Below are 71293 nucleotides of genomic sequence, written 5' to 3'. Positions count from 1 at the left end.
AGCAAGGTATAGAAAGATACACCTGTAATCCCAATACTGAGGAGACTGAGGGGAGGATTGTAAAGTGGAGACCATCCTGGCTGATATAGCAAGACTCTGTCTCACAAGACCAAAGAAAACAAGAAGGGCTCATGGTGCTTTAATTTAGTAATTCTCTATGGGTGCATTTGCCAATGTCTAGAGACATTTTCAGGGGAGTCCTTTGGGATTAAGGATACTGTTTGACATCCTGAAATGCACAGGTACAGGACAGTTCCTTGAAGCACACAGACACACAGACACACACAGACACACACAGACACACACAGACACACACATACACACACACACACACACAGAGAGAGAGAGAGAGAGAGAGAGAGAGAGAGAGAGAGAGAGAGAGAGAGAGAGAGAGACAGATGATATAGCTCCAACAACTTATTAAGTAGAGTTATGGCTACTTGGTAAATAAGGTCAACCTGTGAGATGGATATAATGTAGAAAACTTGCTGTTGTTCTCACAATTCACTCTTAAGTGCCTCTGTTTGAGAGAAGCTCAGATGTGAATGATAGTTTCCCATGACAGGGCTAGGAATATAGGAAGCATAGTAAATGTAGGGAGTTTGCCTTCTCTCCATAGAGGTTTCCACAAGGCAACCGGTAGTTCAGCCCATATCGCCACACACTCCCAGCACTGCTGAGCACCGCCTCTCTAATTTTATCCCTTCTGCTCTCCATAAATAAACATTGAATAATCCTGCCTTCTTTCTTTTATCCCAAATCGCAAGTCTAGGACTTCCCTTTGACCACAAATCTTGTCAAAATGCCTTTGTAGCATCATTGAGCCGGGAGCCAATCTTCTGTCATTTACACAGAGTCTCCTTGATGAAATGTTCTCTAGCTGTTTAGGAAGATAGGGAACAATTTCTCACTGATTCCAACTTGCAAAAAAAATCACACCTCCCTCTTTGCTCAACAGTCCCCCCAAAATACCTACTTTTCCAAGTACACAATAAATACATATTCAATTCTGCATCTGTGAGGTCTAGTAGCCATTGTATATTCATGATATGATCATGATATGTTCATTAGTGTTTTGTTCAGCTAGAAGTAGTTAAGACAAATATCTTATGACCTGTTCTGAGGATATGTTTTCTGAAGATGGAGTAAGAAAAGTCAAGGGTAGACACTATTCCATTCTAATACTTAGAACATAAGTATTGCCTTGAAAAGCTACATTTCTTGCATTAATTACCAGGTACTAAGAGCTTGCTAGGGAATAGGCAATAACCCTGTTGCCTAACCGAAGCGCTATGGAATTACCTATCACAAACAAACAACCATAAGACTGCCAACATTAGTTTCCTTCAGAGGGACAAAGTGGGGAATTTTGCAATGAGGTAAAAAAGTAGGTCTGATTTTCAGTGTATATACTTATATAACTAAGATTTTGTTCTATGTGCATATATTATAAATGCAAAAAGATTATTTTTATATCAGTATGCTATACAGAGCTGCAGCATTTGGATTTTAAACCAAATGTGTACCCAGCTACAATTGGAAATAATATAATCATGTTTCTGATACAGTGAAGTGTCTACGCCTGTAGTTCTAGCTTTCAGGAGGCTGAGGCAGGAGAGCTGCACGTTTGAATTCAGGTTCACAATAGAAAGACTGTGATTGCTTAAAAAGTTAAAGGGTATAATTATCATACTTCTTATGAGATAATAAACATATTTTGGCAATTTGTTAACCCACACTGACAAATAAAGAAAAGAAATTAATGTCTGCAATAATGTCCCTTGTTGATGAGTTAAATTACAAGAAAATATGCAGAAGACAATTGATCTACACAGAAATGTTCATATAAATCACCAAAGCAGCAACTGTAAGTGTAATTGGAGGTCTGAAAAATGCAGTGACAAAATTTTAATTATATTTCAATACATGACATAATTAATTGACTAGGAGTTTTAAGTACTGTGTGTTATAGCTGACAACAGAAAACCAGTCTCTCCATGAATAAATAATCTCATCCCTTGTTTTAATTTGGATAAGTAACAATAAGGTCCAGATATGTTGAGGTAAAACAATGTTTTATTAAGGAGTAATGGTGCCCTTAATTTCAACACTCAGGAGGCAGAGACAGGTAGAGCTCTGTGAGTTCAAACCCAGCCTGGTTTACACATTGAGTTCCAGGACAGCCAGGTCTTCATAAGTAGATCTTGTCTCAAATAAAAAAAGAAGAGGAAGAGGAGTAGAAAGGAGGAGGAAGAGAATAAAAGAAATGATGATGGTAGGCAAGGTAGCTCAGGTGGCTGAAGTATGTGTTACCAAGTTTGAGGAAATGACTTCAAGCCTTGGATCCACATGTTGGAAGCAGAGAATCAACTCTTGAACTTGTCCTTTGACCTCCACACAAGTGCTGTGAAACATAGATATGCCTGTTGTTGTAATTATTTATAAAACGGCCTCTAGTCAGGCCGACTGTCTAGGCTGCTGTACCTCTACCTAGCTCAACCACACGTGCTCACCACAGCTAGAAACAGCCAGCCAGAAACACCAGCCCTGCCACCCACAAGACAACAGCGTGGGAGATGGCTCTGCCAATCTTCCACACTGTCTCTGCAAGGCTGGGCATTGTCCAGACCATCCCACCATCCATGCGGGCCCCATAGAAAAATGAGACTCTAATGCTTAAAGATTAATCAAAGGCTTATATATTTGGTAATGATAAATAACGAGATGCCCATACAATCAGAAGTGTGACTCAATACCCAACCTAGATATACCAACTACCTTTGACTGTTACAGACAAGCGAACATCAGCCTCCATGTCTCTCATTTTCTGTCTCTCCCTAGCTCTTCCTCTTCCTTCTCTTCTTCCTCTCCTCCCTCCTCCTCTTTCTATCTTTACTCCTCCCACCTTAGCTCCTCCTACATATGCCTCTCAATAAAAAATGTAATAAATAAATAGAAATAAATAAGAGAAGCAAGATAGCTCAGCAGATAAAGGTCACATAGGCCTGATAACCTACAAGGAGAAAACCATCTCTGTAAAGTTGTTTTCTGACCGTCATGTGTACCTCCACATGTGCAGTGGCAGTCTGCACATGCACACGTACATACACACACACACACACACACACACACACACACACACACTAAACATACAAATTAAAGATGAAACAATGAACTGTGTATTCCTAAAGATGGAAGAAAATATTTTAAAAAATACCATATATTTGAGGAAAATTTTATTTTATACATTACATCATGGATATATGTATTCTAACACTGTATGTTAATTAAATCTATAACTATTTCATTTTATTTTCTTAGCGTTTTACTGCTGTGAACAGATACCATGACCAAAGCAACTCTTATAAAGACAACATTTCATTGGGGCTGGCTTACAGGTTCAGAGGTTCAGTCCATTATCATCAAGGCGGGAACATGGCAGCATCCAGGCAGTCGTGGTGCAGGAGGAGCTGAGAGTTCTGCATCTTCATCTGAAGGCTGCTAGCAGAATACTCACTTCCAGGCAGCTAGGACAATGGTATTAAAGCCTACACCACAAGGCCACACCCACTCCAACAAGGCCACACCTCCCAACAGTGCCACTTCCTGGGCCAAGCATATACAAACCATCACAAATGTATTGCTTAAAAATCAATTTAAGGGGGCTGGTGAGATGGCTCATGGGGAAAGAGTACTTGCCATCAAGGCTGGGGGACCTGTGTTTCATACTTGGGACTCACATGATTGAAGGAGAGAGCTGATGACTGCAAATTGTCCTCTAACCTTTTTGTTTTGTTTTTCGAGACAGGGTTTCTCTGTATAGCCCTGGCTGTCCTGGAACTCTGTAGACCAGCCTGGCCTCAAACTCAGAAATCCACCTGCCTCTGCTTCCCAAGTGCTGGGATTAAAGGCGTGTGCCACCACCGCCTGGCTGTCCTCTAACCTTGATGTGTGGCAAACTCTGACATATGTGCATGTGTATGCATGTGTATGTGCACACACACATGGACACACATACACTATTATAACACAATTATAATAAAAATTAGGTACAATTTTCTTTCTGCTATAGAATTCTAATTCTATTCAATAACTTTAACACTTGATTATCTTTTTTTTTATAGAAAAAAAAAAAAGCTCAGGGGCTATCCCAAAAGCTATTGACTGTCCTGTACATGGGATATGTTCCTTTAGCTGGACTGCCTTTTCTGACCTCAGTGGGAGAGGATGCGCCCAGCCTTGCAGAGACTTGATGTGACAGGGTGGGGGGATACCTTCTCAGAGGAGAAGGGGAGGGAGGATGGGGAGAAGTTTGTAGGAGAGTGTGGCCTGTGAGTGAGGGGACAATGAGCAGGATGTAAAGTGAATAAAGAGAGAGAGAGAGAGAGAGAGAGAGAGAGAGAGAGAGAGAGAGACAGAGAGACAGAGAGACAGAGAGACAGAGAGACAGAGACAGAGACAGAGAGACAGAGAAAGAAAGAGAGAGGGGAGGCTCACTAAGTAAAACAGTGTGGCCTCCAACTTACAGAGTATGTACACTCGTGCATAAGTGTATGTATGGGACCATAATGGCCCAGGATTATGGAGGAACAGTCAAGGAGATACTTCAGATGAGGACTGCGGGAGTTGTCTGCCCAAGTGTCAACCATAGTAAGAATTAATTAGTCTGAGAATTACCAGGCTTCACACCTTGTTTGACCTTATAAGGGTCCCCCTTTCCCACCCTACAGCCCCTGAGTATGCAGATGAAGCATCTGCCAACACCCCTGTCCTGGCCAATTGTACACAGCCACAAGAACCTTGCCCCAAGACCCTGGCCACATCCCCAAGGCTGTAAGTACCCAATTCTCCCTTCCATTAAACTGAAACAGTTCTCTTTGCCCATGTATCCACCAAGATCCTGCACTGCACCTAGCAGCTACCAGCTAAGCTTCCCTCCCTTCAGTGTAGTTGATGCTCAACTCGACTGGCCTGGCTATCCTGAGTGGGAGAAGCAGACACGGCCTGGCATGTATGTGCCTCTGGAGGTTAGGGGCATTGGATGCCCCTAAGCTGGAGTTACAGACAGTTGTGAACCTCTCTGACATGGGTGCTGGGATCCAAACTTGGGTTCTCTACAAAAGCACTATGCATTCTTAACTGCTAAGCCATCTCTACAACCCCCAACTTTCTTTTTTAGTGCTGTGGATGGAACCCAGGACCACATGAATGGTAGGCAAGTGCTTTAATCCTCGAGCTATCCTCCAACTCTCAGAGTAGAATCTTTTGAATCCAGCTTTCTTTAATTGGAGGCTAGGCAATGGGTAGTTGAGAATTTGACTCTGCACTGTTTAGTATTTATCTTTAATGACTGCTCAGATGCTAGTCTTTTCTCCCTTAGAATATTTTAAGTTTCCTGGAGGCTGGGATCATGCCATACACTTCTTTGGCATTTTCCATAGTGCTCAGTACATGCTGGGCAAACTGTTGGTGATCAATACATACCCAATAAATGACTAGTAAACCAGTTTATATTTGTGGGCTACACAATGTTTTGAGGTCAGCTCTCCAGGAACGAGAGGGCTGGGCAGAGTCAGAGACCAGGGATGTGCCAAGTCAGTATCAATTGCTCTCACTTGGACAAGTTTAGACCCTAATCTGGGAACCTTATCTGTATCAAACACCTAGAACAATTCCTGGCTCAGAGTGGCTTCTAAATAAAAGACCTCTATTTTGCTGCTGTGATTCCCGTTTAATAAGAGAGTACTAGTCAAGGGAGTTGAAAGATCAAGTAGGGCACCTAAAACTGTTCCGGGTAAAGTCAGAAATCCACAATCCAGAAATGAAACCAAATTGGGAACCAGCATGAGCAACAAGGGCCAGAGGTGAAACAGGGGTCTGAAGGATGGGCATGGTGAAGTAGTCCTATAATGCTGGTATTTGAGGGGCTAAGGCAGGAGAATCCAAAGTTCAAGTACAGCCTGGATCACACAGCAAGACCCCGTGACAAAAAGAAAAACACCAACAGAAACAAACAAGAGAAACCCAGAGTGAGGTTCAGTTTCTGGAACCTGAAACAGGCTTTCAATTAATTGCATGATGATGAACACTTTCTTTGACACCCTAGGCAGTTTTTATTGGCTGTTTTGTATGTTTGGCTTTCATGTGTGGACATCTTTATGGTGCTGCTTATACTCAGAGAAGAGCCAACAAGCTAAGTGTCCTGCCGTGACTCTGTGGGGTGCTTAATGAAAGTGCTTTCCATTTCTCTTTCATCTGCTAAAACAGAGACTATGACAGCAGTGTTCAGGATTCATAGAGAGGACTGTGCTAAAGAACAGATGGTTGACTAGACTAACAGCAAACTAGACTGAGGGCAAACTTTACCCAGTTAGAGTGAAGCGAGGGGTTTGGAAACCAAGCAGCCTGTCAGATAAGGATTAAACTCAATGGTCAACGTAGAGAGTAAGAAAATGTGGTAGCACACGGGCGTCACGGAGACTAAAAAGTAAAGAGTGAATCTCCTTCTTTTTCTTTCAATAGTATTTTTAGAGATTCTTATTTGTTGTCGTTCCATAATGGTTTGTCTGAACATTTTTTTAAATTTAATTGTTTTTACTTATTCACTTTACATCGTGCTCACTGCCCCTCTTCCAGTCACCGATTCCCACAATCCTTTCCCCATCCCTGCTCCCCTTCTCCTCTGAGCAGGTAGGGACCCCTGGGTATCCTCTGAGCCTAGCATTTCAAGTCTCTGTGAGGCTAGGTGCTTCCTCTCCCCCTGAGTCCAGGTAAGGCAGCCCAGCTAGAAGAACATGTCCCACGTGCAGGTCTCATTCTTAAATCTCGATTTAGTCATTTTGCTCCAATTCAGCAAAATGACTAAAGGAAGAGGGTAGGGAGATGGCAGGTTGCATATACGTGACCATGACACTTGAGATGGATTGTTTCTCCTATATGCCATTTAGAACACATAACCTCCAATACCCTTTCTAATTCTATGAAGTGGGTATAGTTGTTCCTTGTTCTCCAAAGGTGATTTGGTTCTAAGACGCCCATGAATATGAAAGTGCATGGATGCTCAAATATCTTGTGGAGAATGGAGCAGTGCTTGCATATAGCCTTCGCAGTCCTCCCATGTATTTAAAAAATCTAGGTTACATATGGTGCTGACTGCACTGTCGATGTCATATAAATGACGTTACTCTCAACTGTCTGGGAGAATGACAAGAAAATGTTTCCACATGTCCAATAGAGGTACTTTTTTTCCTGAAACTTTTTAAATCTATAGCTGTGTGATATAGAGGGCTATCTGTAGTAGCATTGTTTTACATATGAGAAAATAAGCACAGGATGCGTAAATTGCTTGCCAACAGTTACCTTAGATATTAAGTAGCCCGTATTTGAACCTAGTTCTGCCTTCTGCCCGGTCATACATAAGGCTGTTTTTTTTTTTTTTTTTTTTTTTTTTTTTTGTCTACAGAACACTGTCCTTCTATCATTCCAGGCGATCTTGTTTAGGAGCACTAGCTTGTCATGTGTGGGCAGGACATTCATGATTTGTTTACTCGTATTTATTTATAGCCAGAGAGTAGGGAGAGGAATGTAAGTCAAGCAAGCAGGGTGAGGAAAGGCACGTGTGTATTGGGTTGGGTGTGAGTGTTGAGAATAGAGGAAAAAAAGGAGCCACCATGAGGTCAAATTTGGTGTGTCTGTAATTGGTTGTGATTCTGGATGGTCTCTGGAACAACATTGACAGGCAGTGTCCAATCCAGTGGTGGCATCTGGAATCTGAATCCAATCAACATTACTTTACACTTACACATGCATACACACATGTGCACACATGCCATAAACAGGAAGACAAATTCTTTTAAAAAAAATAGCATATCAGAACACATACCACTAAGCCGAAAGCTGACTTATAAAACAGAAGGCTGCTCCTAGATTCTAGTGGTGTTTCTAGTGCTCCTTGGATGACTGCAACTCCCTTTCAAAAGACCTAACAAGGATTTGGATGCATAAAGTAGGGAAGTTTGTTGAAAAGAGCAAAAGGAAGAAAAAGAAAGAGAAGAGGAAAGGAAAACCAAATCTCAGCTTTTACATTTATTAAAAATTTAAGAATTTTGTAAAATGATGTAATTATGTAGGAAGACATGCTATGAAATGCTTATCCATACAAAATTTCCTTAATTTTCTTTCAGTAGTGAGCAAGACTGGCAACAAATTGTAATAAAACAAGCCTGACTTACCAAACCACTTAATCCCAGAGGGAATGTGACCCAGACCAGGGAGGGGCAGAGCTCAGGAATGCATTGCCCTGTTATGTTCATTCCAGAACTTCCTAGGCATCACCTGCATCTCAGCAATGATCAAAGCATGTTTTGCTTTGGTCACTCCGTTTTGATTACTCTACACTCACAAGAATGGCAGCCAGGCCGAGCATGCGATTCCTAAGGGCATCTCATGGACACAGGCTTTGGAATTCAGAGAGCTGATGGGGCCAAGAGAAATCCCTGTCCCTTCCATGCCATGTGTAATAATACCAGTACCCTCCAGGAGTTGGAGGCAATAACGCTGGCCATAGGCTTCATAAGGAGTAAACTGGTTATTACAGTCAGCATGAGTGCTCAGGAACAATGGGAGCTTTTATGAAGACATACTTTCAACTACAAATTAATTATAACACATTTCTCTTGTAAGACAATTGGGTCATGGTTTTTAATTCCTTTAAAATTTTTGATGGAAAGATGCCATAAATGTTTCAAGAATAATCATTATTATATAGCATTTTGTTTTAATATTATATGGGACCAAAATACTAGAGAGGAGTAATAATTCTTGACCATGTATGTGGTCCCTCATTAAAACTACCACAAGACCGCCTTTGGGAGAGCACTGGCAGTCACCTCTGAACTAATTCCAACTATTATGACCCTAGGAAAACTTTGGTCAAGCTCTAGGAAACCTGCGCTAGTAACATAGACAGTGTGGTAGATAAACAGAGGTCACCTTTAATCATCCCTCATATTATTGGAAGGTAGGAACCAGTCATACTGGTGGAAACAGACCTAGTGTCTTGTAACACCCATCTTATAATATAATGGTGTGATTCTCAACTGTTTCCCTCGCTCCAGTTTCAAATGGTGTTACTACAGTTGATAGCAGAGGCTCAGTAGCGGTGACTAACTGCCAGGAGGTACCAGAAGGAAAGAATCAATCTAGTTGATGTATGAAAATTCTACCTTGGATGCCCCTCCCTTTATTATCATAATATCTCCAGTTCTTTTGTTTTGTGCATTTGAACCACGATCATACTATGTATAGACCTAGCTGGCGTGGAACTCAAATGTAAGACCAGGGTGGCTTCAAATCTACTTGCTTCTGCTTCACCACACCCAACAAGATCTCAAATTCTAATAGAAAATAGAAATTAACTACCTTTTTGGCAATCTTTTCATTATCTACCCGGAAATATTTATGTTGTCTCGGAGTTTCTCCAACTTCCTTAATGTCAATTACTTGTTTTCAATATTACAAAACGACATTCTCAGATATGGTTATCCTTTTTTATATTCTTTTTCTGTTCTGAAAGCCTTCGAGATTGCGTGGGACTCCCAGGCTCCTGAATGGAACTTAGGAGGCAGAGAATGTAACATTACGATGCTCACGAACAGACAGACCTCGGTCGATTTTAAGGCAACCGGCAGTGGAGAGGCCCATGGGCAGACGGAATTCAGGGTTAGAGTCCGGATTTGTGAGCTAGTATTGCTTCAGCATCTCGCTGTGTGTTTGTGGGGAAGCTGCTCTTAGCTCCTCCCCTGTCCGGTCCACACCACCTTACGCCTCTGCTTTTGCGTAACTATATTAATAGAAGAGAACTCTTCACGTCCTGGTGCTCAGACCCCAGAGAGAAGCTGCCTGGAGCTTGGCAGGTGGGCTTGTGGCTAGGAGATGGGTGGGGGAGTGGGCGGAAGGATTCTCGAGTGGCGTTCGAAGTAGCCAATGGCAGTACGCGTTGGGGGCGGGATGAAGGCACTGTGATTGTTTAGCCAATGGAGGACGAGCAACTACTGGAGCGACCTGGTGACGTGAGGAGCGTTCCATTCCGCCAGCGGTGGGCGGTTGCCACAGCTGGCTTAGGGCCCCGACAGTTGGGGCCCCTTGTCCGGAGGAGGCGTCCTCCCTGTCGGGGAGAAGTCGCTACCACCTTCGGCTGCTGACAGGATCCCCCGGGACAGTGTACTTTCTGCCCTCTGTTGCCGGCCGAGTTCAGTGTCCCTTGTTCAGGTAACGAGGGGGTGGGGGTGGGGGGTCTCCAGGGCTCGGCTCTCTGGAGGGCTGCATGCATCCCCCTTCAGCTCCGCCGGGACCCAGGGACGTTGGCACCGCCCTGCTCAGCTCGCCAGCCACGGAGCCCCTGGCCCGGGGTGACTACACGTGGCGGGGCGTGTGTGAGTGTGTACGAGCGTGTGGACGCGTGTGCGTGCGGCTGTGGCGCGCTTCCCAGGCAGCCTGGGGCGGTGGTCGGCGGCGTGGCGGAGGCAGGGCGGGCCTCCTGAGGACGAGCCCGCTGCACAGCCCTGGCTTCTGGCGCTAGGCTGCTGAACCCGGTCGCGGCTTTCGGACGGATTTTAATTTTCCTTCTCCCAGGTTGGGTCCCCCTTCCTAGTCTGTGCTCTCCTGCTGGGTCAGTTTATGGAGGCGGGGGTGGGGGGATTGTTTTCCAGGTTAGTTTTACACAAAGGAAGTGATCTTTGCACCTCTGGGCCCCCTCCCCTTTCCCAAGCCTTACACCTTTCCATCTTGTTGCTAGGCTCTTAGTCCCCTTTTGGACCTTTGCCCTCTCTAGCTCGGGAATGATCTCTGGCTGGTTGTTTCTTGCTCATCGGGCTGCAGGCTTCCGCCTCATTCTTGCCAGCATGGGGCATGTGGTGCCAGTAAATAGAGGACACGGCCCAGCACCTGAGAGGAAGAGAAGGATGACAGTGACTGGGAAAAGCGAGGCCTGGAAATCCAGGATGCTGAATGGAGCTGATACTGGTGAAATGTCCTAGAAAGCCCCCCAAGGGACTTTTCTTAGTTGCTGCCACCGCCCTCAAGCCACCCCCAACCCAATCAGTTGCCAACCATCCCAGAATCTCTCCTGTTTAAGGAAGCCTTTTTATCTACAGTATGATGTGGTTTCATTAAGGGGCTCACAAATGTTAAACCAGCAAGACGATTTTGTTTCGGACTCTGGAAGTTACAGAAGGTTTAATTAGGGGAAATCTGTATTGTGTAAATACAATGTGTGTATGCTTACAGAATGCCCAGAACAGCCTACCCCAACCAGAGGGTTACTTGTTCCCTCCTGTGAGTAATATTTGAAGAAGGAGAAGTAGAGGAGGTATAGGAAGGGCTACTTAGGGACAAACAACAACAACCTGCTAGTATTATTTTTACAGATCTCTTACTTTAGTAGAATAAAGAACATCGTGGTGTAGTAGGAAGTTCTGGGCCTGGAAGTCCGTGGGCATGCCTTCTCCTCTTAGCTTTGTTGCTGTGTGACCCTGAATATGTCATTTCCTCTCACTGGGCCTCAGTTTACTTATTTGTAAAGTTTAGTCATTGGGATGGCCACTTACAGAATTCCTACTTATTTCCAAGACTCAGATCATAGTTAACCAAAATCGTCAGCGTGGGTTCGGGAAAAAGATTGATCATTTAAGGAATATTAGTCCCTTCACCATCTGGAGAAGGTCTTTGTTTGTTTGTTTGTTTTCCTCCTTAGAGAACAAACATGGATCAGAAATAAAATTTTCAAACTTTCCCATTCCCACTCCTTTAGACAGTGCTCATCTTTCTGTCTCTGGGAAATGAGGATTCAGTTGTATTATGTCACTCTTGTCTCAACACCCCCCCCCTTTTCTTTTTTTTCTTAGGGCTCTTGATAATGTTTGACCCAGTGGCAACAATAGTAGACGACTTGATTTTAAAGCTGGGCTCAGCCTCTGCGTCTTCTCTGGAGTAGTCACAAAGCCCATCTTGGACCAGGAACTCCAACCATGTCTGTGATGGTGGTAAGAAAGAAGGTGACACGGAAATGGGAGAAACTCCCAGGCAGGAACACCTTCTGCTGTGATGGCCGCGTCATGATGGCCCGGCAAAAGGGCATCTTCTACTTGACCCTCTTCCTCATCCTGGGGACATGTACACTCTTCTTTGCCTTCGAGTAAGTTTTCATTGGATACAGTTGTCTGATTATGGTTAATTTGGGTTTAAGGGATGACATTGTACTTCCTGGGCATGTGTGGTGGTCCTTGCATGATTTTATTCTTTTGTTGAATGATATTTATAGGCTGTGTTTATTGAATTCACTGTTTTGTGGTTATAGTAGAATACATACTTTCTAAAAAGGCCAAGAATTTTAATATCAATTTCATAGCCCTGATGTGGGGATATTCCTGACAAAGTTTGTCTTAATTATTCACCTCCTTTCACTAACAGTAACTTAATGATAAATGACTTCTTTTCTACCCTTCCCAACTCTGGGAGTAACCCTTGTTGTTATAACACCCATCAACAATATCCACTTCATCTGCTATTCAGGGTCCTATGTCTGTAAGCCCTAGTTCTTACCTAACCATTCATTTGAAAACCAAACTGAATTGAGAACCTGAAGATTGGTCCCAACATCAGCTATACCATAAAGGAGCTGTGGGAACGCCATATAGGTGCTTTTGAAATGTGAGTTGTTCTTTCTTTCAAAAGTCACTCAGCATCCCAATGCTCAAAAAGAAAAAAACACACTGAGTATTAAAAAAAATTATAAACGTTCTGTGTAAGCCTGATGCTAGCTTTGGAGTTATTATTTTATGCAATGTGATACCTGGTACTAGAGATACTGTTTGAAGTCTGTGTAGGTCACTGCTCCAGGGAGGTGGCCAGTTGGAGTCTAGTGCTCTGTGGCATGATTACTGGGTATACTGAGAATGATTCCATGCTCTAGGGATGGGAACAGTGCTAATTGTTTTGGGACTACTGTATTAAGGAGGACCTTGAGGAAACAAGAGGTGTACGTGTCTGCTGAGGCCACACCTGATATAAGCCTGCCATGGCTTGTGCTCATGGGTGACCTGGGAATAGACTTCCCATCCTGGGGTGTGGTTGGCAGATGCCAAGGGGGCTCCTGGACCAAAATGAATAGGTAATTAAAACAAGCTTCAGTCCACTGGGACTCACTTTTGCCTTTCTCTAAGGGCTACAGGCTTCCGCTGTGCATCTTAGAGTGATTTGGGGGCTACTTTGCTAGACTTTTGATGATTGTGGCTGGCATGAGTAACAGCGGTGGGAACAGTGTTATAATGTTCTATAACAGCGCTGGTAAAATAAGATCAAATGAACTCTTAGCTAAAGGTCCTTTTGTTGTTACTGCCTCTGACTTTCTGGAGTTTTTCTGTGAAGTTAGGCAGGTTGCCGAAGGCTTCTTACCTCTTTTCCATTCCGAATTTTATGTGTGTGTGTGTGTGTGTGTGTGTATGTACATGCTCCATGTGCTTCTGTGTGGTACAAGTGAGCATGTGCAGCCAGCCAGGCAGGGTTATACATAACACAAAACAGTTTGTTTTCATTCTTTCCATGTTTTTCTTGCTTCGTTTCTGCTTTTCTTCTTGATGGAAGCACACGTTGAATTCTGATGTCAGTCTCTGTCATTTTAGTTCCTTGGGTTCCATCTATCTCTGCCATTAGATGCTTATGATTGGGATTTCTCATGACTTGTTTCCAGGCCATGGCTGAGTTGGTAGTTCTGGGTCCAGGAAATCTCTGTCTTGATCAGAGAAACATGGGGTTTAGAGCTGTGGCCTTTGGCTTTTTTTTTTTTTTTTTTTTTTTTTTTTTTTTTTTTTTTTTTTTTGTACCTGGAAGGCTTAAAGAGACTGTGACTTGGATCTGTTCCACTTAGGCCCCTGAAGGCCTCTGAAGAAAACTGCCCATGGGATGAAGCTTCTAATTAGCTAAATTACTGTTCAACAGAGGCGTGATAAGTTTTCTTCCAAGATGATTCTCATTTCAAAATTATTCCTTGGGTTTTTTTGTTTGTTTGTTTGTTTTTGGTAGATATGAAGAGTGAAGTTGTTTGTAAAACTGCCCCAAGTTCCAGCTGCCTGTTTGAAAGAGTAAATATTTCAAAAGTAAAGGCTGGGGGAGGGAGGGGAGAAGGAAGTAAATGTGTTAGCTTAGGAGTGGAATGGGGAAGTGTAAATCTGACCAAAGAAGAGAGGACTCCAACAATGAATGCTTTTATGTGATTAATGCTTTTAATAAGTAAGGTGGAGTTTTGTGTGTGTGTGTGTGTGTGTGTGTGTGTGTGTGTACTTGGTCTGTTTGCATCACATAGACAGACACAGATAATCAAAGTGGTGGCTGTCCTGTGCCTATCCAATGGTAAGCTGTACAAGGCACAGCAACATAATTATCAAGAATGGAGGTTTTTTTTCTAGTTGACTAGTCAATAATTTATTCTGAGTCAGATAGTAGAGGGTAGGATTTGGAGGACAGAGTTGGAGCTCTAATATTAGTATGAAGATGCAGTGAGACATAAGGGAACCAGATAGATGATCTAGTCCCCATTTTCAGACAGGTGATGATGGCATTTTGACTCTACACTTGATCTTAGCCAAATGACCAAGAAGAGATAGTTGAGCACATTTGGATACACAGATTGCTGTCTGTTTTCATTCTCAAATTATCGGTAAGTCTAGGCTCCATATCATCTGGCTGTTACAGTTTTGCCTCCCAGGAAGATAGTTCAAATCTTGCTATGCATCTGGATGTGCTTTTTATCAACCAAGTCCCGTTGGCAGCAGGTGCTTAGGAACAAGCAAGAGCAGATTTATGGCTGTGTTTGGCATAACTGTGGGCCAGCCAGATGGCTTGAGCAGTCTGGTCAGTCATGTGGGGGCCCCCTTCGTGAAAATCGTGCAAGTGCAGGTGCCAGCCTTGCATTTTGAGATTTTACCTTTCCAAATCTCAAGTGTTCAAAGTGATCTGCAATTTTCAGTGGACAGGTTGGATGCTGGATTCATAAAATGGCCTAAAAGACCTTTCGCTTGGGAGCAGTTAACACCAAATCGTTAGAAGTATTTCTGAAGAAGTTAGGTGGTCGTCCTTAAGGTTGCTGTCGCAGAATTGACATTCAGTATGAAGTGGTTAAACCTCTGATAGCTCTGTCTGAGATTCTGCCAAACTGTCTGTCTGAAAGGAACATGACGGCACGAAAGAGGAGTGCAGATTACTAATAGGTAATTGTCTTTGTGGTAAATCTATATCAAGTTAAAAGTGGAGTGAAAATTGTGAAATGGTTAAAGGCAAAGTATTTTCTGATTAATTCTGTGGCTGGGGTATTTCGGAAATGTGTGCGTGGGTGCCAGTTTCAGCATTAAACACAACGAATGATATTTATGTCTTTCTGCTCAAATCCTTATGTTGGAATATTATAGCAGGATAACCATGACAATCTGTGAGCTGTCCAGCTACTGAAAAGTTTTGTGATATCTGGTTTAACTCAATGTCCTGAGGAAGTGTAGACTTTGGGAAAAGATCAAACACATTGTCTTCTGGAATGAACTTGTTAGGTTTCTCTTGTAACTCTGTGACCAGATTTCTAGTGGGATCAAAGTCCCCAAACATTTTCTGTGGCAAGAAGGGCTGCATGACCCTTGACCCCTACATAGAAGTGTGTGCTGCTAGGCTTGGTATTTATGCTCTCTGCATGCTGTATGTGGAGGAAATTGTATCAAGGTGCTGTCACAACAATTTTTGTCAGATTGGTCCCCATGGGTGCTTTTTGATGTGCATATTAGAAGAGAAGTCACTGAACTGCATAAACTAGAAAAAGGATGTATAATATTGCATAGTAATTATCTCAGTCCTAGCGCACCCAGCATTTCCTCCCCTTTCAAATTCCTTTACTGTATGTCCTCTCATTGTACCTAATAATCACATGACACGCCTTACATTTCTGAATTCTTATTTTGATTTTTTTTGAGATAAGGTCTCATGTAGCTCAGGGTGGTCTTGAATTTCCTGTGTAGCTAATGATAACCTGGAGTTCCTGATTCTCACTTCCTTCCACCTGATGAGTTTTGGGATCCCGAATCTGTGCTACCACACCCAGCTTCGGTATTCTCTTTCTATTGTGTTTACACTCCTCTTTTGTTCCATAGAGCTTCAAGCTCTTTCAGGCTTAGGTGTTATCTTCTGTGTCTTTAGCCCCCTGTGGTGATCTGCACTGGAGTAGGTAGTCAATAAATGTTGCCAGGATGCATTTAGAATTCCAGTCTTGACTCACAGAATTGTAGCATGGTAGAGCTATAAAGGGCTCTGGAGACTATCTCCATCCTTTTGTGGTTTAGGAAATCAGGCCCACAGCAGTGAGCTAATTCAAGATCTGTTGAATGCTCATCTCTTAGCTATGGAATTATGAAGACATTCAAATTATTATATTAAAGTTGTGTGTAATGCCAAGCTCATGCTCCTAGGAAACCAAGGATTAGTTTGTACAGATCTGACAGCATTCTGGCATGGTATTCTTAAGAGCACAGTGGCTTATCTCTAAGGGAAGATTTAAAATGTAAGATGCTTTGTGAGTTATTGAAGGCTCATTGCCTCTGTTGCCACTCCTATGCCTGAATCCCAGGATGAGAAGTGCTGCGAGAAAAGTTGAGCAAGATACGCCCCTTACCGAGACACTCTGGGTGCTCATGACTCAGTAGAAAGTAGATCTAACAACAGTTAAGCAGGTTTAAGGAAATACAGAATTACAGAGACCAAAGCCACACTTTGACATGGTAGAAATCTCCTGCCTGTCCTGAAGAGCATCCTTCACTGAGACTGAGAACAGGTGAAGGTGACAATCATGATCTCTGACCAAGAGAGTGTTCATTCGGCAGCTGCTCTGTATAGTCTCACACTTTATACGTGGGCTAAAACTGTTCTGTATGTGGCCAATCAAATGGCTATTTGAGAATGCTGTCAGGGCAATGACTTTTTTTTTAAATATCAGTCCACTACAGTGCTTATTGAGACAAGGTCTCATGTAGCCTTGGTTAGCCTCAAATGCACCATGTGGCTGAGGAGGACTTGGAGCTCTTGATCCTCTTTTCTCTATCTCTTCAGTGCTGGGATTGCAGGCATGTGTCATCACGTCCGGCTTTATGTCGTGCTGAGGTTGGAACCTCAGGCATCCTGAGTGCTAGACAAGCACAATAGTAACTGAGCCACATCCCTAGCTATAAACTTCATTCTTGGTAAAAGTATGTTCTTTGAAGATGAGTCTCCCAAACACTTTTATTTCCTTTAATGATTCTCTGTGGTTCTTTCATTCAGAATTCCTCTGTGTGTTTTTAATCTCTTCCTCATTTTTTTTTATAGTATGCCTTTACCTACTGTCAATCTGCATTTAAAATGTTGGTTAAAGTTTCATCTAGATGAATACTGTTCTTTCTCTCCAACCCAAGGCCTCACAAGTGTCCTGCTATTGAACCGCACTGCCACCCCCCAGCACCCCCCCCCCATAGTCTTTCTTGAGATGGGGATTTCTTTATGTTGTTCAAGTGCCTTTGAACGCATGTGGGTCTCCTACTTCAGATTCAAAATTATATGGGACTATAGGCAAGAAGGAGAGTGAGTCATTTGTTTGTATGTTTGGTTGTTTTAGAAAGGGTCAACTTAGGCAAGCCTGGCTTGCAACTTTCTAAGTAACTCACACTGGCCTTTAATCTACAATCTTTTCTATCCTGGTCTCCTAAGTGCTACAATTATGGGCATGCACCACTATGCCAGTTGAGAATGGAACTTAATAAGTGTTCCGTTCTCTGTTTTGGAAAGGGTGAGTGCAAAGAACAAGTGACATTCGTTGAGATGTTTGCTGAGGGAGAGAAGAGACTTCAGAAGTCTTCCTCCTCAGAGAGGCCAGAGCTAGTATTGTTTAAGAATGAACAAAGGAGGCACCTTGTGTCTCTTGCCAAATCAGGAAGCTAGGTAATTCAGTGTAATTAGTGGGATGTCTCTGAAATGGAGCAATGAGAAAGCAGGAGCCTTGTGATGGTGATTAGATAAGGCTAGTTAAAGGAAGACCTTGGAATACTGGTCTGTGGACTTTGGGGCTTGATACACACACACACACACACACACACACACACACACACACACACACACACACGGTTGGCAGCAGGGACTTGTTCCAAGTTCTTAAGCAAGGGTACACTATGATTGAAGTTCAAAACTTGTCATTACAGCTAACATTTGCCAATTACTGAGTAGATAGCCTGGTACATGCATCGCCTCTAAAAAAGAATTTTTTACCACCGCAGAATAGAAAATGCTTGTTTGGTTCATTTTCCTCCATTTCTACTGAAGCACGAGGGTTGTGTATTTTACTTTGACCGTTATATAGCAGAATGTCTGGGAGGTTAATTTTCAATTACGTTTTCAGTGTTAAAGGAGCCTTCCTCCCTTTCAGCAGATTCTGAGTGTAGCTATAATAACCTTGAAACTGTTCTGGGTGGTGATTCTACATGATTATTTTGCTCTAGAGATAGAGTCCCGTTAGTCTGCTTGGGTTGCCATCACAGACTACTATAGACTCTGCTTTGTCAACAGAATTTTAGGTCTTCCAGTTCTTGAGGCTAGAGAGCCTCCGGTCAAAGTACTGGCAGAGTCAGGGTCTGGTAAGGACCTATTTCATGGCTTAGAGGTAGCTGTCTTCTTGCAACCTTCTCATGTCATAGAAAGGCAAGGGGACTCTTGTTACTATGAGCCATTAATCTCATTCATGAAGATGGAGACTTCGGTTGATGTAATCATTTACCAAGGGCTCCATCGGAACTGCAGATACTATTGAATTGGGGTTGGGATTTCAACATGTATTTTGTGGAAACAGAAGCATCCCATGCATGCCAGGGAAATAGTGAATAAGAAGACAACTATCTACCCATATCTGGGAGGGATGAGAATGAAGTGTCATTTCTATCATGTTAGGTCAAAGGGCATCATTAGGCTGGGATCTTTAGGCCTGTCTTGCTGTTAAAAGCACAGTTCTTCCTTAAAGCCATCCTTAACAGCTGCTTTTGGAACAGCTTCAACAGCCACCAGCCCCCCCTCCCAGAGAGCTCTTTCCTGACCACTTACAGTCCAGAGTCTGAATCACCATTTGAACACTTGATTATTGCTCTCATCTTTGCTTTTGCTGTTTCCTACGTTAGTTATGTTTTCCCCAAGAAAATTAGCTCCTATTTTTCTTGTTCTTCAGTTGTTAGACCGATAAATACTTGTTGGCTTATTGATTGTGTTGATAAAAGAACAAACAAAACATTAAAAATGTAGGGAGAAAGCTATTAGGGACTTACAGACAGAGTGTTATGTAGAACAACCCGGGCGTGCAGTCTGTGAGGCAGAGCCCTAACATGGAGTCTGGTCTCTTACCAGCTTCACTCATGAATCTATTTTGAGATTTTTTTTTCAAGTGAATTGAAGTCTGTGCCATTACTATCATCCCTCCAACAAACTAGCATGCTGGGGGTAGGGCCTGGGACATGACGCATTACCCTAGCCTGGCACTGCTGGATACTGCTAGTCAGTACCAGCATGCGGCTCATGGGAACATATGGGAATCCAGTATTCTAGCCCAGCTATGGAAGTCTGAGGGTCAGTCAAGGAGTTGAGGAAGGATATTTTAAAATGATAATGCTCTTTCAGGTATCAGAAATGAATGCTTAGTAGGCATATGGTTTCTTTATAAAGAAAGAATGGGAATGTCTAAACCCTAGAAGGAGGAAAGCCTCCTGGTGCTTGGAAGACAAAGGAGACTTCTGTTTCAATGTATGTATGGATATCATTATTCCAAGAAATGATAGAGATGGAACGATTAGTAGAAGGGAGTTTAAAAAACAATTAGCTTTCACTTGTAGCTGACAGAGCAAATCTTCCTCGAAGTCATATTGGTGAGGTTTGAGGTTCCCTTGACGTTAGGTAATTACTACGAAATTTTCCAGGAGCTTCTTCCTATCAAAGATAGACTTCCAGCTTCCTGCAGTTATGAAACTTAAAAAAAAAGGTTGAAATGTTTGTAAAGTGATGAATACAAACTACATTTATAGTGGGCAGCATATTTTGATGCTTGCATGTTTTGTAGAATGGTTAAAATACAGCTTCTTAACACACGAAGCAAGCATTTCCTACATTTACTTTTCTTTTCTGGAAAGAACACTTAAAATCTATTTTGAATCATTTTTAAGTATTGCTATTAATGGCAGTCACTATTATTGGTGGTGGATCTCTTGAATCTATTTTTCCTTATTGAAATTATGTGACCTTTGACCAATTGTCTCTCCAACCTGCCCACATTGAGGAAGAATTTTTTTTTCACACGTGTTTCTCAGTGTTGCTTAGGATGGTCTTGAACTCATGAACACAAACAGTCCTCCTGGCTCAGGCTCTTGAGTAGCTGGCACTACAGGCAATACACTCCCATTGCTTGCTTACAAGGCTGTTTTTATTTCAACGTGTTTATTTAGAAGAGAGGACCATCATAGGCTGTAGTTCACAGTAGTCTTAGTTGCTAGCTTCGATGTTTCCTCTTATTTGGAGTAGAAAGGCCTGCTAGTCCCCCATCTGCCTTTCTAACCACTCCCACACACTAGGACAACTGGCTGCCTGTAGCCTCGCTCTGGAGCAGAGCAATACAATGAGCCTGTTGTGTGCTTGTTGACATACAGAGTGGATTGTTTTAGCAGGTGCAGAAGATAGTCTGTATGGAGATTACAGAGACCTTTATCCTTGATGGTGGAGTATAATTCAAATCGAAGTTGTCTTTTGTCTAGTCTACAGCAGGTGTTGGAATTGGACTTAGTGAAGCTTTGGTTCTTCTTTGCAGGGACCAGCAGTCATTTGAATTTTTCCTTTGGTGGTGGTTTTACTAGCTCCTTGAATGAAAAGAAATCGGGTTGGTGAGATGGCTCAGTGGTTAAAAGCTTTTGCTGCTCTTGAGGAGGATGTGGGTTTGGTTCCCAGCACCCTTATGGTGGCTCACAACCAGCTATAACTGCTTCCAGGAGATCCAGCACTCTCTGCTGACCTCCGGGGGTACCAAGCATGCACCTACATGCATACAAGACATTTATACAAATAAAACAAAAATAAATAATCTCAAAAAAGCAACACCCTCCCTTTCGTGGATAATCAGATAGCTCTGCTGTTTTAAAGCATTAAAAAATATAATTACATTATTTTCCCCTTCCCTTTCCTCCTTCCAATCCCTCCCATGAACCTCCCCCTCCCTCTAGAACTATGGCCTCTTTTTCTTTAATTGTTACTGTTACACACATACCCACACAACTTCTTCAGTCCTTTTAGTGTTAAGATAACCACTTAGAGGGCTCTTCTTTGGGCCATTAGAGGACTCTTCCTTGGGGCCAGGACTATTTTTCCTGCTCTTAGCATTCCTTGGTTGCCTGTAGATCATTGTTTATGGGTGGAGCCCCATGAGATTTCCCTCTTTCATGTGGATTGGAGACTATATTCAAAGCAGTTATTCCTGGAGACAGTGCTTTTTTTGTTTTGAAGATCCATCTTACAGATGATCAGTGACTAGGGAGATAGCTGTTTTCTGTTAGTGTAGTGATTACACTTGACTTGCTCATGAAACGTGACTCTAATTCTCCTGCGTCCTTTGGGTCTCTGGCAAGTGGTGTGGTGACTTTTGTTTCTGAATTTACTTTTTGATTATGTGTTCCTGTGACGGGAGGAATGGAAAGGAGTCTACAAACTAGTGATATACATGACCCTTGGTTACCCTGAACCCATTTGCCAGATCCTTTAGTTCTTGACATGGTCCCTCCATGTCCTTTTGACTTCTAGGAGAAGAAAACACATTGTTGAAAAGAAAACTTAAGACCACAAATTATATTTTAAAACAAATAGGCCACTGAAATAATTTTGCTAGTTCAATAATATGCTCCCTTTCATTGTAAATACCGATTAGCCTGATATAACAGTGAGTCCCCAACCCCTACCTTGTGCTCTTACGTTGTGGAGGGGAGACAGGGGAGCATCTCATGGGGGTTGGTCTACAACTGGAGCAAACACACAGCCTGGGGTTAAACATTTGCCCTGAATAGACTGCAGCTTGCTCACTTGCCGTGCTGATGAAGTAGGCTTTTTTCCTAGCTTCCTTTCTTTGCTCTCCCTCCACTCCTTGCTCATCCACTTATAGTCTGCCTCCAGTGATTATCTCTGTTTTCAAGGAGAAATGTGTGCCTCGGGAGGAGATGGATAAAAATAGATCAGTGATACTGCTCATCACATACTCTCATTCATTCAGTTTGATAGTTCAGATCAACAAGTATTTATTGATAGCTTCTTTGTTCCCTTACTTGAATGGAATGTAGCAAATCTAAAAACAGATGCTAATGGTAACAAAGGTCATTTATTTAGTGTCTATTATGTATCCAGTATCCTTTTAAGTACTTTTTATACTAGTGCGTTTGGTCTACACAATGACCTCATGGAATACTATCATTATCTTCATTTTGCAGATCTGCTATCACCCAACTGGGAGTTGGTAGAACTAGAATTTGAACCCAAGGTTCCATGAGACCAGTTTCTTGTTCTTATGAAATCAAGTTGAGGGATGTGAAATGGACATTCTGATAAAGAGCTAGGGAGTGATGCAGGGCCTTCACAGTGAAGCCACCGGTAGGAGGCAGGGAGAATGCCGCTTCCAATAGGCCTTTTGTAGGAGACAAGACTTCTTTAAGTCCCAAATTCTTCATCTATTAATAAATATAAGGGGTCCTACCTTGTAGCTTTGGTGTGAGTCTTCGATGAAATAAGGCAGTTAAAGTAGTTAACACAGCACCTGGTATATGGTAAATTGCAGCTGCCATGATGACAGTGATGTTTCTAGGACCTGAAAGATAAGTCCATTTGGGATATAGAGAGGAAAAGATGCATCATGAGGAAAGACAGAAATAGACATGGTGTTGGGAAGTAGTGTTAAGGAGGTTTCTTATCCCATTGCTGATGGTCATTCATCACCCACTAGCTGAGCTATTTGGGGAGACAGAATGAATGGATGTTACCGACTCAATCAGCAGCCTGGAAGCTTCTCACTGGTCTTAAAGCATGCTGAGATACCCTCTGTGTGCCACTGCGAGCCTGCTTCCTGATTGTTCCTATTTTTTCTCCTCTTCATCAAGCTCAGTCCTGATGCCAGACAAGTGGATCTGAACAGCTCTGTATGGTCCCAGAGAAAACGTTCCCTATGGAGCTTATAAGTTCAGGTTCTTTTACTTCTCTATCCCTGGCCAGTGTCAACCTTTCCTGAGGTAGACACAATGTTCCTAGGGGCCTGATAAGAGAGGCATGAGTTACCTTAGGTGTAAGGGCGTTCCCTTGAGATTGTTTTTGTATGCTGTAGGTGACCTCAATCAATTAAGTATGTACTGAGGTTACACTGTATTCGGAATCACATCTTAATCGTTTGGAATATTCAGAAGAGGTAAATAACGTAGTATTTGCCCCGGAGATCTCTTGTTCTTTTTGTGGAGACCAGATCGCTACAGTTCAAATAGCTGCCTGTATATGAACTTGAAAAACTGTTGACTTGCTTCGTTTCTTCAGGTGTCGCTACCTGGCTGTTCAGCTGTCTCCTGCCATTCCTGTGTTTGCTGCTATGCTCTTCCTTTTCTCTATGGCCACACTGTTGAGGACCAGTTTCAGTGACCCTGGAGTGATTCCTCGAGCACTACCAGATGAAGCAGCTTTCATAGAAATGGAAATAGGTGAGTCTTGTTGTAACCCAGTGGGTGGCCATGTTGGGTAGGGGAGAGGAATCAGCAGTGGCAGATTCAGACTACTGTTCCAGTTTTTTTCCTCTGAGAGCCTAAGTGACTACCTGTGACTTCAGTCAGACAGGTACAACAAGCCTGTGAAGCTACATGTGCTTTCTTATCCTGTGTGCTGGGTTGCATCAAAAAAAGAGTTTGTTACCAAGGTATGGCTGAACTGTTGCCAAGATAGTGTCTTTTCCATTTTTGGAGGAGGCCATTACACATCTGTTTGCTGAGGGGAGCTGTAAACTGTCTCCCCCAAAACGCTCTTTTTTTTTTTTTTTTTTTTTTTTTTTTGCAATATACATGCAAGTTTGGATATAATTTCAGAATTTCATAGATCTTCTGAAGTGCATTCATGGGTCCCTGACATTCATGGGTTCCTGCTTTTGGGGATTGCATGAACTGAGAGAGGGCAATCATGGTACCAGGAACCACTCAGAAGAGTAAAGGAACAGATTTCAGGCTCAGAACTGTACAGTCCGAGACTCTAAGATTGGAATGTAGCACCATGACGGATTCATGAATTTAAACAGAACACCCAAAGCTAGAAAGGGAATATCCTGGGAGTTCCACTGGGAAGAAGTCAGTGATGCGAGTACTAGGGGCAATCAGGGGAGGGGCTACTAGCTCAGCAGCAGTGGCTATGTTAAGTGTTTCGAAATTTTGTTTTTACAGTGCCTTGAGTTCATATCCAAACAACATAAGAGTAGAAAAGGGGGGGGGCAGGACTTGGTCTGTCACCTCCTTGGGGGCATTGAGCCCAGTCCCCTGGGTATGCTAGGCACGTATGATAAGCTCTGTGACCCAGAACTTGTGATGCAAAGCATCCTTAGTAGAGCGCCTGTCTGTGTGGCTGGCTGCTAGTTCTTTGATGTTGCCTCTGGAGGCTGCTACTCCTTTGTGTTTGTTTATTTGAACTGTTCCCCTTAACTCTCACAGTAGATTTCTTTTTGGAAAAACTTAGTCAGTTTTAGTTGAGCTAAGGAGAAATTGGCTTGCACATACATGTCTCAGCTCCAACTGCACGGGGTGAGGTTAGGGTAACAATAGCGTAAAGTAGAGGCAAGACATGGTACATAAGCTGAAGCCACGTGCACATGAGACAGGAGTCTGAAACAGTCATGCAGCTAGAGAAAGAAAAACAGACAAAACGGAACAATTCCCCCTCTATCTTGCTCTTAAGTACCCCCTGTTCTTCCTCTGTGTCTCCCCCAGATTCTGCCATGAACTCTATGTTCCACACACCCTCCTGTACAGCACACATAAGGAAATGTTAAAGTGGCACGTTGGGACTTCCATCCTCATCTTAGGAACAGCTAGCCTCACCTTCTCAGGCCTTGTTGTACACTGGTAATGTTTCCTTCCACAGCACCTACCCCACTCTGCACACAAATGAAGAATGCTCCAGATGGCAGATACTTTTAAAATCAAAACGAATGTTTTTAGAATGATGCTTTGTGGCAAAGGTGCTGTGGCCGGAGAGGTCTGTCTGGGAAGCAGTTTGACAGTAAGCAAAATGGCATTAAGGGTTTGTACCCTTTGACCAACTAATTAAGGGCTCCTTAAGAGTGAAGTTAGGGGAATTATCAGATATTTAAAACAACCTACCACAGAAATGTTTTTAGTGTGTTTTCCTTTTTTTCCTTTAATACAAATACAGCTATTTTAATAAGTTACCCCCTTTAAAAAGAATTTATTGTAAAATACTTCTTATTCCATGTATGTATGTATGTATGTATGTATACATTTATTTATTTTGGAGTGGTAATTGCGTGTACCACTGTGTGTATGTGTGTAATGTGTGTAGGTGTAGGTCGGAAGACATCATTCAGGAGTCTGTTTTGTCATCCCACTAGGCTTGGCAGCAAATGCCTTACTTAGCCTGCTGAGCTGTCTCACTGTCTTACTCCTTTTTAGTTTTGAAACAATTTTGAAAGATGCAATTCTTTTTTATTTTCTGTGTGTGGGTGTTCTGCCTGTATGTATCTAAGTGCACCGTGTAAGCGGAGCACTCATGGAGGCAGAAGAAGACATTATTGGATCTCTAGAACTGGAGTTTCAGACAGTCGTGAACTGCCATGTCGGTGCTGTGGACTAAACCCAAACCCTCTGCAGGGGAAGCAGTTGTTCTTAACTGAGAAGCTGTCTCTCCAGGCCTTTGAAATATTTGTTTAATTGGCATATATTAATTCTATATGGTACTAGGTTTCACAAGGACACTTTCATATTAGTATATAATGTACTTTGAACATGTTCCTCCCCTTAGACTTGTTTGTTTGTTTGTTTTAGGCGGGGTCTCATGAAACCAATGTGTATTGTGCCCGAGAGCCAATGTGTCTCTAATATGTATTGTGCCCGAGTCTTTCCTCAAATTCCTAATCCTACTGCTTATAGCTCCCAAGAGCTTTGATAGCAGACATGTGCTGCTGTTAAGAAGGACACTATTAAAATATTCCTGCATAGCCATGTAGTTCTCTCTGAATTTTGCTAGTAGAATTACTAGGTTATACAGCATATACATTTAAACTTATTGTAGTTGGTGATGTGTTGTTCACTGGTGTGATAAGTTTGAACTTTGTGGATATACTACATTTATCTTCTTTTTAAATTTGTTAATTATAGTAGGTAGAAATAGTGACTTTGTGTATATATATATATATATATATATATATATATATATATATATATATATATATAGGGTCTCACTATGTAACCCTAGCTGGCCTGGAACTTGTTATATAGACTGGGTTGGTCTGGGACTCCCAGAGACCTGTTTGCTTCTGTCTCCTGAGTGCTGGGATTAAAGGCATGTGACCAACGTGCTAAACTATGTTTTAATTTTATTTATGTGATTATTAGTCAAATTAGATGCTTTCATTTCAAATTCTTGCCATTTTTCTTTTTAAAATTTTTTTGTAATCAACCTGCCCCCACCAACCCAACACCCTTGAAGACACATCTTTTCACATGTACATCACAGAGTTGAATAGTATTCAGTAGATGTGTGGCAGATACAGTGTGATGTTGAAATCTTAGTCTAGAAGTGTTTGCCTGGAAAAGGGGACCCTTACCCCTCATGGCCTGCATAATGTTTGGAAACTTTGGACTCAAACAAAAAAGAGCAGTGAATGAAAGCTGTTTTATTGATTACAGAAGCCACCAATGGTGCCGTGCCACAGGGCCAGCGACCACCTCCTCGTATTAAGAATTTCCAGATAAACAACCAGATTGTGAAACTGAAATACTGTTATACATGCAAGATCTTCCGGCCTCCCAGGGCCTCCCATTGTAGCATCTGTGACAACTGTGTGGGTGAGTAAAACCAAGGGGATGTTGCCTGCGGGATATGCTCAGCTGAACAAGGGGTCTCACAGTGGCCAGTGGTTCTTGGGAAAATTCAATGGGAATGAGAAGGTAGATTCAGATGGGAAACAAGGTAGATTTGCATAGGAAAGAATCTCCTACACAACAACAGCAGATCAGCTGTACTCATGGAGATCTGGTCTACAAATAAAAAAGTCTTTGATAAATGAGGAACAATACCTGTTTGGGTAATCTCAGTTTTCCTCTACTGGATCCATGTCAGATGTGGCCCACTTTACAAAGGAGGAGAATGCCATCATCCATTAGAGGGCACTTCTGAGGAATGCCTATGGCAGAAGTGGCCCTCTTTGTGTTCCTACTATGTACTAGGCACTGGGCTGAGTACTTTTCCTTTCTCTCATTCAAGGCTCATAGCAAGCCTCAGAAACCAGTATCATCCCCATTTTACAGATGATGTCACTGAAGTGCCTTTGTGTAAGTTTCTGTAATTGCCATGAGATGATGCTTGATCAGGTCTGATGTCCAAGCATTTATTTTTTTTTAATGTCTTTGCTCTTGCTACATGTGTGTAGGTGTGCAGAATACAAGGTCTGTGTTGCCATCTTCATATATGGGCATTAGTTATACATATTTCCTTCTTGGTGCTGAACTCTGGAGAAGATCATACACAGATAATAAATCTGCTCATTCATAGGCATATATGTGACACTGCTGTTATCGCTGATGCAATTCTAAAGTTCTGTATGCTGTGTATCATGTCTGAGAATCTGGCTTTCTTCCTACTAGCCAACTCTTCAGGCAGAGTTTGGGGAGATATATTTTTTTATGTGGTCCAAATTGATATGTGGATTGGATTTTATAAATCACAACTAATTTTAAATGGACTAGGAAATACTGTTTAAATAAGATCTGAAGTGAAGGTTTCATGAAGAGTTCCCTCTCCTTATTAATATTCTTAAATATGAAGAACTCACACAAGAGATAGCTCTGTGGTTAATAACCCTGGTTGCTCTTCCAGAGGACCTGAGTTTGATTCCCAGCACCCACATGATGGCATCTGTAACTTCAGTTCCAGGAGATCTGACACCCTCTTCTGGCCTCTATGGGTACTAAGCATGCATGTGGTGCAGACATGCATGCAGGCAAACCCATACACATAAGAAAAATAATAAAATAATTATACAGGTTGATTTTGTTGTGTGTGTGACAGGATCTCTCTATGTATCTCTAGGTACCCTAAAACCTTGTTGTAGGCCAGGCTGCCCCAGAACTCACAAAGATCTGCATGTGTCTGCCTCCTAGGTGCTGGGAGTAAAGGTCTATGCCACCACATCCAGCTTACAAGTTGACTTTCTAAAAAGCACAGATGCCCTGTGAGAAACATAGACAGTTCATAAAACAGGAAATTGACTTATCTAATGACATGAAAATGTGTCCACACCTACTATCAAACTGAATGGTTTTCAAAAACTAATTTTTCTTGACAATTCCCATGATATATACAGTGTGTCTAGGCCATATCCACCTTCAATTCCCCCTCCCCATTCCCCAGAACCTCTAATGCAACGCCTCTCCCACCTTCATGGCCTTTTCTTTTTATTCTTTATAACACACTAAGTCCAGTTGATGCTGCCTGCATCTGCAGGGGTATGAGGGGGTCCACTTATTATCTGGCAACCATGCTCCTAAAGAAAAATACAGCTCCCCACCCTCCAGCAGCCATCAATTGCTGATAGCTCCTCAGCTACAGATGGAGCACCATTAGTCCCTTCTCCATCCATGCTGGAAGAATTGTTGTTGTTGTTGTTGTTGTTAGTAGTAGTAGTTTTTGAGACAGGGTTTCTCTGTGTAACCATGGCTGTCCTAGAACTCGCTCTGTAGACCAGGCTGACTTCGAACTCAGAGATTTGCCTGCCTCTGCCTTCTGCATGCTGTGATTAAAAGGTGTGTGCCACCACTGCCCAGCCATTCTGGAATTATTAACTGGCTTGTCCTTGTGCAGATAACCACAGAAACTGTGAGTGCATGAGTATAATGGTCCTGTCATGTTCAGAAAGCAGCCTTCAAATCCTCTGGCTCTGACACTCTTTCTTTTCCCTCTGCCATGATGTTCTCTGACCCTTAGTGGGGTCAAATCAATGTCTCATTTACGCCTGAGCACTCAACAGGCACCTATTCTCGCTTTGGCCAGTTATGGAAAAAAAACTTCTCTAACAAAGTTGGGAGCAGGACTAAAAATATGGTTAAAAACATACAGCTGTATACATTTACATTTTTCTCAATTTTTTATGTGGCAAGTTTGCTTAAAATGAGGCTATTATCCATAATTCTGAATCTAGACATGATGCTAACCACTTGAGCATTTAACACTTTTCTTTATACATTTCTTTTTTAAAAAAATATATGTCATGCAACCTTTTAACATAGACATACTATTCTTTTTGTCCCCAACATAATATTTCTCTTAATTATTTGGGAATTTTATAGAGTGCACCCCGATCATACTCCCAAGCTTGCATATCCCCTCGAACAAAACAAAATAAAAACCACAAGTCCAATTTCTGTTGCCCATATCCTCATTGGAACATGGTCAAAATCTTAGTGGCCAGCCCCCTAAAGAAAACGGAATCCTCCTCTCACCCCACCTCCATCCCCACCCGAAGCCATCAGCTGTGAAGAGCTACACTTCAGTGTCTTTATTCTTACAGTCTGGGTTTTGATTAGTACATAGCCCACTGCTCTTCAAAAACCTTTGCAGGTGTTTGTGTATGTGTATTCATGTGTGTATGGTTGCACATTCATGTGTGTAAGCCAGAGGACAACTTTGGGTGCCATTTTCCCTTGTTTTTGAGATCTTTGACTTACCAAATTAAGCTATCTGTCCTGGCTGGTCAGTGAGCCCCAGGGATATCCTTGCCTCTACCTCTCTACTGATGGCATTATAAACATATACCACCATGCCTCATATTTTTTATGTCAGTCTGATGTGTGCGCATGCGCCCATGTGTTCTTCTACTTGCATAGCAAACACTTTAATGACTGAGCTATTCTTCCAACCCCCTTTATTTTCTTTTTATTTTATCTTACTCATGTGGCCATTTTGCCTGTATGTATTTTTGTGCATCACTTGTGTGCCTGATGCTCATAGGCTAGAAGAGGGTCTTGGATCCCCTAGAACTGAGGCTCCCGATGGTTGTGAGCTGTTATGGAGGTGCTGGGAATTGACCAGAGGTTCTCTGGAAAGAGCAGCAGGTGATCTTAACCACTGAGTCATCTCTCCAGCCCTCAACATCGCCCCTTTTTAAAAAGCCAATTAAAATAATACATACTTGTGCTAGGAAATATGGATGGTATAAAAACATAAATTAAACTCACTTTGTTTATGAAAAGGGACATTACATAATCTAAGAGATTTTTAATTTCCAAATTAAATTTCTGTGGTGGTGGTGGTGGGGTTGAGCCAAGTCTGCACACATTCTAGGCAAGTACTTCACTACAAGTTCCATCTCCTGCCTTTAACTTTTTTTAGTTACAGTACAAAATACTAGGTTTCATCATGACATTGCCATCCATATATTTCAGCCCACTCTGCTCAGATTTGCCCCACAAGTCCTGTACATTTCCTTTGTTTCCCCACCAGTCCTGTTTGCTTTTGTGTCTCCCCCTCACACACACATATTTTGCATTTTCCTGAGTCTGGCATATTAGAACAATCCTCTCGAGTTCTATCCATTTTCCTGAAAATGATTTAATTGCATTCTTCTTTACAGCTGAATAAAATTCAATTGTTATATGTATAGCATATTGACTCACCTGCTAATGGCCTTCTAGACTGTTCCATTATCTTGGCTATCATGAGTACTCCAGCAGTAAACACTCATGTGCAAGTATCTCTATGGAGAATGTATTCCATTCCTTTGGATATATATACACCCAGTGGTATAGCTGAATATTACGGTAGTTTTATTTTTAGTTTTCTGAGGAATCTCTACACTCATTTCTGGCTGCTCCACATGGAAGAGGCTTATTTAATTTTTTGAGTGAGTGAATGTGTGTGTGTGTGTGTGTGATGTGTAGGTGTGTTTATGTACCACAGACTGGCGATCAGAGGACAGCTTACATATGTGCTTCTCTTCTTCAACCTATAAGTCAGTTTCCTGGATTCAGCTTCAGTCACCTGGTTTGTGCAACAAATGCTTTCATCCTCCGAACCATCTTGATGATCCCTCTTTACCCCCCCCTTTTTTTGAGACAGGGTCTTTCATTAAAGTTGGACATCATAGATTCTGCTAGACTCACTTGCCAAGGATTCTTATGTCTCTACTTCTAGGATTACAAGCCTATGCCACCATGCCTAATATTTTGTTTTTTTGAGATTTGTTTATTGTATTTTATGTGTATGAGTTTTTTTCCTGAATGTATGTGCATCATATGCTTGGTTGATACTCACAGAAGTCAGAAGAAGGCATTGGGTCCACTTAGAACTGGAGTTAAAGGTGGTTGTGTGTCACCATATGGATAGTGGGAACTGAACCCAGGTCCTCTGTAAGAACAAGTGCTGTTAATCACTGAGGCTTCTCTCCAGCCCGTGTTGAGTGCCAGGGATCCAAGATCAGGTCCTCATGCTTGTGTAGCAAGTACTTTATAGACTGAGCCATCTCCCCAGCTTGATAAGAATTTTGTTTTATAAGATTTTATTTGTTTTATGTGTATTTGCCTACATGCATGTGTGCATGCTTGTATATGCAACATGTGCATGCCTTGTGCCTGCAGAGTTCAGATCTCCTGGAACTGAAGTGACTGATGGTTATGAGCCACCTATGTGGGTGCTGGAAATTGAACCCTGCTCTTAATCACTGAGCCACAAAACTGTAACACCTGCTTAGAGTTTCTTTATCTTATTTTGTCTGTTTTGTTAGATTTTCTTTTGTTTTGACAGTCTCACTGTATATCTCTGTCCGGCCTGGACCACACTGTGTAGACAAGGCTGTCCTAAACTCACAAAGATCCAAGTGCTGGGATTAAAGGTGGTGCCCTGCTTTGCATCTCTTAAAATTATATCCTGAGCTCTTATTCTATATCTTTAAGATTACTTTAGTGGCTGCATAATCTATTATAAGGCTGTGTTCTAGTTTATTTAGTCAGTCTCCTGTCATTAGATGCTATTCTCTGTTATTATTATTATAATACTGAAATAAAAATTATTGAGCTCAGTTAGCTGTGGTGGTAATTCTTGATCTTGGAAGGTTAAGTCAGGAAAAGAGTGTGTCCAAGGCCAGCTTGGGCTATATTGCAAGACCTTCTTTCAAAAAAATATGGAGCTTAAGAATGTGGAGAAGGAAAAAAAAAAAAAAGAATGTGGAGAAGGTAGAACCTCCTTCCATTTCTAGTAGGAATGTCAAATTGTGTATCCAGTGTAAAGAGTCAGCTAGCTCCTCAGAACTTTAACATGGTGATACTGTATGCACTAGCAAGTGGACCTCTGACTATGCGCCTGGAGTTTTGCTTGGGTTCAGATAATAAGATACTGTAGATTGGATTGTTTCATCAACAGTATACATATTTCACAGTTCTGGAGACTGGAAAATCCAAGATCTAGGTGACAAAAGGGTTTCTGGGATGGCCTCTTTCTGTAGCTTGCAAATGGCGTCTTCCTTGCTGGACTCTCACTGTTTAGGGTTTTGTTTTTGTGTGCTCACATATTTTTAATGTCTCACCCTCTTCTTAAAGCCTAGTGAATTAAGGCCCCACCCTATGATTAATTACTGAGACAGTCTTAAAAAAATGAAAGGAAAACTTCCTTAATACATTTATGGTAGCCTTTGGTACCTTTCTTGAGGAAATATCTTTTTTATTAATATAGAAAGACTTCTCATAAAATCAGGCATATGTATGTATATATATGGTTGGTTTTTTCTCTCTGGTTTTTTCTTTTATCATCTAGAGAGTGAGAGAGAGAATGCTTTACGTGTCTTGTGTTTGTTTGATGTGGGTGGAGCTTGCATGCTGTGCCATGCTTGTAGAGGTCAGAGGACAACTTCATGGACTGATTCATCCTACCTTTCCATGAGCTCTGGGAGCCAACTCAGGTTGTCTGGCTTGCAAAATTAGTGCCTTTTGCCACTGAGTCATCGCACTGGCTTTCTAGTATTTTTAATGTACAGAAAGTCATTTTGTTTAAAAGTCAGAGACTTTTATTTATTTGTTTGTTTGTTTGTTTTATGGGACAGGGTTTCTCTATTCAGTCCTGCCTGTCCTGAAGTTTGCTATGTAGACCAGATTGGCCTTAAACTCGCAGAACTGTTCCTGCCTCTGCCTCCTGAGTAAAACCTGTTTGTTTCCATCCACTGTTTTATTGCATTACTTATGGGCTTGGAAAGTCCTATATCTGTTCCTTGTCATTATTTTGTGGTCTAAATTTGTTTTTATGTACAACAATTAATCCATCTGGAATATATTTTGCCAAATAGTATGAAGAAAAAATATAACCTTATTTTCTACCAATTAGCCTATTATCTCATAATTATTCATGAAATCATACTTCCCTTTTATAATGGTGTTTATTAGATGGTAAATTCTTGCATATTCTAGAGATTGTTTCTGTGTTCTGTTTTATTGAGCTATGCCATACAGTTTAAAGAATAGTGTATCATGGATTTATATATTTAATAAATACAGGTCAAAAAATTAGTGGTACTCATTTTTTAAATTTATTTTCTGAATTTAGCAGGTCCATCTGCTCAAGGTCTTTTACTGGAAAAAGCAATGCCTCTGCTCTTAACGGACAGAGTAACCCAGATCACTGGATTGTTTAAAGCCTTTGTCTCTTGATCTGTCAAGTGAGACATTCTTTTAACTGGCATCCAGTGTAGTTGTGAAGATCTGTTTAGTCAGGGTTAAAAGACATAGCTGACAGAGTAAAATATATATGTGTGTGTATCTATATTGGAATAACTTACAGGGTATGGTCTGGCTAGTCCAATAATGGCTGTCTCCTGGTAGCCAAGAATCCAGTAAGTAGTTGTTCAGTCCACAAGACTGGATATGCCAGCAGTCTCAGTTTGGTGCTAGAATCCTGGAGGATTCCTAGAGAACTTCTGGTTTTCAGTCTATGTTCAGTCAGTCTGGTTTTTAGTTTATGTTTCTTCTTTCATATTCTTTTATGGACCATCAGAAGATGTGGCCCAGATTTAGGGTGAGTCTTCCTGGCTCAAATAATCTGATTAAGAAAATTGCTCACAGGCTTGAGTTTTAGTTGATTCCCGATATTGCCAAGTTGACAAGACTGAAGGAGTTAGTGGTGAGAACATTTTGATAAAGAATGTCAACTATCCTTCCTCCTTCCCTCCCTTCCTCACATCCTCCCTCCCTTTCTTTCAGATAAGTCTCACTATGTAGCTCTGGCTGGTCTAGAATACACTATATAGACCAGGCTGGCCTCAAACTCAGAGATGTGCCTGCCTGTACTCTCCAGGTGCTGGGATTAAAGGTGTGCCCAGCTCCTTGAGTTCTCTGGGTTAGTTGCTGTGCTGGGTAGGTAGGCTTGCTCTTGTTTCGGATTTGGCATTGAGCTCTCTCTCTCCCTCCCACAGAGCGCTTCGACCATCACTGCCCCTGGGTGGGGAACTGTGTTGGAAAGAGGAACTACCGCTACTTCTACCTCTTCATCCTCTCTCTCTCCCTCCTCACAATTTATGTCTTCGCCTTTAACATCGTCTATGTGGCCCTCAGTGAGTATACACAACAGGGACTGTGCTGACAATGGGGGGGGGGGAAGAGAGCAGCTTAGGGGAAGTTGGATTTACGATGGTGCACTTGTTCAGGAGCAGACAGAAGCAAGTATTATTGTCTGCTCTTGAGTTGGACTACAAGTCTCAGCTCACATTGGTAGATATTTCCTGATTATTCTGGCCTTCTCTCTGGCCATCTGCTTGCAAGAATGGGCCCATAATTTCTGAGCCACATCCAGAGTACCAGGTGGTTCTGAAGTGATTCAAAAGGTTAGGTACGTATTTGTCTCTTCACACCCTCTCATTCTGTCTTGTAAGATATGCCTTTGTGTTAGGTGGTAGAAGGGCCTCTACCTGTTAGTGGATCATAGTATATTCCAAGAGATGAAAAATACCCACCCACATGCTTGCATGTGCACACACAAAGCCGGAGCTAAGCAAGTGGTCTCGGAAAGGGTGGAGCTCTAAGCTGGATGTCGCACAAGGGAGAGGCATAGATGAGAAGATCTTTCTAGGGTACTTCTGGTTTCTTTCATCTGTGACTGTCCCACTACATGTCTATATTTGGGGACTGGGAAGAGGAAAGGGAACCTAATGCTTGGTTTCTCCAGCTCTGGCCCAGTGCTTAAGCACTAGGGCATGTCGGGAATGTGAACTCCGTCACCAGTTTGTAGGTAAAGAGGGAACTCTTTACCCTTGCCCCAGTGGGACCTTCTCTCTTGCCAGAGTATATAGCACAGGACAGGGAGATGAGGAAGTGGGTGGTCGATAGGAATATGCGTGTGTGTGTGTGTGTGTGTGTGTGTGTGTGTGTGTGTGTGTAACTAAAGTCACTAATTTTTCTTTCTGCTCCTCTTCCCAACTTCACAGAATCCTTGAAAATTGGCTTCCTGGAGACACTGAAAGAAACTCCTGGAACATATCCTCCCCTGGCAGTTCGTCCATGTGAAGCCATCTGAAACTGCTTGCCAGCATGTTTTCCCTGCAGTTCTCCCACTCTCTAGTTTTCCAGACGTCAGTGACTGCCAAAGCCTAAAATTAACAAGTGTAGTCCTAGCGTTAGCAACTAGGATGGAAACTTGTCAGGACTCTAAGGGAGGCTAACCCCTCACCTCTTTCTTGGCCCCTCCTGTCATTTAAGAGTCCTTCCAGGCTCAGCCTTGACTCCTCTAGCTGGCTGCCCTCTATGCCAGTGCGTTTTTGTGCTATGTGCTGGAAGCCCTGCCCTCCTGTTTCAGTGAAGGCTTATTTTGTGCATTGGCTACATTTCTGAAAAGGGGATTTAGAAAAGATTTGGATAAACCACATCTTGTTTCCATCCCGCTGATTTTTTTCATTTAGAATGTTTATTCTTGGTGGGATTTCCATTAACAGTGGTGGGCAACATTGTTTAGCTTTGGCATCTTCCTAAATGTCCCTTTCAAAGATCCAGTATCAAACAGGCAAATGATACACGCTGCAGATGCTAGAGATTTATTCATAGTAGATAAACAGAAATGCATTAACTTTCATAAGGGATCTATCCAGTGAAGTTTAGAATTCATCTATAGTTATTGCACATAATTTGGTTTTCTGTGGTACTTGTTCCGAGAGGTAACGAGAGCATGACTGATCTTGTGACTATGAACTGAAGCATCAGGTCCCCTGATGAATTTATTAGCATAAATTCTCCAATATTCCTTAACCTAACCTCACTGTTCTGGAAGTCCTCATTTGCTTCTTCACTCTCTGGTCTGTTGTGGGACTGACTGGATTTCACACTTTCCTTGTGGCTCTCAACCAGACCACCAATGAAGACGTGAGTCAACCTTCTCTTCCTACTCTATGTCCTTCTCTTCTCTACGCCCATTCCCTTATTACCTGCTAGGAAAGCAAGCATGTGTCCAGGGCCTGAAGGCTGAGACAAGTGGGGGAAAAAAACCCTGGATTGGGAGATTTTAAAATAAAAGGCAGACAGCTTTGTTTGGAGCTGAACGCTGCTAGAACATTAGGAAGAGGTTGAAAAATTGGCCAGACATGCCTTTTAACTAGCTATGGGTATTTAAAGACTAGTCGAAGTCCCAGTGTGATGGAACACTTCTATAATCGCAGTGCTTGCTAGAGAGACTGAGACAGGAAGATGTCAAGTTGAAGGCTATTCTGGGCTGCATAGTGACAAAGAGGCTACCATGAGCAACATAGCTAGACCTTATCTCAAAACAGGCAAACAACAACAGAAAGGGTAATTAGTGCTTCTAAACTTGGAATAGAGAAGGATAGTTGCACCAAATGAATATTTACTTTTAAAGAGTTACCAATTCATATTCATTATGGATAATTAGAACATACAGTTGAAAAAATAAATAAACGCCTGTAACTTTACCTTCTACTTACCGCTTTTGTTAGTGTCATGATTTATAGTCTTCTAAACGTGTGTAGGTTTGATCTTACACAAGTGTTTACATATACACTATAGTTTACATTTAATTTTTATTTACTTTTTTTGTACAATATATTTTGGTCTTATTTTTCTCCTTAGCAGATCTTCCCCACGTCCATACCCACCTAACTTCATGTTATTTTTCTCTTAAAAGAAAGACAAGAATAAAAAAAATTCTAGATAAACCAAAAAAAGAACCCAATATGACAAAAACAAATCAAAGTAAAACAAAACAAAAGCACCCCCCCCCAAAAGCATATAGTCTATTTTTGAGGTCCAACTACTCCTGGGCATGGGTGGGGCCTACCCTGCAGTGTGGTTGTTCTATCCAATGACCCTCCACTGGAGAAAATGGACTTCTTCTTTCCCAGCAGGTATGACTTGCAAATAGCATCTTGGTTAGTGGTAGAACTTTGAGTTTTAGGCCTTCTCTGTTCTGGGATTCTGTGCAGGTCTTGTGTATGCTGTCACAGTCTCTGTGAATTCATATGTACACTGTATTTTAAAACACAAATAGAACATGTACATTTGTCTTTTTTTACTCTTATATTTTTCATGTTCAACTATTTCTTTTGCAAGCTAAATTTATTAATCTGTGCACACATGCACTGTGGGATATCAGAGGACAGTTTGCTCCTCTCCTTTTACCATGTAGGTCTTGATGACTCAACTCATCAGGCTTGGTAGCAGATGCCTTTCTTTATCCACTGAACTCTCTCCCTGGCCCCTATTTTTTTTTTTCATTATTTTGTTAAAGATTATATACACCATAAGACATTCATACCATCTTAACCATTCACAATTTTTTCTTAATTTAGTTTTGTGGGATTTTGAGACTACTATGTAGACTAGGTTGGCTTAGCACCCAGAATCCCTTCCTTGGCCTTCCAAGTACTAGGCTTCCAGGGTGTGTGACATCTTTAACTGTTTTAAAGGTATGGGTCAGTGACATGTAGTGCATTCAGTTTATTGTGTAATTGTTACCTCTTGCACTTCTTCATCAGACCACACTGCTCATATTTCTTCAGCATACTTTTTCAGTGTAAGCCAGCCCTGGGTTTTGTCTTGCAGATCAAAGGATCATGGACAGGGAAGAACCGTGTGCAGAATCCGTACAGCCATGGCAACATTGTGAAGAACTGCTGTGAAGTGCTTTGTGGCCCCTTGCCCCCCAGGTACTCAAGTAACAAAAATGCCCTGGACTCTTAAGTTGAACTACTCAAACCTATCCCCTTGCTTGCTCTGCTGCATTCTTCTGCACGGAACTTCTTGATATCAAATAGGTCTTCCTGGGAGTTGTCACATGGCACCGTATCTACATGAGCCATAAAACTGTGGGCTGTCTGTTTCGTTTGTTCCCTGGTTAATGTGACATCCTCCAGTTTGTGGAGAGTAAATGGAAGACAGATGTGTGCTGGGGGTCAGGACAGATTGCTGAAGGCATGTTTGTGCTTTCTGACCAAGATTCAGTGGGGACTAAGCTGATAGAAGAGTGAATGTCAAGTACTTGATTCATTTTTCTGTTTCTGACAGTGTCCTAGATCGAAGGGGTATTTTGCCACTGGAGGAAAGCGGAAGTCGACCGCCAAGTACTCAAGAGACCAGTAGTAGCCTCTTGCCACAGAGCCCAGTAAGTGTCGCAGACTTATGCTATGTAGGTGACAGGGACTGTGTAGGCTCACTCAACAGCTTCAAAATATAACTGTGATATTGTATCCTGATCGCTCCAGCTTCCCTGTCTCTGATTGTGCCCTGATACTGCCTTTAGATCAGTGTATCCTTGACACAGATTAAGATTTACTCATTTCTTAGACACGTATTGATCAGTTATTTGGTGCCAACTACTTTCATAGATGGTAGGGATACACCAGTGAGCGAGCAAGTTGAATGATGTCCTGCCCAGAGAGCATTTACTGTCTGGTGGAGATGAGGGATAAGAAACCAGAGCATTGCTGTGTGTGTGAAGAGTAGCTTGGTTAGGGAAACATAAAATGTTACAGAGGCCAAGCTGTGGAAAGAGGACCATGTTAGATCTAGTTAGTGATGTGGTTACGCTGATAGACTATACAGGTGTTGTAAGCATTCTTCCAGGTACCTTGGTCAAGATATATTTTGTAAAATATGTTCCTAAAAGTATTTGAAATTCCCTTCTGAGAGCATAATTGAGATACAATGCACATACCATATGATGTCTATTTAAAATAGACAATTCCTTAGTATATGCTTATACGATCCTCACAATTAAATTAAAAAATTCCTTATCATCAGCATTAAGAAACATTCTATATCCCCCCCAAGAATGTGTGTGTGTGTGTGTGAAGTATGGTCTGGGGATGGAACCCAGGGCCTCATACATGCTATGAGTGTATGTAGGGCACTCTCCCAATGAGCTCCCCAGGCCCTGGCATAATACTTTTAATGCTGACCTGTGTTATATGTGGCAGTACTTCATTAGTTTATATGGCAGACTCATATCCTATCACACCGAGACACCATATTGTATCTATCCAGTCACCATTTCCACATTTTGTGTTTTTATTTCTAAATTTTATTTATTATTACTATGGTATGTGTTTATGTGGTACGTATGTGTGAGCATAGGCATGTGTATGCCACAACACACGTGTGGAGGTCAGGTGACAACTTTTAAAGAGTCAGTTCTCTCTTCTCGAGGTGGTTACAGAGATCAAACTTAAGTCCTCATGTTTACTTGGCCAATGGCTTTCCCACCTTTTAGGATATTATAAGCAATGCTACTGCGAACATCTCTGGGCAAGTTTTTGCCTGGAGATAGTCTTTCATTCTTCTTGGCTCTATTCTTAGGAGTGAAATTGGTGAGAGAGGTGGTAACTCTCTCTTATAGAAATTAAACATTAGCATCTTTTGGGATGCTGCTGAGATGTTTTCTAAAGTGGTTGCACCATTTTGCATTTCCACTAGCAGTGTCTGATATATTATCTGATCATTTCTATTTTAGCCTGTGTAGATGTGAAGTGTTATCTCATTGTGGCTTTGATTTGCATTTCCCTGATGACTAATGATGCATAGATCTTTCCATATGAGTATTAGTCCTTTGTATATCTTCACAAGGGAAATATTCATTCAAATCTTTTGTTTGCTTTCCCTGCACCCCCTGTGTGTGTGTGTGTGTGTTTGTGTGTGTGTAGGTAAGTAGGTAGGTAGGTAGGTAGGTAGGTGGGTGGGTTGGTGGGCAGTCAGAGAATTTAGTGTTCCTTAAGTGCTTTCCAGCATTCTTGTTTTGTTGGTTTGTCTGTTTGGCTTGTGTTTTTGTGTGTGTGTGTGTGTTTGTTTGTTTGTTTGTTTAGAGAGCCTCTCCAACTGGCGTGGAGCTCACCAAATAGAGTACGTTGGCTGTGTATCAAACCCCAGTGATCCTGCTGTGTCAGCCTCCCCAGTGCTAGGGTTAGAAAAGCATGCCACCACTCTTGGCTTGCCCCAACCCTGGGTTCTAAGGATTAAACTCAGGTCCTCATGTTTACCCAGCAAGCACATTACCCACTGAGTCATCTCTGTAGCCCATATGTGCTGTCTTATTATGGATATCAATTTCTCTTCTATTGCTTATGTTTTGAGGCCATGTCCAAGAAAGTGCTACTGAATCCAAGGTTATGAAAATGTATTCCTCTGATTCCTCTAAGAGTTATGTAGCTTCAGCTTTTACATTTATATTTTTTATCTGTTCTGGATTGATTTTTATATATGGTAACATGTAGAGAACACACATTTATTTAGTTATTTCTGTCTGTGGATATCTGGTTATATTTCTACCATTTTTTGAAAAGTCTGTGCCACTATTTTGACACTCTTGTTAAAAATCAATCGACTTAAATGTGTGTTTATTTTTGGACTCTCAGTTACAGTCTGTTGATCTATATGTCTGTTCTTAGGCCTATAGTACACTGTGTCTGTTGCTTTAGCACTGAACAATTTTAAAAACAGGAAGTACTATTTCTTCAGTTTTACTCTTCTTTTTCATGTTTTTTAAGGCTATTCTTGGTTCCTTCAAGTCCCAAATGGACTTTAGGATTATCTTAAAGCTTTTTAGTTTCTGTGAAGAAGCCAACTGGAATTTTGATGGAGATTACACTGACTCTATAGATCAATTTGAGGAATATTGCTGCCATGCCATGCTTTCTGAACCATTAACATGGCAATCTTTTTGGTACAGATGGAGCTCAGTGCCAGGGTACTTGCAAGGCATACACACCACATGCACACCTACACTTAGGAAGGGGGCGGGGAGAGAGGGGGAGGGGATGGGAGAGGGACAAAGAGTACAGAAAGAACGGATCTGTTCCCCTGACTATCCTTCCTGCTTCCATGTCATGATAATATAGTTGGACGGTTGCTCTCTGCCTGGTAGGAAGGGAACCCTTATCAAAAAGATTGGCCTGCCTTTTTTTTGTTGTTGTTTGCTTGTTTTATTGTTTTATCTTGGCTTCCTTTGATGCTGTAGTTTTAAATGTATCTTTTGTTACATAACTATTTTGTTCTTTTTAACATTAATGTAAATGAAGTTGATTTCCTAATTTCATTTTTTGCATCACTCATTAGTAGAGAAACACAATTAACCTTTGTTTAGCAGTCATATTCTGTAACCTAGGCAAACATGTTTTCATTCTAATAGATTTTTAGATTTAAACTTTATTTCAAAATAGAATCTGATTTTATGTGCATACTTTTTGTAAGGTTATTATCCTCTTTCCCCCTAAGTGTTTCCTTCACTTTTGAAGGGACAGCAAGTGTGGCTACATGTTATTGTCATCATCTTCAATATCATTTTTCTGATGAGACTGGTCCCAAATCATAACCCATAGGTTAGTGGTTCTCAGTTGAATATAGGAGAGGATGTAATTTAGAATCACTTAGCCAGGGCCTGGAGACATGGCTCAGTGGTTAAGAACACTGGCTACTCTTCCAGAGGACCGAAGTTCAATTCCCACCACATACATGATAGCTTACAACTGTCTGTAACTCCAGTTCCAGGGGATCCTAACACCTTCACACAGACATACATGCTGGCAGAGTAGCAATGCAATAAAATGAAAATAAACATTGAAAAAAAAAATCACTTAGGAGACATTTTAAATCATATGTATTATTTGAAACCACTTTCATTGGTTTGAACTAATAAATTCTGTTAGGACAGGTCAGACCTTGTTAAACAAGTAGAGGATAAAATTCTGTTGTGGTGGGTGTGCTTGCCTATAATTATGGTTCATGTTATTATCATTATTTGTAATAGTAGAAACATCTGTCCATAACAGTTAAGGCTAGACCTCAGCTAAGCTGCAGGTGTATTCTGGCTAAGATGATGAGAGCCTGGTCTTGGGTCTGAGCTTGGTTTCATATCTTTAATGCCACTGTGGTGGAAGGTTTTTGAGGAAGAACTCAGTGCCTTTGGATTATCTGCATCTAGACTTTAAGAAATCTCTCTGTGTTGACTCTGATATCTTTTACTTCTCAGGCCTCAACAGAACATATGAACTCTAATGAGATGCCAGAGGACAGCAGCACTCCTGAAGAGATGCCACCTCCAGAGCCCCCAGAGCCACCACAGGAGGCAACTGAAGCTGAGAAGTAGCCTCTCTATGGAAGAGACTTTTGTTTGTGTTTCCTTAGGGCTATGAGAGATTTCAGGGGAGCCGATCAACCTGAGACAGAGAACAAATAAGCTGTCCCTTGTTATTATTTTCTTTGGTTTTTAGTCACCCAATTACTGGCATTTTTTTGCTGCAAACTTTTTTTTTAATGTTTGGACTTAAGACAGTTGGCAGAAGATGCCAGTCACATCTGGCAACTGGACAAATGAGTCTCTTGGGACATGGCACTGGTTTCCCATTGTCTCAGCCACAAGGTGTCCTTGGACTCCCCTTCTCTTCCCTCCAGACCCTAGCTCTCCTGCGCGGGGGTCATTGGTCTTCTTCTAGGGCTAAAGAGTCTCAAGACTGACTCGAGTCCTTTCCAGCTGCTGCATGTCCCGAGCCCAGAGGCAGTCACAGAGACCTCTGGCCAGGGAATCCTAACTGGGCTCTTGACTCCTTCAGAACGAAGGATTGGAGAGGGACGCTGGAGGATTCTCTTGGCTCCAAAGTGCCAGCATTGCCAGCCAATTCTTTTAGGAATAGGGCAGGTACCTTCCACTTATATTTATTTCTGTAGCTTCTCTTTTCTCCCCGCCCCCCCCATCTACTCTCTAACATCCAAGTCCCACTCTTTCCCCATTAGATGCTATACATAAGTAGTCATGGTAGAGATAATACATTTCTCATAGGTTCTCCAGAAACTTCTCAATGCCTGTGCTATTCTCAATAAGCATTGATGAGATGCCAACAACACAGCCCCTCACTCTCTGTCTCATCTCCCCTCTTTCCTCATTAGTCCTCTTTAATTTTCTCCTTTGGATTCCTGCTTCCACTGGGAGCAGGACTGGCAGTAATAAAAGGCTGCACTTTGCTGGTTCCTTTTCCTCAGGGGAAGCCTGAGTGCTCACTTAAACACTACCCCTCAGACTTCTTGTGTAAGGCCTACAGAGGCCGCGAATGCACAAATGGGGAAGCCAAGGCACAGAGCGGCTCTCCTCTCCCCTCTCCTCTCCTCTCCTCTCCTCTCCTCTCCTCTCCTCTCCTCTCCTCTCCTCTCCTCCCCCTCCCCTCCCTCATCATCCCATCAAAAAAGAGAGAGAAAAAATACTAAACAGTACTTCCATTAAGCCTTGGCTGAGTGAGGGAAAGCCCAGCACTGCTATCCTCCCGGGTATCCCACTCCAAGGCCTCAGCCCACCTCTAGCAACGGTAACTACACCAGGGGCTTTATCCAAGCCCCTACTCTTCCAGCACTTCCACCGTCAGAGTCCTGGAGCCACTTCCTCCTGGGGGTGGACTACAGCCCCCCAGGCAGCTCTGCTCAGGACCTGCACTATTTCAGGGAAGAAGATCTATGTATTATATGTGGCTATATTTCCTAGAGCACCTGTGTTTTTTCTCTTTCTAAGCCAGGGTCTTGTCTGGATGACTTACGGGGACAGGGAGGGGTGCAAACCACGACTTTTAATCTATTTGAAGGCGATTAAACTGTGTCTAATGCAAGATGCCTGTCTCCTCCTTCCTCTTCCATTTCAAGAACCACCATGGGGTTGTGAATGTGTTTGTGTGTTGGGTCAGGGGTGGGCGGGTGGGGTAGAAGGGGTTGCTTGTTACTTCCCATACTTCCATTTTCCAGGGTACCCTTGGGTTCAAGAGATACATACCTCTCAAATTCAACCTCTCCATTGATCTATTTAAATCTGGGCTGAAGTTTATCTTATTCTGGACTATGAACACAGGACTTCCAAGCAATATACAGTGTGAAGAAGACTGGGAGAGTAGAGGGATTCCACTTACGTAAGAGAACATGTTCTTCATTGTTTTAAGTAGATGGACACTGTTATCTGCAAGTGGGTCTTGGCTTTTGAAGCAGGCTCACTAGGGCCTCCCCTTGGAAATATTCCATTAGTGATCTTTTACAAGTGATAGCATGCATTTCTTTTCAAATGGTCTATACTCAAGACTCCTAGCTCACTCTTCCCGGTTACTTATAATTAGTGAAATTTGGCTGCTCCCAGGTTTCTCTGTGTCTTTTTGTTTTGGTTATTGCAGGATTTGAATGTATATTCCTGGGGGAGGGAGTCATTGGGAGAGAGATTGATTCAGCTTCCTCTCCTATCTGCTTCTCCTCCCCACCCCACCCCTTTTTCTCTCTCAGTTTGGTTCTTACAGTTCAATTTCAGTTAGTTCAAAATTAGGGCAATCAGAGAGAGTGAGGAAGCTACTCGTGTGTGTGTGTGTGTGTGTGTGTGTGTGTGTGTGTGTGTGTTTGGTTTTGCTTTTTTCAATCAACCTGTCCCTCATGGGACTCCCTTTCTAGTCAGTACTGAGCCCATCTCCACTTGTAGGCTAGGATGGGTTTCTTTCCTTCCTCGACTTAACCTCAGCTAGTCTTCCGCTGCCCGTTAGGTTAGAGCTTTCTCTTTCTGATGGGAAGGATCAAAATGGAAATCTTTTAACTCTAGTGCAAAATGGTTTTGGTTTTTCTTTGTTTTTGTTTTGTTTTTTAAATCTGCTTCTCCTCTCTCTCTCTCTCTCTCTCTCTCTCTCTCTCTCTCTCTTTCTCTCTTTCTGTTTTTTTTTTTTTTTAAATAAACCTTCTGTATTTAAGACCTTGGCCTGAAGACCTGTCCCATTCATACCATAGACCAGCTGGGACTGTCCCTAGTCTGAGCTCTGATCAGAGGAGAGACTGAAGACTTGATCTTTCTCTGGGGAAAGAGGCCTTACTTATATTGTTTAATGTTTTCAATGGCTGACACTCTCTCCAGCTCTCCCCTTCCTCTCCATTCCTCACACTTCCTATGCACCCACCCTACTTCCCCAGGCCAGGATGGTTGGCACTGATCCGAGCCCTCAAAGGGAAGGGGAAATGTTTGCCCTTTTGGCTCTGGGGCCCTCCTGGCCCTAGCTGAGGTCATTATTGCTCCTTTTGCGTTTTTTTCCCAGGAGTGGGGTTGGATTAGAGGTGAATTCTAATTCTATAGCAGCTAAATTTCATTCTTCCCATCCTGACCATCCTGTCCTTACCCCTAAGGCCCCTTTTCCTACTCACCAAATCTCTTTACCTTGTTTGGGAGAAAAGTATTTTGTTTTTAAATCTATTTTCTAACTTAAAAGCAATTTAATATGTAAATCTCTGCACTTTTGTGTGAGCCTACAAATGTGTATGTGTTGGGGTTTTTCACTCTCTGGTATTTCTTAATAAAGAAATCTTTCTTTTGGGGGGAAGCCAATTAATGAAGGAGACTTGAATGGTTTTAGAAATACAGGGCTGTCTGTTTCTTTGTGCTTCTGTCTCATTTCTTTACTTGTGTCTAGTATGAGTGATTGGGCCCCTCCCTCACCTTTGGAAAACACCCCTCCCCTTCCTTTGAGATTTGAGAGAGCCTTCAACTCAGTGGGCCAGAGAGAGACCTATCCTGTTTCTGGTACCCCTCTGGGACCACTTAGATTGGTTCAAGTGGTAACCTAGCAACTTAGCCTCCTCCTTGCTCCCTGTAGCCTGGCCCTGTTAGTCCTTTCTTCCAACTCAGTTCATTTTATACTCCTGAGACTGGAGCCAGGCTAGAGAAAAACACCAAGAGATCACAGTTAATAGGTTTTTTTTTCCCCTTAAAATAGTATTTTTTCTTATGGTGCTACTAAAGAATCATGTTCCCAGTAATTCAAAAGGCATTTGTATTACTTTTGAGAATACATTCTAGGAATCTCTTGCTGTTCTCAAAGGCTCTAACTCTGAATATTATTAGTTTTAAAGGTTGCAGCCCAACATACAAGAAAGAGTATTGGTGAATTGTATGTTTTCGGAAAATATAAAAGGGGAATAAGTATGCATATACATCTCAAGAACTTTCAGATACCCTGTTGAACATGAATTCATGCAGGTGGGAAAATGCTATAATCATTGTTCTTAATAATTTCATAAATGAATACAAAATGATTTTGTAATGTGAATATATACTGAGTTTCCAGGAATACTGCCAGTATGTAGATTGTGGAAAGGTGGTGTTTTACTTAGTTTGGAAACTTGCTGGGAGCTATTCTTGTCACCCTCTGGAGTGCCATTCATGGGTATTGAAGTTGCCAACACAACCTACCTGTGTGAGTCTGTTTATGTTGCATTCAACAGTGATTCTACAGATAGTAAGATATACCTTGTACTTTATTATATGTCTTGGAATAATCATTCCCAAGTATTTATATTAAAATATGCTATCTTATAAGTTACTTTCTTTAATTTTTCCCCTTCATAGTATAGCTAGTACAGTAGGCTCTTCATTTCCTTGACTTCCATATTCACAGATTTAACTAAGCTTAGATTTAAAAGAAACTTCATCTGTGCCTGGCAGTGGTGGCACACCCCTTTAATCCTAGCACTCAGGAGGCAGAGGCAGGTAAATCCCTATGAGTTTGAGGCCAGCCTAGTTTACATAGTGAGTTCCAGGCCAACCAGGGCTACACATACAGTGAGACCCTGTCGTAAAACAAAACAAAAGCAACCTGCATCCGTGCTAAGCATTTACTGACTTTTGTGTGTCAATATTCCACAATACAGTATAACAACAATTCACATAAGATACATATCGCATTAGTTATTATAAGTAATATACAAATGACCTGAAGCACACAGGGCAGTGGTGCCTAAGATCCTATATAAGTACTATAAAATTTCATGTGAGTACCTATGGATTGTGGTATCCTTAACAGTTGGGGTGACAGGACCAGTAATGCATGGATACAGAGGAATAACTATGCATAATATTGATGGGTTTGAAGCTTTGAATAGATGATGTTAAACTTTGCAGTTCATTTCAGGGTGGTGAAGGGTACCATGCAACATATTGCATATAGCAAGAGAGCATTGGGGTTGGGAACCAGTGGACCAGATTATCTCAGGTTCCTTTCTAACTCAAATATTTAGGAAGCTTAGATAAAAAAAAAAAAAAACCGCTTTCCTCCTCTCCTACCCTTAATGTGCTTTAAAAAAGTTTCTAGTCACTGCTGAAAGTAAGAGAACTTCCAAAAATCTCCCAGAAATGTCACCAAGATCACTGCTGATGTTTTGGTATATTCTTTTCTAGGCTCATCATCTCTTAAATGATTAAACTAGAAGTGTAGTTTTATTTACTATTATTATTATTTTTATTAATTTTTTTACAGAGCTTGGACTTGAACTTAGGGCCTCACATGTGCAAAGCAAGCGCTCTATCACCGAGCTATTCCAAGTCCTAAATAACATTTTAAAGTCGGATTTCTTTTTAACTTATCATTTTCTATATCATTGGGAATTGTTAGAAAATACTTCTCTTGTATCTGGGGAAAAAAAGAAAATACTTCTCTATGGCTCTTCAATGTCTAAGACCCTCTAGAATCACACATTTTGGAATTTCCATTTTTTTATTATAAATAATGCCACAATCAATTTCTTTATGTATGGGCATATCTGTGATTATACTTTTATATATTTCTAGAAGCAGAACTATTACATCACAAGTCTTTGACCAAATCGCACAGAAAGGCTGCCACAATTTTTTCTGTCAGCAGTGTATCAAAAAGCTTGCTTCAGCCCATGCCATTCAGACATTTCGTGCAGTAATTTGATAGTCTAACTCCTGAGTGTCTTGCACTTTCTATTTGGTTGGTTACTAGTGAGAGTAAACAGTTTTTACACCTTTCATCTATCTATATTTACTGACATCTGTATTTCTTCTGTGAATTATCTGTCCAAATCCTTGGTCCATTTTCATTTGGTATCAAGTCTTTTTTTCTGATAAATCAATCAGTTAGAGCTTAGGGCTTTCATTCTCTCGTGGGTCTGGAAATGAGAGAACCCTAAATGTAGACATGGTTTTACAATTCCAGAAGATGAAATAGCGTTACCTCCTTGGCATTCCATGTTTCTTTGTTTGTTTTTTTTTTTTAAATACGTAGTATTTTCATTATGTATATATGTGCATGTTTGCGTGTGAGATTACACCATATGTGTGCAGTGCTTGCAGAGGCCAGAAGAAGGCGTTAGATCTGTTGGATTTGGAGTTATAAAGAGTTGTGGGCCACCCAACTTGAGTATGGGAACTAAACTCAGCTCCTATAAAAGCAGTATGTGTTTTTAATTGCTGATCCATCTCCCTAAGCCCCCAACTGTTTGCTTTTTTTGAAGCCCATCTATTTGTCTATTGCTAATTATTTGTCTCGTCCAATGTAGAGTTTTGTGTTCAAATAAGATACATGATGACTGTGTCATGAAATACAGGCTTTGTTGACCAACAGAGGTGAAAGGAATGTATTGATGCCGTAGCCATGCTGCTTGTGCTCTCATATTCATGATCGTTCTCTCTCCAAATTAAGTACAAAGAGTTATGCAAAGTCACGAAAAGAGTTACCAGTAGAGCTAAGACAAAAAGGAAGATGCACCAGTTTCAAAATCCAGAGGATTTTCTAGTATAACCCATTTTCCCTTTGTGTTAAGTGGGTATAAACAGGAGGAATTTGGATTATTACAAATGGCATTTGAATGAAGTGAGTCTTTGATTTGTTTCATGTTTTGTAAATACTTTCTGAGTATTGAGCATGTGCTAAGGCAGTGGTTCTCAACCTGTGGGTGAAGACCCTTTTGGGAGTCAAACCGCTCATTCACAGGGGTCACATATCAGATGTCCTGAATAACAGAAATTTACATTATGATTCATAACAGTAGCAAATTATGAAGGAGCAATGATTTTATAGTTGTGAGACACCACAATGTTAAGAATTGTATTAAGAGGCCGAGAACCTCTGTGCTAGGGTTAACTTAGGAGTAACTGCATTGTTAACCTCATTCTCTCTTAAGCATGTTGACACACAGCAGTGGCTTTTAGGATTATTTGCCATTTGGAGTTTACAGGATTGATGCTTTCTCCATCTTAGGGACCTGGCTATATATAGTCAGGTTGACAGTGGGTGGTTACTCAGCTTTTGTTTCAAACTTAAATCTCTTCCATCTTTCTCCAGACCCCTGCACTTAGGTTGAACTGGTGGTGGGGTTTCTTTAGTATTGAAAGTCAGGAAGTTGCCCTGCCAGTTCCCACAATCAAATTGTCTGTGCCTTTGTGAGGGCCATTGCCTTGGATTCATTCTGGCTTTCTGACGCTATCCCTAGCAGGTCCCAGAGGCAATGGTATACAAATACTATATTGGTTACTGTGAAATTATAGGAAAAGGTGAAGCCTACATAGCAAGTACTATAGAATTGCATGTATTTAAGTACTTCCTGGAGGAGGAGTCTTGGCTGAGTCTAGAGGGGAGGTAGTTCCTTCCCACTTGATTGTGTTGTTGGCTGAATAATACCTAATGAGGTTACTGTTGTGTGAGAAGCAAAGGTAGGTTCTATTGTGAGAGAGAGCTGGGAGAACCACTTTTTTCCCAGCTTGGAAACCTCATACCTCATCCTGAATTTCCTGAATTGGGAGGGGTGGGGGTGGAAGGTGTTGGGCCCTGTTGGGACTATGGTGATCGGTGTGCTTTTTTCTTCCCTTGAGGGGGAAAAAACCTGCTGTTGTCTTAAATTTCAGTGGCTTTGGGCCCTGTGGTCCAAATGCAGCCCCCACTCCTGTGAAAGGTCAGAGAGTGAGTGAGGAGCTGGAAGGTTACCAGCAGGGTTTGGTGCCTTTGCCATATGTTGACCCACAGTGCCATAGGGCTTGGGGGCAGGTGGGGGAGGGAATGGTGAGAGTCTGTGGCAACCTGGTCAGAACTTGCCTGGAGTGGTCTTATGCAGTGTTCATGAGACATGGAATTTATGAGAAGCGAGGCAGTTTAGCTTGTATGTATGTGCCAATGCCAAGAGCAGCTCCCTCTCATGGGAGGAAGGAAAATGTGCCCATCACCTTGAATTGGACAATAGCTGATTCGAACCCTTTCATCTTTAATCAGGCCCCTGGCTTCTCTCTAGTAGCCCATGCCTAGGTTAGGGCTACTGGAGTCTGATGCCTTGAACTGATCATCTACAAATTGGCAAGAGCTCAGGGCTGCTCCAGACTCCTTACAGGGACTTTATCTCCATCAGCAGCTTCCCTGGTAATCAGAGTTGGCACTCTCAATCAACCTTTGAAACCCAACATTTCTTAGTACTAGAGGATCAGCTGGATTCTGGGCTATGGCAGGTGAGATTGACTGTCTACAGACACGCATGGATTGACATGGCCTTTCAGCCTATGCTTGAGCTTAGGACTCTGGGAATTAAGAAAGGTCAAATAACTCTAACTATTTAACACAGTATGCCAAAAAATTAGTATGTGTTAACATGCTTGCTTCTCTAAATGTCCTATTAGACCACTTTTATTAATAGCCCACTATCCCCATTTTTTTAGGAAAGGAGTATGTTTGTAATTTCTCTGACTTCATGGAACTAGTGAGTGGTGGTGCCAGACCTTGAAAACTTATTACCTAGGGTTCTGGGAAAGATGTACCTTGAAAGAAAGAAGGAAGGAAAGATGGAATGGAGGTGGCAAAGCGGTGCAAAATAGGGACATTCAGATGTACTATTCATTGTTAAGTACATGAACTGATATTACAAGGCTAACACTATTATCCCCACTTCCTGTTTTTGTATTTTGAGACAGGGTCTCACTACTATGTAGCTCCGACTGTTCTGGAATTCAATAGGTAGACAAGGCTGGCCTCAAACTCACAACTTCTGCCTCCTGCTTGCTGGGATTAAAGGTGTGTGCCCCCCAATCCAGGCCTTATTTTTCTCCCCACTTTCTTGTTGTAATGTGAAAATTGAGGCTTAAGGAAGACCTGTTTAAAGTAACCCAGCTAGTAAGAGACATTTAATGCTTGAACTTAGGTTGGCCCAAGTTCCAAAAGGTACTTGGAACCTTTTCTATCTTTTCTAGTGGACATCCCGGTTTCCTCTGGCTCTTACTGAGCTCATGGGCAAAGATCTTCCCTCTTCCCATCCTTTTAAGCGAGACACTGGTTACAGTCTCTTAGGCCTCCAAAATCCAGGCTGAGGTGAGAGGGTATAGTCTCCAACTTGAGATATGGACCACCAAAAAGTCCATATCAGTCTTCAGTTTGCTGAGCTCAGAGTAAAGGTACTACTTTGTACCATCTCCCAACAGTTCAGGCAGGTGGACAAGAGGATTTGACAAGCCTGGAGAAGGACCTTTGGGCTGCCCTGCAGCCTTGCTGGACACTGTTGTTCTTCTCGGTCATATTTTGGCCTGCTGTCTGCATTCCCTCTCCTATTCTTCCTGCAATTACTGGGGCTATCTTGTGCTTACCTCCTTTCAGTCTCTAATTGACCTACTGACCAAAATGAGTCCAATAGTTTTGAGCTTTCCTTCTCCTCAGGGCAAGAGAAGGTTTCAAAACATCATTTTCTCGTGTGTTTCCTTCCCTTTCTTCATCTTAGCACTAATATAATAACCACTACCGGGAGTTGTATTGTAAAATCATGTTTTGATTTTTATGGTGTTGGGGATAGTGTCAAAGTCTTTGTGTGTACTAGGCGAGACAAGCTCTGCTGCTGAGTAACATCCCAGCTGGCCTTAGGGATTTCCTCTGATTGGAGTCTCTGGGGCAAGTGATAGTTTTCAATGGCCATTAGTCACTCAAGTCCTCATCTTTCCATAAACTTTATTCCTGTATTGGAAGGGAGAAGTTTAGGAACTATTGATTTGTCAATTTGGTTAAATATACATGTATGTGCATGTGTGTGCATGTGCGTGTCTACATGCACGTGTGTGTGTGTGTGTGTGTGTGTGTGTGTGTGACCTGGAATTTGCTATGTAGTCTAGAGTGACCTCAAAACTCAAGATCCTCCTGCTTAGCCTTCCAAGCATTTTGCATCAGCATGTCCAGAAATGTAACTTTTATTTTTTATTTTTTCAAAACGTGACGTACTATCTCTTTTTGGTATATAGAAAGTTACTAAATACTTTCACCATTCAAAAAGAACACATATGTGGAATGTGAAGCCCTCCGTGGCTCAATCCCAACCAACTCTATGCTCTTCACCCTTAGGGCTGATCCTAGCTGTTCCACTTTTGTTCCCTGTAAACCCCCCTCCACAATGTAGAAGACCCTTCTTCACAAGGATGAAGGATTTTAAAGGGCTCCTGTTTAAATGATTGTAGAAAGAGGGAGGTAGCTCTTCCCCTGCCAGCTGTCAGACTCCAACAAGGCCTGTGGCTATGGTCATATGAGCCCTGTTCTTAGTAGGGGTGTGTGGAAGGATGCATGGAGCCAGCTGTAGCTTTAGATGGAGAGTTAGGTTAGCATAGTCAAGGATACTTGCATCCGCAGGGAGGGGGAAAGATGCCCCTGAAAGCCCAATGAATGCATATTTTACTGAGATCAGCTTTAAATTGGGAGCTATCCCTGCCCCAACTCTCTCTCCATAGGAAAGAAAACAGGCGACAGTAATTAAGTTCTATTTATATTTATTGCTACTAACTTGTCTCCCTGCTTCTCCTTATATATATTCAATTCCTTTGCCCAAACTAGAAGTTATAAACATTCCCGGTAGTAGATCAGAAGCATGCCCACTTACTAAGCAGGTAGCTCTACCTGTGATGGGCACAGTTGACCCTGCTTCAGGAAGGACTGCTCTTGCTATTAAAGTTAAAGGTACCCCAATAATAGTTGTGATAATCTCCTGATCCTTTGGAGTTAGGACACTAAAACCTTTAGCAGAGCAATGTTGGGTATAGTGGAGCCTCCAATGTCAAGCAAAAGGCTTCCTTTGCTTTGGAAGATCCACATAAATGACCAAGCCTGGGTCCATATCCGCATCTGGCTTGCAGGAGGCAGTTGTGTCATTGGAAGCCAGGTGTCACCATCTTCAATCAGCCTGTAGGAAATCTCATTTGAAGGAGCCAAGAAACAGGTGAAGACACTTACCATATGAGCTATGGGCATTGTTTGAAGTCGGGAAAGGTGACGCTCAGTTTGGGTCACACGGGAAGGTATGAGAGGGCTGAAAAGGAGGAGCTATTTCACTGGAAACCCTAGGCTCTTCCAGCCTCTTCAAGAAGCCCACTCACTGGTGTCCTGGATAGCAGTCAGCTGGAGAGCAAATATTTAAAGGTACACAGTGTCAACTGCTGGGACCCTCAATAACTGCCCATTCGAATCCGGACCAGGCTGAAGCCAAAAGAAGCACAGAGTTCAAGTCTCGTGACATAGTGATCAGACCTCTAAAATGTTGAGAAGGATAGTAGAGACCGGGTATGAGGCTTCTTTCAAACCTCATTTAAGGAATTTCAAACTCACTTATGTCCAACTGAGGTCCTTTGAAAGAACAAGCTTCCCCAGGGCTTAAAGAGTGAATTGAAATAGTGGCTTGGCGTCCTTCTTAGAAGCAATGTGACAGTGGTGTGAGAGTAAGAAGATTTTGGGGGCTGTGATCACACGGCTAGGTCCCCTGATGCCCCACTTGTATGGTCACAGTGAGAGAATGGGAGGTGCCAGAAGGGGCCATATTGTCAGTCACTGGTGGAGGGAGAGGCTCCGAAAGGCAGCATATGTTTTGTGCAGTCCCTTATCCACTATGTGAGCCTGTAGAATCCTGGCAGGGCCCTCAGCCATAAACCTCCCTGGGGAAGTAGGGCCAGATTCTGTACCAGTCCTCTGGTCCTATGCCATTATGGGAGGCCACACCCATCCCTGCAGTCTCTGCAGCTAGGGCTCAGCCTGGGCCTTGAAGGCCATCTTCACTTCAAGGTGCCCCGGCCAGGGAGAGCCCCTGCAGCTGTTCCTCAGTGCCTGCCAGCTCCGCCTCATCACGCCCACTCTCTGAGCCCTCAAAGCAGCCAGAGTCACGTGGGATGTCCACCTTGGGTTCTGACACTGTGTGCGCCACAGGCTCCTGGCTGCTCTCAGCACCCTCTTCGGCCTCTTCACTGCCAGCTGCTGGGAATGAAGATAAAAATGAAGGGACTTGGTCTTCAAGGGATGGAGGTGAAGCTAGGGGTGGGATGGCAGGGTGTTTTCAGAAGCCCTCGGCGCCGGGTCATGGGCTGGAAACTCTAGGCAAGTGTCTGACCCTAAGCAGTCAGCTTTTCTGACTCCTTCCACAGCCTCTGCTTCTCTTTTCCCAACTTCCAGCATACAAGGCGGGTAGGAGCTGTTCCCAGGCCCAAGAGCTCAAACATCTCCAGCACTGAGCTGGTACCAAGCAGCCTGGACTTGGACTCTGGGCTATTACTCAGCTTCATGTAAATGCCTTACCTGCTCTGGTCTTAATCTCGCCTCTGATCCCAAAGGGAGTTGGACCTGATTACCCCTATGACTTATTGGCCTCCCCTAAAATTTCCTGGAAACACAAGTGTGGAAAGTGCCTTCCTACTGCAAAGGGGGGTCTCTGGGGCAGAGCGTGGTCAGAGTACAAAGCTATGCCCACCCCCACTAAGGCCACACTCACTGTCATAGTCCAGCAGCAGTTCTGCAGCCGTGAGCAGCTTGGCCCGGTGCTGTGGGTCCATGATGTTCAGCTCATTGAGGTGTGTTTCCCGCAGCTCTTTGAAGTCTTCCAGTGTCTGATAGCCATTGAGCAGCAGGGTGGATGTGTGTTCCTGGTGGGTAGAGGCAGGCCATCAGCAGTCTCCTTTATAAGCCACCCCTGCCTGGAACCTTTCCTCTGCACATAGCAGCTGTCCCCCTTGACCCCATCCCAGTGGCAAGTCTGCCTCTTTTGCTCCCAGACATTAATGCAAATCCAAGTCAAACCTCCAGGCCAATGCGCTCCAGCAGTTCATGCAGAGTCTTGGGCTTGGGTCTCTTGCCTTTGCTCTGTCGGCGACTGGGCCGTACAGGCCCCACAGCCTCCTCGGGTAGCACATCCACGTAGATGAATTTGAAAGAACCCAGCTTGCCGTTAAGCAAGCCCAGCCACGTGCCCACCGGTGGCTTTTCAATGATCTGGATCACATCTCCTTTCTGGGGGTGTGGGTAGGGGGTCGAGGAGAGAAGGAAGGAAGGAAGGAAGGGGTCACTAGGTTTCTGCTGATACTTTCATAGTTTGGCTTTGTTTCGCTTTCTTTCTTTATGGCTGAAGCCTGCCAGGCTCTGGCGGGACTCAGATGCCAACTTTACCTGCAGTTTCAATGAGTCGTGGTCATAAGGGCTGGGAGTGAAGTCAGTGTGGACTCGGGCACGCCCACAGAAAGGCCCCGTGTACTGGGGAGCAGGTGACTCCTCTGTGAAGCTTCCCGAGCCTGGGCCAGGGCTACAGAGTTCACTGCCTGCAGGAGATGGGCAGAGAGGGAGCATGTCTTTGTCTCAAGGCAGCTGGGCTAGGCAGTGCCTAGCAGGGACACTACAGGGAGCTCCCAAGGAAACACACTGGGGACATAAGCTGTACTCTAGCAGGAAGTGCAGAAGCGGTTTGGATCCATCCCTGTAGCCATTCTGATGAATCGTAGCTTTTTCCCTCTAGGGCTTTAGACAATGAAGAACTGGAGAGTTGACTCACAGGCTAAAAAATGGTCAAAACCAGGAAGCCCTTGGGGCCCAGCAAGGCCAATGTCCTGCTGAACAGGTAAGGAAATCAGAGGCCAGGTAGACAAAGTGACCTCCCCAAGGCCTCTCACTTATCTGTGGTGGGACTGGCTCTACTACACTCCGGGCCTTCTTACTCTCACTATACTACTCCTTCCACACAGGAAGACATGCCTCTCGGGATTCTTTTACCTTCTCTATTTTATAAGACAACGTTTAGTAGAAGGCCTTATGAAGACACAGGCATACTCACTCTACCTGAGAAGGGCAGGATGGTGGGCATTTTAAGTGGGTTTCAGTGGGAGACAGAGAGATGTGTCCTTAGAGCCAGACAAAGACTGACAAAAGACTCTTCAGGGACTTTCTTAGCCAAGGTACCTCAGGCTAGCCCCTGAACCTCTAGATGTCCAGTGGTACCATAAGCTCAATACACAGAGCTTGTGGGACCAAGAGCATGACTCTTAAGAACAGAAAAGTCCAATCTCTGGACTTCAGGATGGGATGTTTCAGATACTCGGGGGCTGTAGCATGTACGTTCCTTTGGACAGCTGAGGACAGGCTGATTTAAGGGGACAGTGAGGTTGTTCTGCTTGTAGACCTTTCCAGGCCTGAGATAACAAGTGGAAGCTCCTGCAAGGCAGGTCTGAGTTCAACAGTGGGTCACTTAATTTTCTTGAGCCTCAGTTTTCCCATCAACAAAGTGGGGGTAACAGTACAAGTCCTATCCGGTTGTGATGAAGATTTAATGTGAAGTGGGTTGAGAAGATTCCAGTAAGTAGAAGACAAGTATGCATTTCTCTTTCAACCCTTTCCCAGAAAAGCCCCTGGCACTGCCCCAGTCTAGTTCTTTCCTTCACATTTGGCAGATGTCCACCCACTTTCCCTACTCACCTGTTGATGTCTGGCGGCTGAGAGCTGGCAGCTCACTTTCCTCCTGCTCAGAAAAGGCCAGGGCCATCTTCTCAGGACCAGGGCTGTCCAGGATGCAGTCTGGAGATGTTGGGGAAGCCGAGCCCTCCTCCAGCGTGTCTCCCTATAGAAAGAGTGTTGGAAGCTTTGAGACGAAACAGTGCTGTGGTCACATAGCCAAGTCCCCAGTACAGTGGAACTGGGTATGAGCTTGGTTCAGATCACAGTTTTGTGACAGGCTCAGTGACCACATTCTGAACCTTAGTTTCCTCTTTGGCAAAAAAAAAAAAAACAAAAAACAAAAAACAAAAAAACAAAAAAACAAACAAACAAAAAAAAAACGGGGTTGGCAGACCTGGTTTTCTTATGTTACAGAAAGAGGCCCCCAGGGCACTGAGTGGATATGCTTTGTCAGCTTCCAGTGCTGATGGACATGAAGAAGAAGCCAGGGCAACTAAGATTGGACTCGGGGCTGTTTTCATGACCCTATCAGGCAGACAATTATGTCAGAGAGCAGATGTTCACATTCTTGTATGCCAGGCTGGTCTGCCATTTCATTTAATCCTTGAGGTAATACCAGAAGATAAGTGGTGTGGGTGGCCTGGGTTTTAGGATAGATAACTTTGCCAAGGCCTGTGTGAAACAACTAAGCTGCCTGACTCTAGAGCTCCTCGCATCTCAAGTCAGTGCATCTGAGTGGTGTTGTTTATCAGCTGGTTCTCTGAGAATAAAAAACTGAATGATTTACCACTTCCTGTGCTGTGAATCTGTCCCATCAATGATCAACACCCAGGTACAATTGCATGTCCCTGGATGAGCTGTCAAGAGAGACATATAGGTTATCTCTGTTACATACTTATATACACACATGCCAGTAGCATGCGTAAGAATAACAGGTTGTGCCGGAATTAGGAGATGACAAATTTTGAAGATTTTTGGGATCACCTTTGTCCTAGCTACTTTTATGTCAACTCGACACAAGCTAAAGTCATCAGAGAGGACGGAGCCTCAGTTGAGGAAACGCCTCCATGAGATCCAGCTGTAAAGCATTTTCTCAATTAGTGATTGATGTGGGAGGGCCCAGCCCATTGTGGGTGGTGTCATCTCTGGGCTGGTGGTCCTGGGTTCTATAAGAAAGCAAAGTGAGCAAGCCATGGGGAGCAAGCCAGTAAGCATAAGCAGCACCCTTCCGTAGCTTTTGCATGCACCTGTCTCCAGGTTCCTGACCTGTTTGAGTTCCTGTCCTGACTTCCTCCAATGATGGACTATGATGTGGAAGTGTAAGTCAAAAATTCCTTCTTCTCAGGTTGCTTTGGTCATAATGTTACATTATAGCAGTGGTAATTCTAACTAGTACAACCTTTATTTTTAATAGCATGTATTTGATTTAAAGCTATCTCTCTATCTCTTTGTCTCTCTGTCTCTCTCTGTCTCTCTCTCTGTCTCTGTGTGTGTGATAGCTGATTTCTGTCAGTCTATAGAAGTTGATTTCTTTTTTTTTTTTTAAGATTTATTTATTTTATGTATGAGTACACTGTAGCTGTCTTCAGACACACCAGAAGAGGGCATCAGATCCCATTACAGATGGTTGTGAGCCACCATGTGGTTGCTGGGAACTGAACTCAGGACCTTTGGAAGAGCAGTCAGTGCTCTTAATCTCTGAGCCATCTCCCCAGCCCCTAGAAGTTGATTTCTAATAATAGTTGTACTTAGCAACTGCCTTGCAAAATTCTTGAGAATTAACCAATGGCTCTCGCAAGACAGTTGATCGAGACTCCTATAAGAGCCACAAGCACAAGCAGTCCACTGTGTGCTCTAAGCTACTGGGACTGTTCCTGTCCCATAGCTCTGTGATCACCTTCCTCCTTGGGCTGAAGTTAGCGACCCCCATTTTCTTTATAGTCTTTGAGTTAATGATGATTCAGTCTATTTATCTTTCTTTTAAAGATTTATTTCTTAAAATTATGTGTCTATATGCGTGGATGGGATTCTGCTGGTGGGTACATGCATATCCGTGCAAGTGTCTTGGGAGGCCTGGAGAGGGCCTTGGATACCTTGAGCTGGAATTACAGGTGGTTTTAAGTCCCCTAACATGATTGTTAGGAAGCAATCTTCCGTTCTCTGAGAGAACAGTATACACTCTTAACTGCTGAGCCACCCCTTCAGCTCCACAATCTGTTCGACTTTCTGATGGTTACGAAAGTGATACCTTTCAGTGGGAACTGCACTTTAAATCACATCCTGAATTCGGATCTTTGCCCAGGTTGGTTGGCACTATGGAGTGTGAACCTCTCGCTGATGCTGGGTAGCAGCAGCAAAGTCATAGCTCTCCATCAGCCACCAGCCCGCGAGGGGAAGCAAGTGCCGCTCTGTATGGTGCTATGGCATTAGGCTCGGTAGTGTTTGGTAGGTTAGGGGGTAGGCATTCTCGACTCATGGCATTGTCGACTTAGGGCTTATTGGGATGCAACCACATGGTAAACAGAAGAGCATCTATATTTCCCTCTCTATTTTCCTGGAATCAGTTCTCCTTCTTCAACCCCAGGGGCTCCTTCCAATCAAATGTTGAGGTAGATATGGCTCAGGAAAGTTCATCTTCCTTTCAGCTACTCATCTTTACAGGAAGCTTCTGTTGCCCAGACTTTCATCTTTCCTCAAACTCAATCCTTTCCTAGTCAGTCTCCTGCTTCCCGTGCTGGGAGTAACCCCCCACCCCTCCCGCAAATCACCTCCATGCAAACATCCTGTCTGCACTGAGCAGCGTCTCCACATTTTAGTAGTGACTCTTCAGGTGATCTTGCTCACTTCCCTGCCAGAATGGCCTCCTTAACCCTCCTTGGCCTCAGCCCATCCTTGAATTCCAGGCCTTACCATCTCCTCTGACAGGGCCTTCACCATCATCTTGCCCATCTTCCTGTTCATGGTTCGGGAAATGACTGCCCTCCACTTCTTTCCCAACTTTTTGCCACTCTTCCCAGAATCCTCTGGGGTAAGAACACCTGAGTCATCTTCTGGAATCTGTGACAACAAAAGAAGAGGTACAGGGATCATGGTAACACTGGCTTGGATCCAGGGTTTGGTATACAAAGAAGTCTTCAGGATCCTGAATTAGGTGGAGGCGACTGGAGAGAGTCACCTCACCCCTGTTCTCACCAGGCCCAACCCTCTTCTCAGCCTTATTAATTTGTGATTTAATTTGCTTTCTGCTATGTAATTAATACATGTAGGATTTTTGGGCGCAGGAATTTGGTGCCTAGGAGAAGTGGTACTGTGTTAAGAAAGCCTTATCCCAGTATTATTAATCCTTCCTATTTCCCCTCTCCCCTGCCACCCCCGCTTCCCAGACTCAATAGACTCTGAATCTCTGAAACTCACATTATCATCCAGGTTAAATTCTTTCTCGCTCACCACAGGGGAGCTGGGCTTCGATTTGGCAAAATCCTTGAAGCTGCTGGAGCGCTGAAGAGAGAGCTGGAAGAAGCAGATGCTTTAATCAGTAGTGCTAAAATGACTGCCCCAGGGGTGGAACGCTTCTCCCTCTGGGCACACACGCCCACACCAGGGCTGGGCAGAGCAACAGAAACCCTGAGGAGAAGGGACAAGATGTATCTTTCTTCTATTCCTAGCCACAGAACAAATGACTTCTGGCGTCAAGTGCTTCATACCTCAATGCAGCTCCAGACTAAACCCAAATTTCTACCACCGAAGTTTGGTCAAAGAACCCTGGCATGAAAGATTTATATATGCCTTAGCATATATAAAAAATGCCAGAAGAGAAGTGGGTTTCGATCCCTTCCAAAAGCGTGCCCCCGGCTTCCACACTGCTTGTGCACTGAGCCAGCTTGCTAACACAGTGATAGAGGCAAACACATCCAGGCCTATAGACTGATGAACGCATGTCTCAGGAAGAGAAAGACAACCCCACCAGATGCTTGCATGACACTTTCTAGAAAAACCACAGGCTTACTTATAGAAGGTGCCCAAGGATTTGGTTCATAAATCTTTGGAGCTAATTTAGTTTAAGAAAAACCACCATTTTTTTTTTCTTGATTCATCTCAGCTTTTAACCTCAGGCACAGATGTGAGAACCTGGCAGCTGCCAACTTCTGCCAGTGCTTGGACTTTGAGGCATGGCCTGTTGTTTGTGTGGATGAGACTATCTACAGGAAATGATCTTTTAACTGTATACACATGTACATGCTGAGATATCAGCCAGAAAACAGGACAGGACAGGTAACTGGGGTAGCTTCAGGCACAAAGAGCTGAGGCTAAGCCTGTGTCACGATAAACAGACAAGACCAGAAGACACACACACAGGAACCAGGGTTCACAGATGGCCAGACAGATAGAGTGGGGATAGACTGCAGACACCCAAGATAAGGGCTTGAGGAACCGGAGCTCCAAACTCTGACTAAAGCAGAAGGTTTCACATCCTTCTTCCTACTAAATGGGGGTGTGTCCAGTGACAACCCCCTACCCCAGTGCAGAGGGCAATATCACCTGCCCCTCAACAAGTGCAATTTGCCCCAACTCCTATGAGGTGCAGAGTGGCCGTCTGGTACTTTTTCTGGGTCTTGACCAAAGCTGAATCAGCAACTGGATTTCAGGGTCATGTATTCCTAGAGGTAGTTGACCAGAACTAGGTCAGCAGTCAGGCCAAACAGAAACTAGCTTCATCCGGTCACGTATGTGTGGTGCCTGGAGCCTCAGTCGGTCAGCTCCCTTTGTGATCAAGACCTGGAAAGCCGGACCGTGAGTGGATGCACAGAGAGGAATGTCTGGCCATGTGGTGATTTCCATGATTCCCATGCATCTCCTCCATCCTTAGAATGGTGTGGGTGGCCACACCATTCTTTCCTCTTTTTCTGTCATTCCCCTCTCTCCTCTACCTTGCATCTATTTCCTTTTCTTGTATGGTAGGATACAGCTGCCTGGATGACTTCCCCCTCTTATTGCATGGAAAAGAGGGAACAGAGAGAGGGTGGGCACCAGGCTGGCTTGGGCCCAAGGAGAGCAGGCTAGGTTGCTATTTATGGTCTGATGGAGCCTATTGTGGCCTCCCTCCATAACTGCTTAGCCTTGTCTCCAGACCAGGAGGCTGGGAGTCGCCCCTGAAGCCCCAGGGACTTGCGAGGCTGGAAAGCAAGCAGGAGGGTAGATGTGGGGTAGGAAGTAGGCTTTGTGAGGGAAGAGTAAACTCATTGGTAGGCTGTTCTAATCATAGCTCTCTCTCCCTGGGGCCTTTTCCTGTCATTAATTTGTAGTCTGGGAGCTTGGAAGAAGAAGCCTTTGACTCCAAGGCTTTTGTGATGGCTCTGACTGAGCTTAAGCCCAAAGCATGAGAAGATGACGCAAAAAGGCCATGAAGATCATTCTGGGGCTTGGGCCCAGCTGGCCACTTCTTAGTCCAAACAAACAAACAAATACATACACAAATAAATACATAAATACGTCAGGCACATATGTACTTTAGGCTATCAATGGCAAGAGTCAGCTAAGGTAACTTTTTAATCAGGCCTTCCTCCATTTTCAGGGGCAGCCCCACTATCCTGGTTGACTTTTGCTCACCTTGGGATAACCCAGCCTAGAGATGAGTTGAAATCCATGAGATCATCATCATCATCATCATCATCATCATCATCATCATCTGTGTTTCTTTTGGGGTGAGGACTGGCTAGGAGTTGTGCAGGTGAGTGAGGAAGCACTATGTTTAAGGAAAGCACGTGGGCCGCTTGGAAACAGCTACACACTGGGCATTGGGCCTTGCTAAACTCAACTCTGGTATGACTGGTATGTGTGGTCTCATGTGACTTATTTAAACTTTCAAACCTTCTTTTCTGCCACTAACCAGCTGTGTAAGTTATTATTTTCTCTGTGCTGTTGTTTCCTCATTAGTATAACAAAGACAAAAACCTCTGTTGCACTGAGCTGTTGTCAAGTTGAACCAAGCATATATACATGCAGCGTTGGGAATGTCACCTGACACGTCCTGGAACGCTGGTTTATGATTTTTAGCCTTTTGTGTGACACATTTACAAACTCTTAACCTAGAGATTTCCCCATTTAAAACACACTATATTTCTAGCAATTGCCAGAGAAATCCCCTTTAGATGCAGTTTACCTGGAGACAACACAAATGTCCATCAACTGAGAACGGCTTAATTGTATTAGAATCATACAGGAGGTCAGAAACCAGCAGTGCAACGATCTCAACTATTTTCTTTATTCTAAAAATTATGACTAAATCTCACCAAAACACAGTTGATGAAAACGGCGCAGCTTCCCCCAAAAGTTTGACCCTTAAGTGATTACCCTTGGGGAGGACAGTATTTGGTGACAGGTAGGGTTGTGAGAGAAGTTTCTGGAATTTCAGAAATGGGTTATTTCTTGAGCTGAGTGCTGCCAACCTGGGGATATCTATTTTAATGGAAACTCACCATATGGATATCATATGCAGATAAAAAAATGCTCCCTCCTCCATTTTCAAAGGCAGCAAGCACACCTACAGAGATCCTCTCTGATCACCCTCATGACTTCCCAGTGCTCCAGGTGGCACATCTTTCCTACATATCCCCTGAATTGCCCTCTAAGTTACTTCACTAGTCCATGCCCTAGCCTCTGTGTGTATATAAAACTCTCATAGAAAGGTTAACTACCACCCATATGCCCAATAGCCTGCCAAGTTCTTCCCACGTGATGACAGCCTATTCCAGCACCATCAACTCCATATTGTACTGCCAGCTCTCTGCAGAGGAAATGGAGAGGCAGAGAAATTAAGTGTTCTAGGCAGAGTCCCATGGTTGGTAGTGGAGGCACAAGAGTGGGACACTCCTAAACCCAGGTCTGGGACCCTGGAAGGCCATGTGATTCCCATGCTTGTGCCACCTCACAGCTAGTGCAGTTGCCCCCACACCAAGATAGAAAGGGACTGGGTTATAGTGATGACTACAGGCACCGTTTGCCTGGAGCCTCCAGGAGAACGGGTGGAGCAACTGTGGAAGAAGAACATGGGAACGGGCAGGAGATGGGAGATTCCTCCAGTGTTAGGAAGCATCTGAATGAGTGAGAGCTAGGGGTAGTCTGAGGTGATGTAATAGTGGGTGTGCCCATGCCATGGCTCTTCTGGAAGGTAAAGCAGAAACAGCCATGGAAGGTTTGCTCCTCATGCCAAAGGATGTAGGCGCTCTCCTGTGACTGATGGGGAGCCACATGTTGAGTATTATATATCTATAATGAGCAGGACCAAAAGTATTCCACATTTCAGATTTTGTTTCTTGAGACAGTGCCTCAAGTAGCCCAGGCTGGCCTCTGATTTGTTATGTAGCAGAAGATGACTAATATTCATTACATGTTACAAGTCCGTGGCTGCTATACTCAGTTTACACGGTGCTGGGTATTGAACTCAGAGCTCTCTGAACACTAGATAAGCATTCTACGAAGTGAGCTACTTCGTTAGCCCTTCCAATTTAGACAAAATCAAATATTTGCATATATAATGAGCTACTCTGGCAATGTGACACCTAAACATGCATTTTGTATATGTTTCATATAGTTCTTAGATGCATAGCTTGAAGGTAATTTTATAGAGCACTTATAGTGTGCCTGTGTTTTAACCCTGACCTTTTACATGACGTCAGATGTGAAATTTTCTACTTGTGGCATTCTGTTGATTTTTCAAGGTCCTTCGGAGTTTGGAGCATTTCAGATTTTCATAATAAGGATGCTCAACCTGTCTGTAGTGGGACTACAGAGCATGCATTGTTGGGGTGTTACTCTAGATCTGTGACATGAGGAACCCCCCATGGGAAGCAATGTGCTAGTATTGGGGAAGAGAGAAGAAAGAGACTGGGAGGAGGGAACTACCTGACACTTGGGCATGAGCCTAGGTTTCTTTGCGTTTCCCCTGGAGGGAGGCTAGAAAACAGGGATTCATTGGAGAAGGGCTGTCTTTAGGGAAGACAGATCTAGAACAAATCCCTCTCTATTTCTTAGACCTGGACATGGATGTTTGATGGAAGTAAGAAAAACCTGAAGATGATGCAAGTGGCCACAGAGCAGCTAAGAGAAAATCCCTCCCACTCTGGAGTATCCTTCATCCGTATGAACCACAGCAGGTACCATGTTCTGAATCTACTATAACTAAGGCCTACTGCCTCCTCTGTTCTGTTGGCTTGTGTCATCTCTCAGTCCACAAGTCTCTGGGTATTCCTTGCAGGGTTCTACTGGAGGACTGAATCTTGTGGGTATCACTGTCTCCCAGTGTTCTGAGATCAGTTAGTGGACCAAGGGATACAGAGAGAAGGAGATAAGGTTCTGAAATTAAGCACCCTGGTTGGAAGTCTGCGACTCACTCTCTCTGATGGCTCCAGCAAATGTCACCAGTCGGAGTGTCCCGTGTGAAATCAGTATACACCTGTCTCTACTCTGAGGTGAAAACTCAGCAAGTTAAGCTGTGACTAAAGTACAGAGTGCAGCACATGGCGGCTGACAAGCCTTCCCTCAGTGAAGCTCTCCATGCTGTTAGCTCTTGCCCCCTGTACTTCAAGACTGGGACCTTGCTTTATTCTTTGCTGTGCCTTCTCCATCCGAGCTCATACCAAAGCAAGCACCCCCTTGTAGGCAGAAGCACACGCGTGAGAGAGCGTTCTCACAACTATTATGCCAGTGAACCCTACCTCCAGAGGATCACCTTTTCTTTCAGAGGTGAAGAAAACTGGGGCCCACAGGAAGTACTGTCCAGGGTCCTATGGCCGAATGCCAGGATTCTAACTTCACTTTCTTGCCCCTCCCCCCAGTACATTTTCATTGGCTGAAGGAGGAGATGAGGCAGGAACAGGAGGGAGGAGCTTCCTTTATCCTGGTGTATTTCCTTCTACCACATTATCTCAGTTTCCATTGGGAAGGGACTTGACTTCAGTCACCTGGCAATCAAAGATGGAGCTGGCTAATGTCTCTGGGCCTTGGGACGATGCCACATCTTCTGGAAGTTTGGCTGTATTAAGGGCATTTTTATAGTATGGGGCTTGGGTATATAAAGGCAAGCTCATCTTGCCTCCTGGAGGCTGCCGAAGGCTCTGGCAGGGGTGAGGTGCAGTCTGTGTGAACTATTCTTTTCTAAAGGATGTGGACCACAGATTTTTCTAGAAGAAACCTGGAGGAATTCCCAGAGGCCCATCTGCCAAAAGCAGAATCTGGGTAACTGGAGCCAAGAGAGAGGAAAGGGATTTCTTGTTCTGCGTGCCTTGGGGCACCTCTGCCTGAGGTAGCATAGGGCCCTAGTGTCAGCTCTTTCTCAGACTCTTTCCTCCAGCCTGATTCTCCTGTGGTTTGGGGCCTACCAGGGTCTATATAGCAGTCTCTGTTTTTCTCATAAGCTTGAGAGCAAGGGGAAGTGGCTTTGCTCTTAAGGAGTGGCAACCAATGACAAGCCTTCGGGGCTTAGTTTTGGCGGGGTGGGGGGTGGGGTGACAAGGCCCTGTGTGAATATTCACAAATCTCCCCCTCCTCCACCTACCACCACTACAACCTTAGAGAAGCAGCTCAAGTGGAGAGAGTACAGCCAAAAGCGGCAGCCAACCAGATCCTGAGAGATGGGACAGGATGCACACCCCAGTGCTCTGAACCTGTCTCTTAGTTGTCACCCACTGCCTGGGAACTGTTCTGACAAGGGGGCATCCCCCACAGTATACCTACCTGAGTTTCCATGGGAAACTGGCTAGGGCACACTGAGAGTCCTGTAGGCCCTTGAGTATGTGCTTGGATCTAGTCAGGCCTGCTTTGGACCATTACTATGGTCCACTTAGACATGCAGACCAGACAGGCTGATTGCCTGGGAGAGTCCTACCATAAGATGAACTCTATATACAGCCAGAGAAACTTGGATATAACAGAGTCTTCCAGAATCATTCAGTCTAGCTGCCGTCTCAAGAAGATGAACACTTCAGCCATTTTTGACAGCTACCTTCCTTCCTGGACTTTGAAATCTGCCTCCTTCCCCCAACAAACTTTTCCTCCTTAGCTCTCACACCTACTCACCATGTATGTCATCAGCTTCATTTCTCATTTTTCGTAAGTTTGTCTACCCAGAAAGAACCTGTTCAACTACCCCCCCCCCCCGCCCCTGATTCTCACTGCATTTTGGTGGGCTCTTTTCTGGAGTCTGAAAATCACCTATTGCTTTATCTCTAGTGTCCTGGGGAGCTGTCGTAGATCTGAGCCCAGTGGGCAGTGGCTATGACTCCTGCCAAAGAGTAGGGAGTCTGTGACCACCTTGGGTGGGAAGGCTAGTAGGGCCCTTTGAATGAGATAGTCCCCAAGAGGACACATTGAGTAGAAGCGATACAGAACCAGGGCTAGGGGAGACAAAACTAATTATGCTCTTTGGATTTAACTTGAACACTCTATTTTGTAATTCTCAGACTGAAGTCTATGGACTTAACCCTTAAGTTCTTCAGTCTATAACTCTAGACTTCCAAAGGCCCAACTCATAGCTCTGTATTCCTGAGTTTAGAAAGTATCTTCTGTACTTTTACAACTCCAGTGAACGTTAAGCCCCAGCCCCTTGTTTTCTGGAAGAACCCTCACCTACAAGCTCAACATATAGCCTTGGTTCAACTTCCACCTTCTAAGAGTCCAGGAAGGCATTGGTAGAGAGTGTACAGGAGAGAAGGAAGGGATGAGCGTTCAAAGATGCTCCTCACCTTTTTCTTCTGAGTGGGCTCCTTGTCACTGGCGTTGGAGGGTTTGCGACGCAACATGGTCCTCTACAGAGATGGCACTCCTGTTCTGTTCGCCAAGGTACTAAGATGCAAAAGTCTCTCGCTAAAGCCTCCCCAGCACCAGCTAGGTGGCACGGCATAGACTGAGGCTCGGGTTGTTACTCTTTACTGCTGCAGTGGCAGCTTGGGGGTGCGGGCCATGGACACCCAGCAGCAGCAACATACAGGAAACCTTGCCACGTGACCTGCTCTTACAGCAATCATGGCCCCTGCCGGCCTCTAGGGAGGAAGGAAGTCCCAGCTTCAGTCTCCAGAGATTCTGATGCAGACAGATCTTGAGTTGAACAGTCAGAGAAAAGCCCCAATCCTGTTGTCTCCGGCCATCCACTACAGTCCTTTTACTCTCTGGCTTATTCAGGTTCTACACTGACTAAATATCAGAAATCAGGTAAATAATCTCTCTGCCTGTTGAATAAATGCCCCCAGTCAATTTGCATCTTCCAAGTCATTACTGCGGTCACGATTACCCTTACTGTCACCCCCGTGGCCATCATCTTGATAGTCATGATTATTACCAGATAGCCACTACTCCTACAACTGTGACCTCCCACAGCCATCATCCCTACTGCCATCCCTACTGCCGTCAGCACATCTTAGCTATGATTGGTAAAGCTCTCATCTCTTCAGAGATTTCTACTGCTTCATCATCCTTATAGCGGTTACCTTTACAGATACTGCAAACATCTCCATGATGCTGTCAGCCCTTCAACCCTCAATTGCCCTGTATCCACCACTTCTACAGCTCTCAATCCAGCAACTAGCCACATTTCCATCAGCACACATATGGCTTTCATTCTAGATGAGATGTGCCTACCCACAACACTTCTCAGCTCACACAAGAACAACTGAGAAATGTTTGAAAGGCAATGCCATGTCAACAACAGGTGCCCCATTCAAAAGGCATTCACCAAATGCCTGGGCACTGCACTCATCTTGTGGGTTGCATTCAGCAGATGATGATAATGATGATGATGATGATGATGATGATGATGACGATGACCACAACGACAACAATGGCAATTTGTTGATTTGTTTCGCCTATGGTTTACACATGCCAGGTAAGTTTGCTACCATTGGGCAATTGTGGTAGATATTTAAGTACTTTCAATGATTCCTGTTTACTACAAAGCAACTGGTATGCACCGTATACACTTTATCAAATGAAAAACAAAATGAAACTTCAAAAAAGTCTCTATAATTGGATATCACGCTGTTTAGATAAATATCCTTTAGTTTTTTCAGCATCTAGCACCTCTGTCTAAACAGAAGTTTACTTCTTACAAAACAAATCATACTGTACACGAGGCAGAACATTGGTTTGGGGAGATTTGGAAAGATTGGAGGGACAGATAACTAGGACATATAGAACATTTTGGAGGTGATATGCTTGTTTATCTTGGTTGTGGTGATGGTTTTACAAATGTATACCACAGGAAAACTATCTTTAATTTTTAATGAAAATAAACCCCACATTTCTCATGCTCAGAGTCTTGTTGTGTATCCCAGGCTGGCTTGGAACTTGTGCTGCTCATGCCTCAGCTTCTTGAGTGCTGGGGTTACAGATGCACACCACCACGACTGGCTGAACTAGTCTGGAACTGTATGATTTTATGGGTGAATGTGTGTGTATGTGCACACAGTCAGGATGCGTGCTCCGCTGTGCATTCACATCTGGGGCTTAGCGGTCAATGCTGGATGTCCTCTTACTCTCTACCTTATTTTTTGAGAAAGAGTCTCTCATCACATCTGGCGCTCACGGTTTTCAGCTAGACTGGCTGGCTAGTGAACTTCTGGGATCCACAGGTCTCTGCCTTCCCCATCTAGTCCTGGAGATATAGATGTATGTCACGTCACCCAGCTTTTATGTGGGTGCTAAGGATATGAACTCAAGTATTGATGCTTTACAACAAGCACTTTCCTTAAAGGGCCATCTTCCTAGCCTGAATTATACATTTTTTTTTTTTTTTTTTTTTTTTTACTGATTAGCACTCCGTTCTGTGAACCCACAATAATTATCTTGCCTTGATTGATTTTTTTTAAAAAAAAAGCACAAGTACTTATTGAATGTCACATCTATAAGTTTATTATTAGGTTAAGTGTCAGGAAAGTTTGGAATTGCTAGGGTAAGGAATGTGCACCTTTTCCCCCCCTTAATTCAAAGATAGCTTTATTCTTAGAATAAAACAATTCTTCAAAGAATGTAGAAGAGAACAATAAACCCTCAAAGTGACATGAAACTGATTATTTATTTTCAGTGAGAAGTGTATCTTACCTGGTCCATGCCCTGCCTACAACTTTCATTTCCTAACCTCAAGCATCACTATAAAGAAACCAAACCAGGCACCTTTGCAAGGCTTTCGTTCCTGTGACACTTGTGAAATCCTGAGCAAGCCTGTCCCAGCTCCCAAGATGTTCTCGTGACTTCCTGAACCCTGAGGCCTTCAGATCACCCGCCTGTGGGCTAAGGAAAGAAGGTCAAAGTCCATCTCTCTCAAGATAAAGCCGTATTTCCTCTGGCTCTAATTCAGCCAAACTACCAGGCTGACTCATGAGAAGATTCTTCTTCGTGCATTCTACAGCCCTTCCTTATTGGCTTGAGTTTTTCAGTCCTAAAGTCTTTCCTTGACTGCCTAGGGGTATGAACATATCAACTAGCCTTTCCAAAGCCTTAGCTAGAAGGTGGAATCTAGCCTGTGGGAGTTCAAGTGTGATTCCAGGTCGGAGGTCAACCTCTCCAGAGTCTGGGACAGAGTGTTGCTGGCGTTTGTCCAGGGACACCAGAGACTTATCAAGCCAACAGGGGATACTTGAGGCTTAGGAGGCCAGGAGCTTTGGAAGGTGGGAGTGGTTCACAGAACCTTCCGGGCCTGCTCAGAGTCCCTGGCCAGGGCTCAGGATGTGCCCGCTTCCTGTTTGCCCAGCCCCCAGCAGTGAGCACAGCTCACACTCTAACCGCAGAACCTTCAAATGCTGCTAGCAAGCCAGGGTGGGCGTTGGGCTGCTGAGGCCTGGGAAAGGGGTGGGGGTAAAGTGGGAGGTGAGGTGGCCGACTCCCCCCTCCACCTCAGACAGGCGGGGCAAGTGTTCTCAGCCCCTCCCCTCCTCTTCTTTTAGATTTGCATAAGACCCGGTCCACAGCCTGCGTTCTGGGCATCCATGGTCTCTCTCCCTGAAGCATATTTGC

General features: G+C 43.3%; 2 protein-coding genes across 3 annotated transcripts; one reads left to right on the top strand and one right to left on the bottom strand.

The window, feature by feature from the left end:
* The first annotated feature begins 11957 nt into the window (after nt 1-11957).
* Nucleotides 11958-44426, top strand: Zdhhc9 (zDHHC palmitoyltransferase 9). The gene is made up of 9 exons (XM_034485832.2): nt 11958-12193; nt 23644-23804; nt 27009-27167; nt 34772-34909; nt 35780-35828; nt 36605-36707; nt 38400-38503; nt 38862-38958; nt 42817-44426. Exons 1-9 carry the CDS (start codon nt 12027-12029, stop codon nt 42931-42933), a joined length of 1095 nt encoding a protein of 364 aa, XP_034341723.1. The 5' UTR covers nt 11958-12026; the 3' UTR covers nt 42934-44426.
* An 8921-nt stretch (nt 44427-53347) lies between these two features.
* On the bottom strand, nt 53348-68843 carry Sash3 (SAM and SH3 domain containing 3). Of its 2 annotated transcripts, XM_034486241.2 has the most exons (9): nt 68773-68843; nt 68032-68328; nt 60707-60802; nt 60203-60349; nt 57314-57455; nt 56018-56166; nt 55652-55861; nt 55347-55497; nt 53348-54835 (listed from the first exon to the last, which is right to left on the bottom strand). In XM_034486241.2, exons 2-9 carry the CDS (start codon nt 68086-68088, stop codon nt 54642-54644), a joined length of 1146 nt encoding a protein of 381 aa, XP_034342132.1. In that variant the 5' UTR covers nt 68089-68328; nt 68773-68843; the 3' UTR covers nt 53348-54641. The 2 variants fall into 2 exon arrangements, with proteins under 2 accessions (XP_034342132.1, XP_034342133.1); XM_034486242.2 differs by lacking the exon at nt 68773-68843 and having other exon boundaries at nt 53348-54832; nt 68032-68302.
* Between the last annotated feature and the right edge of the window lie 2450 nt (nt 68844-71293).

This window comes from Arvicanthis niloticus, chromosome X, assembly GCF_011762505.2.
Source record: "Arvicanthis niloticus isolate mArvNil1 chromosome X, mArvNil1.pat.X, whole genome shotgun sequence".
Lineage (NCBI taxonomy): Eukaryota > Metazoa > Chordata > Mammalia > Rodentia > Muridae > Arvicanthis > Arvicanthis niloticus.
The sequence above is the reverse complement of the archived record's forward strand: the minus strand, read 5'-3'. Positions and strand labels throughout refer to the sequence as shown.

Excerpts from the sequence above, each read along its gene's own strand:
- Sash3 (XM_034486241.2), bottom strand. The coding sequence starts at position 68,088 with ATGTTGCGTCGCAAACCCTCCAACGCCAGTGACAAGGAGCCCACTCAG. Across the intron at positions 60,803-68,031 it reads AGCCCACTCAGAAGAAAAAG|CTCTCTCTTCAGCGCTCCAG; the intron begins GTGAGGAGCATC and ends TGCTTCTTCCAG. Across the intron at positions 56,167-57,313 it reads CAGCCGCCAGACATCAACAG|GCAGTGAACTCTGTAGCCCT; the intron begins GTGAGTAGGGAA and ends CATCTCCTGCAG.
- Zdhhc9 (XM_034485832.2), top strand. The coding sequence starts at position 12,027 with ATGTCTGTGATGGTGGTAAGAAAGAAGGTGACACGGAAATGGGAGAAA. Across the intron at positions 12,194-23,643 it reads ACACTCTTCTTTGCCTTCGA|GTGTCGCTACCTGGCTGTTC; the intron begins GTAAGTTTTCAT and ends TCGTTTCTTCAG. Across the intron at positions 38,959-42,816 it reads GCCTCTTGCCACAGAGCCCA|GCCTCAACAGAACATATGAA; the intron begins GTAAGTGTCGCA and ends TTTACTTCTCAG.